This window comes from Cupressus sempervirens, chromosome 10 (genome assembly GCF_028749045.1).
Source record: "Cupressus sempervirens isolate cs-2001-9-10 chromosome 10, ASM2874904v1, whole genome shotgun sequence".
Classification (NCBI taxonomy): domain Eukaryota; kingdom Viridiplantae; phylum Streptophyta; class Pinopsida; order Cupressales; family Cupressaceae; genus Cupressus; species Cupressus sempervirens.
The window spans coordinates 561608340-561680428 of record NC_143127.1 but is presented as its reverse complement, the minus strand read 5'-3'; the positions used below and the strand labels follow the sequence as shown (position 1 = coordinate 561680428).

General features: G+C 33.1%; 1 protein-coding gene across 1 annotated transcript; it reads left to right on the top strand.

Annotated features, from left to right (window-relative positions):
• The first annotated feature begins 30500 nt into the window (after positions 1–30500).
• On the top strand, positions 30501–67379 carry LOC149535123 (uncharacterized). Its single transcript, XM_089806112.1, has 3 exons — positions 30501–31313; positions 44120–44296; positions 67260–67379. The coding sequence occupies exons 1-3, from the start codon at positions 30501–30503 to the stop codon at positions 67377–67379; spliced, it is 1110 nt and encodes a 369-aa protein (XP_089662238.1).
• Positions 67380–72089: the final 4710 nt, after the last annotated feature.

Sequence of the window (72089 nt, the reverse complement as noted above, 5' to 3'; positions counted from 1 at the left end):
ATTTCAAAATCTCTTAATAGAGTTGGTTTAACAACCATTTTGTAAATCCTCTAACAAGGTGACAATTCAGTTGAATTGTTCTAAAGACCTCTAGCAAGGCCACTCCTAACAAGGTGTTTAAATCCTCTAACAGGGTCACACCTAATAGTGTGTATTATAACCTTTAATAGGGTTGGCTCTTAATAGGGCTCACTTTAGAAGAGTGAAAATTGGTAGCTAGTTACTTGGTGGTTTTTCCCATATTGGGTTTCCACATTAAATTTGTTGTCTCTTGTGTTCATGTTATTTACTTTTGCATGCATGCTAATAATTATGAATTTTTAAATATCAGTAACAAGTTAATCTACCAAGTTATAGCATTTTTGTGATGTTTTTACCGAGTGATAGCAGTAACTAGTTATTTAAGACATCTAAGGGATCATGATTTGTTTTGTAGTAATTGATTCACCCCCCCCCCCCCCCCCCCCCCTCTTAGTTACTTCATCTATAATTCCAACAATTGGTATCGAATTTCACCTACTCTAGATTACAAAAGCTATAGAGTTGAACACTACTAAGAACCATAGTGCTGCCAAAAAAAAATTTCTAGGACTATGTGTGTGATTGAAAAATATTTTGAGAACATATACAGTAGTGGTTCTAGGGATTAGATTGATACTATGAAACTATTCTTGTTCATGTGCAAGGTTGCTTTGTCCCTTGCTCATTTTTTGAAGACATTTTCTTGGAATCCCTGATTGTTGTCTTGTGTGCTTGGTTCATGATTAAAAATCTATCGATACACCTAGTTAGACATTTAAAATGAACAAAATATAAGTTCCTAAGTCAAGACTTAATGATCAAATTGCTTTGTTATCCTATTATTTCCAATCTGCCTACGTTGATCCAGTTCAGATTATGCTACTTACCCCATTGTTAAAAGCTTGTTTGAACCTTGGGTTATTGTGCTTTGACCTCTTGAATTAATAATCATTGATTTAACAAGAGACTTTGTTTGAAGTTGGTGAGTTAGAGACCATCCTTGTTGAGAAAGATATACCTTTGGATCCTTTGATATTACACTTGGAGAGTCTTAGTAATCTCTTGTCCATCCACTTTCATCAAAGTTCAATTTTAATTAACTAAAATTTGTGTAAATTATCCTCCTAGTCCATATGTGCTAGGGTATTCACCCAAAGTTGTGGGCACCTTTGTGGCAGTGTTGGTTTGTGCCCATTCCAATATTTTATCTTATCATTTCTCTCTTGGACAAGTAAGTGCTTTTTCTATCCTAGTTTGGTACCAACATTTCTTAGGGTTATCCTATTAACTAGTATCTTTTCTTTCATGTTGGTTACAAGGGCTATTACATGTTGCTCAACAGTCAAAATAAAATGACTCTTGGTCTTCTTTCTTCTTCATCTTCCATGTCTTTCTAACCTCTCATTTCTATTCTTCCTCTTCTTCATGTCTTCTTGATTCTTTTCCTCCTATTATCATATAATCTACCTTCTTCTATTCATCATTTCTCTTCTTCCATACTTGATTCTTCTTCTTCAAGAACCATGGATCTTGAATATCTTGTTAGGGATCCTCATTTGAGCTCAGATGAACTTGACCTATTTTTTAAATTTGAAAAGTGTTATTACTACAATAGATATATGGATGCTAACCTTATGGAAAAAATGATTGAAAAAGGGAAGAAATTAGACGTTCTTGCTAGGATCATACACAAGATTAGATCACAATATTCTTCTTCCAAATATTCCTTATCCTCCAAGTCTTATCATGATTCTTCTAAATATCGTTCAGATTCTTCATCTTTTATGTCTTATCATGATTCTTCTAAATATCATTCAGATTCTTCATCTTCTAAGTCTTATCATGATTCTTCCAAATATCATTCATATTCTTCATCTTCTAAGTCTTATCATGATTCTTCTAAATATCGTTCAGATTCTTCATCTTCTAACTCTTATCATGATTCTTCCAAATATCATTCACATTCTCCATCTTCCAAGTCTTATCATGATTCTTCTAAATATCATTCACATTCTTCATATTCCAAGTCTTACCATAATTCTTCTAAATATCATTTGTGTATGTCTTCACCTACCTCTTCTTCACGATATCATTCTTCTTCTACTTCTACCAAGAGTCTGGTTCCTCTTATTGAGACATACCATAATGAACAACATGAAAAGTCTTGTGATATGCCCATCTATAATGCGTATAGTGACAATGATTATGATGACGATGACTATTATATTCCTACAAATCTTAAAAGTCCTCCTGGTCCTATGCTTGCACTTAAAGGAAATGAGTCATAGATAGATATTGATGATAATTCATATGACTTGAATTTTGAAAACAACATTGATAAATTTTGTAAACAATACCTAAATAATAAATTTACATTTTTTGAGGAAGAGAAAGCATTTTTTTGTGCTAAAATAAAACATCAATGGCATAAAAGTTCCTCATCTAAGAAACCTTATGCTGAAAATAAAGATTACACTCTTGAGCAAGATCATGTTAATATTGAACCTTTTTCTTTTGATGCTCCCATTTCATCTTCTACTTCCTCCACTATCCATATATCCCCTAAAGATGATGAGTCTCTCAAATCTTCTACCAATCCTTCATCTAACAAAGATCCTAATGCTTTTCATGTGGTTCCCTATAGTTATCCTCAAAGGCTACCTCTTAAAGAAACTCAAACTAACCTACACTTGGTTGCAAATATTTTTGATAATGCTAAGCCTAAAGAGCCTAAGCCTTCATGCACTATAATGCCTACTTCAGATAGTCCTTCATCATCTATTCCAAAGTCTTCCATACAATTCCAACATGATTCCTTCTCCTTAGGAGTGGCTTCATGTTGAGAGGACTCTAAAAATGATAAAGAAAAGAATATAAAGAAAGATCAAGATCAAGAACCCTCCATGTCATCCAATTATTTTCACAATGTCTCTAATCTATTTCATGGTTCTTTTGGTCCTTTGTGTCCTTCCTCATTCATTCCACCATGTCTTAAGTCTTCTCCTAAGAAAGTTCAAGCTACTACTTTTACTACTGAGCTTATTGACAATCAAGATGACCTTAATACAGTTGCATCTTCCAAAGATGATACTTCCATTAAGGTTATTAAAAATAGTGTTGTTACTTCCAATATTGAGCCTATTGAAAATCAAGAGAAAAAAATCTACACTTATGCTATCCAAAGATCCTTATCAAGATCAAAGTCTTCCATCTTCTTGTTCTACCATTCCATTTTCCCTTCCACTTTCCACTCTTCCTAAGTCTTCTCAAGCTTCAAGTACTCCTATCAAAGAGGTTGCTCCTATTCAAGATGTTCATGATCTTGTTGAAAATCCTAATGCTCACTCTAAATATGTTGATGTCCTTGATTGTCATATAAATGTTGATGAACTTATTGATTACCCTTTTGCATCTTCCACATCCATCCTTGGATCTCCTCCACCAATACTAAATGCTTCATGTCTTCCTTCCATCTTGGGTCCTTGCATCCCTCCCTCTCCTATCTTTCCTCAAGATCAATGTATATGCATATCTTTGAATCCTTTTCATCCACCCACTCACCTAAACAAGTCATATCATCCTTCTTCTTCCACAAGTCCCAAGTCTTTTGGAAGTAACTTGAATGTTTAATACAAGAAAAAGAGAAAATTCAAGAATCCATATAAAAAATAAGACCACCATGTCTCCTCTAATTGACATGGGGGCACAAAGTCAAAAGAGATATCTAAGAAAAAAATTATAAGACAAGTATGGGTTCCAAAATCCATCATTGGAGACATTATCTCTAAATCATCAAAAATAAATGAAAAGATTCCTATGGCTATATGGATTCCAAAGTCTCTCTTGAGAGATTCTAATGTTGAACAACAATTGAAGTTGACATTCAAGCTTCCAAATAATTCCACTTCATCTTCTTCCAAAAGCATTCTTCCATTCCATGCACCTAAACCGCAATCTCTTCTATTCACTCACCATATTCCTTCACATATTCCTTCATTCACATTTTTTGCATCCTCTCGCCACCCTTCAAGGTGCATGTTGACATTGATCTTGCCTTCATTTCCATCTTCCAATCTTACGCGCTTTGCATAAAGCCATATCCTCTATTTTTGTCTTCAATCTTCCTTTCCCTATTAGCATCTTTGAGCATATCATTTCAACTCCTTTGCATGTCATGGTTTAAACTTTCAGGGGGCATTATCTAAAAATCTTCGACTTCTTCCAAAAAAAAATTTTAAAATGAAAATTTTGAAAAAAAAAAAAGAGAGAAAAAAAGAAAATTTTGAAAATGTGCCTTGGTGAAAACCTAGTAATTAAGCACCTTGGTAGCAAAAGTAAAGAAAAATAAATTTGTCCTATGGTGAAAACCACTCCCTTGTGGCACCTTGGATAAGTACCATGATGAAACCTTGATAATCAGGCATCATGCGTAGTTCTTCTACATCTTTCATCCATTTCATCTTCTCTCTTTGATCTTGACAATATTGACCTATACACAAACATTTGGCTATCTTGTGAGCTATCTTATGATGATCTTGTTTTTATTTCTTTCATATTTAGCCTTCATACCTATTTTCATCCATTCATTCTAGTCTTTTTCTATCCTTTTCCTATTTACCCCTTTGGTCTTGATCTAATAAAAAAGAGTAAAATATGATGCTATGAAGCCTCTTGACATGCCTACTACTTTGGATTGCATCTTTCCCACTTTTACATTATGCTTTCGTGAATTATCTTATGATGGTCTTTCATTTCTTGTCCAAATGTGCTTTACATGATAATTTTTCCCTAGCTTGGGTACTATTGAGGAGTTTTCCCTTAAGGATTTCTTCCCTTTATTCTCCTACATTCTCTTGTCTTTCATTTCTTCCACCAGCTTGCTAATCACTGTGTCCTCTATGTAATGCCCCGCCTGGAGACCCTTGGAAACAAGGATGAAAACAAGCCAGAATTATTTATTTTTTAAAACAAGTGTAAGTGCACATGTCAACAACATACACTGATCAAACAGATCGCAACAGAAGAGTTAATGACCATCCTAAAACCCAATGGATCTCCAAACGTCACCACTAGCTAAAACACAAACAAGAAAACATAAGAGATTGACCAAGCTAAAAGATCAAAATGGACTCCTGAAAATAGGCTAAGTCTAAATTTTGAAGCCCTGAAATTTCCTAGAATCTTTATCTTAGCCCGTAGAGGTCTGAAACCCATCTCAAATGAATCATAGCATTTATTAAAATATATCATAAGTATAAGAAATTAATACTTAAACAATATATTTTAAACCCCGAAGGACTATAACAGAAAGCTGAAAACTAGATTTCAAGAGAAACCATCCAAAATCAAAATGCAACAACATAGGGTCAAAGAATGCCCAAAAGGGTATCAGAATCAACTCTTAAAAAGTTTGAATCACGAAAAAATGTGCCCGTTGTCCACCCACGTAGGTTTTTTCAAAAATTATGTGATACTTTAATGCAACATAGAAAAGTGTCACGCGACATTTCTCAAGAAGGAGTGTGACACTTTCAGGGACTGGGCGATACTTTTCCTTAAGGCGTGTGACACTTTAATAGTGTCGTATGAGGTTTCTCCAAGAGGCATGCGATACTGGAAAGTGTCGCGCAACACTTCTCAAAAGGGCATGCGATACTCTTCCAGTGTCACACGACATTTCTCAAGAAGGCATGTGATACTTTATAGTATCGTACGATATAGTTTTGTATGGGCATGCGATACTTTTTAAATGTCACACATTACTGAAAAAATGTCGCCCATAGTTCCAGAACTAGAAAAAGGGAAAAATAGACCAAAGAACCTCCACATCGGGGAGTACCAGATCCACATTTTGAGGCTAGAACACTCGAACCAGAACTGAGTAACTGAAATATAGAAAACAGAATCTAACCATCTAACAAACAGTAAAGGAACAGTACAGAAAGGAAACATCACAACAACTAAAATAACATCGCAATGAATAGAATAACCAAGTAAGTAAGCAGTTTCTCCCAACTATTAATGGTGTCATAAGACCATCTTGGGCCCTAGCCATCCCCTGTGTGTAACATCCCAAGCCATCAATCAAATCATCGATGCTGTCGTGATAGGGACATCACTACTAAACATGCTACAATATAAGTAAATGAAATCTAACATGCTAGTAGAAAGCATAAGATAACCTTGTAATCAGATAACATCATCTACTATATGCTAAACATCATAATAAGGAATGTGTAAAACCAACATCATGTAAACATGGAAAACAACATCCCAATGAAAGCATAAATCACTAGAAAGCATACTCCGCAAATCAAAGTACCAAGTGGCACATCTAACAATGATCACGCTAGAACAATAGACCATCTTTGTACACCGATCCCTAGCAGTGGTGAAGGTACCTATGCCTCCCAACCACCTGGCACCCATAGGTCCACACTCATCGTGCTGATGGAGATAATGATCCAACCACACACACACAAAATAACAACCATGGCTAACACACATGCCAAACAGTATGATGACTGAATCCAAGACATAGACAATGCATAAACTACAGGTCCTGGTCAGACACCTCAATGGGCTACTACGTAGGGACTGACATCATGGAGGGTCACTTTGCATTGACAAGCCCAAGCTCAGATCATGTGTTTCAACTCTTCAACGAAGGGCCCCGCATACACTTTTTTATTATCTTAAATTTTATTACCACCCAATATTTTATTTAATTATCACTTACTTAAAACTTCCTCTGCCAACCCTGTGGGACTAAGGTCACCAGGCTACGAGATAGAAGCCCCCTCCATATGCTACCCTATCTTACCCATGCTCATCTAGCGATGAGTTCCCGTAGGTATGCAACCTCCCAACCCAACCCCAATGATCACAACTTATGGAAGTACCACGAAAGATTAGGCCCCACAGGTCACCCGATAGATGTACATGTGTGTGGCGCACCACCATCACAGAGATCATACACAAGGACAGGATGAGAATGCAAATAGAAGTCAATCAACCGAACCAAAATTGAGATGACAGATACTACATGCATCCCAATGCAACAAAAGATGCAAAAGTATTATGATTGGTATCCAAACGAATCATCCAGGTCCACGAACCACAATGTGCCAAGAAAACTTGAGAAAACATGGTGGCACACAAAATGAGGTAAAAACTCCAAATTTTGGAAAAAATCCAAAATTAAAACCCATTTGGCCTTTGGGTTCAAAAACTTAAAAAATCCAAAAATAAAAGAAATCAGACACCGTATGCAAAAACGGCCAGCATAACGGCCCAAAAACCCAAACCCCCATTTCAAAAATAGGGAAAACGTTCATACCCAACCAACCGGGCAGAACTAGCAACCAGAAACGGAGGGGAACACTAGTTCTCAACCTCCTAACATACTGCTACAAGAAACAGAAGTAGAAACAAAGAAAAACTATTAAAATGGGAAGGCCCTACCTAACAGCAAAAGGGGTCGAAACTGAAACCCATAGAATAAAATAACCAATTCGCCAAAACTATTGAAATTGATGGCAAAGCGAGAACTCCTCGAGCTGAATCCAATGAGATCAACCTCGCAAAGATCCCACGCTCACAGCTCCCACAACGAGCAAAACAATAATCCTTCAAAAGAGGATTTCCAAGTTTTGCTCTCCAAATTCAATTTTCCAAAATGTGAGAAGTGAATAATGAATTCACTTTTCTAATATTTATTCATTTTGAGTGAATAGTTGATTATGGAAAATAGCTAGCTGGAGTAGTTAAACTCCGAATCGACCCAAACGAAAATAGGTTATTATCTGCAATGGAATTTACCTAAGGCAAAGCTGCCAAAAATTAAATCCAAAAAGATTTAAAACTCGAAAACCCAAAATAATAGAAAATCACTTAACACTTTCGCGATGAATGCGAACTTCTAAATGCACAGACATGCTCACTAGTCAAATCACATAATGCAAATGAGTTCGAATTTACCAATCACCGAAAGTTTTTAATATAAAACAACTAAATAAGGATATGTCGACCATATAGGAGCAACATTGGCCAAATATGAATAGCTGGATCACTAACTCCATAGGCCACTGCCAGGGATGTAATTCTTGCACACTAGAACACACGATCAAGTGCAATTGCATATAATATAATAGCTGAAGAAATTAAAGCATTAATTAACTAATTAATCCATTTACTTCACTCACGTTCGCAAAATGTGTAAAGAACATAGATGAAGTAAATAACCATAGCATAACATCCATCTCAAAATAGCATCAACATGCAAGTATGATAAACTGAACAACATAGCAACAAAACATCTATGGTATGAAAATCAAAGTATAACATTCGACCCTCAGGTCATCTCAAGGTACAAATATCAAAAGGAGTAACAAGTATCTCTTGAATCAAAAATAGACAAGGTACAGACTGCAAACACGAGAGGCACTACACTATCTTTCTAGACATTGGACTAAACGATGTGCTCTTGCTTGGAAGTGATGCTCATTCTGTCTAGGGGCATCTTTGCACATATTTATTAGTCCTGGAAAAAATAATTTAAAAAAGATATATTTCAAAAATCCAAAAATATATATATATTTCAAAAATCTAAAAAAAATGATATATTGTGAAAATTCTAAAAATTGAAAAATGTCATGAAAAAAATGATCATTTTACCAATAGGTGCTTTGATGTATCTCCAAAAAAAATTATATATTCCAAAAATAAATAAATAAAAATCAAAAAATTCAAAATTTCAAAAAAAAAAAATAGAAAAAGTGCCTTGGTGAAAGCCTGGAAGCAGGCGCCTTGGTAGCAAAAATACAAAAAACGTTATAAAAAGACCTGAAAAAAAATTAAAAATCCAAGTGGTGAAAACTTGCAAATGGGTGCTACTTGAGGTCTTTGCACCCCTATTTCTTAGTGTGCATCCTCGACACTTAGCCTTTCTCCATCATGCCTTGTCCTTGTTGCCTTGGTTTGGAATTGGTCTTTGTCTAGGGGGCATAACTATGTTAGCTTCAGTCTCTTGGCTACTTTAGTCTTTAGGACACCTCACAACCAGTGTTTTTCAACACCATCCCAGTTGTATTTTTCAATACAACCCCTAACATTGAGTGTTTTTCAACACTTATTGGTTTGGTCTTACCCAGTTTTGTCATGTAATCTTACTTGTTTGCAAGCATTCAATCCTTATCCTCAGAACTCAGTATCAGTTAACAAACTTAAATTTGTAAACACAAACACTTAATGTTTGACTTATGTCATGATCTTTTCTTTCTGTGCTGCCTATTATTGATTTTTTTTAGTGTCCTTGTTTGATAAGTCTTTTCAGGATGCATAGCTAGAGGACTTGGGGCATGGGGCATGTTTTTATTTGTTTTCTACTTGTGGCTATGGTCTTGAAACTCTAGAGTGTCTCTTGTTGTCCCCTTGAAACACTTAGGATATTTGAGGCATCATCCTTGACTATTTTGCACAACCGTTCTTCCGGTCATCCTGGCATCTATGCCTTGATGCAAGCATGGTTTTGCTACATTAAATTGGGTAAGCTATCATCAAAGTCATTTTGACCTTTATGTCTTTGATGCTTATGTTAGAATCTTTCCACATTCCAATCCGATATAAATCACATTCATATCTTCATAGTTGCATTTGAGACTAGTGATGGTTGTGTGATTTTTTGATGTCCGTTAATAATGGCCCAATAATGAGAATAAGTTCCTTTACATTCTCTAATAAATGATGACAAAAAATCCTATGTTACAATTGCTCTATTGCAAGTACACCATTGCATTTTCATGTAGCTTGCATTATTAGACTTCATGTTAGTTTGCATTTTTAGGCTACATTATGAATTTGAGAGGGTTTTCCCTTCATCTTTATTGTGGACTTTTAATCAACTACGCTCATATTTTTCTCTTCATTTCCTTATCTTCTTTCGTGATCTCAATTGAAATTTCTATCTTAAATAGTTGATTGATTTTGGAGCATTCCATTTCTTATGAAAAAATATCTTTTCTTCTTTCTATTTCTTTTCATCTCTTCCATACTTCTATCTTCCATTTTCTTTTACCCCACTTCTTTTCTTCTAAATCACCTTTGGGGAATAATATTTCATGCTTGATGATCTACCTTTGTTCTTTGATTCTTATCTCTTTCATCTTACATCAAGAACTTTATCTTTTGTTTGATTTGATCAAATTTATCAATTTGTTGTTTCTCCTCTATCTCATTTCAATTTCAATCATGAGGAGGTAGTACTTAACAAACTTCAATCCTTGATTCAATTTTACCAATTTTATCCTCAACTTTTTCAAGTCAAAATTTATTTGTATTCTTTGTCCTGATGTGTTCCCAAATCAACCACACATCTAGGTTGTTTTGTGATCCCAAATTGATCTCACACTTCAATTTCTTTCTTTGACTACATGTGTTCCCAAATTGATCACACATTAGTCAAAGAGGGGCAAATGTATGCACCCTAAAATAGTCACATAGACTATGGGCCCCCATTTTTCAATTTATCAATTTATCAATTTCCTAAATCAATAGTTTGCAATATTTTATTAAATCAATTTCCTTGATCAAATTCGATTATTTATTTTTCTAAGGTTTATCATTTTATCCTAAGTCTTGTTTAATTAAAAGAAAATCTTCCTTTTAATTAAATAAAATAAGTCCCCATTTAATTAAAAGAAAACCTCTCTTTTAATTAAATTCATCCACATTTAATTAATTAAGAGAAAAAACCCTCTTTTAATTTAATTAAATATTTCCTATTTAATTAAAAGAACTTGCTCCCTTTTAATTAAATAAATTTCACATGAAAAAAGAAATTAAATAAATTCCTTTTTCCTTCCCTCATTTAATTTTCCTCCTCTTTTCTCATTGGTGGAATTTTGTCTCACATGGATCAAACTCTATTATCCCATATTGGTAGTGAGAAGTCTCTCACCTCCACATTTTATTTATAAAGGAGAACCCTGTTCTCATTTTAGACATCCACGATTATACATCCACAATTATTCTATTGTTATGTTGTAGGTTTGAACACACACATTATAGGCTATAGTTATGTTGCGATTTTGGCGAGCAATTTTTGGAGGAATTTGAGCATTAAAGCTTTTTGTGGAGAACTTCTATCTTCTTTTCTTATTCTCTCTTGCATGCATGGCTTCCATCATCATGAGGTTTCATCTTTGCATTTTCATATTAGTTTAGATCTTGCATTGATAGATTAGATCTTGCATTGTTTTGCATCATTACCATATAGATTAGTTTTCATCTCCATTTTCATGCATATTGGATCTTTGAATCTCTCATTTTATGGTGTACTTGCATTGGCACAAACTAGGTCAAACTAAGGGCCTCCATTACAAATCCTTGCACTCCATGAATAAAGAGCTAGGAGCCACCATTCGAGACATCATTCTTGAGAAATCTTGGATATAATGACTCATAGAAGTGTGCCCACATTTTAGGCATACATCCCTAAATATATGGTTATTGCATTCCTTCCATATAACCCATCCAAAATAAGGCAGGGCCCTTTTGCTAATAGTTTTAGTCCAAATCCCTACCATGAATTATCTTACTACCTGAAGAAATCGGTATTCAAGTTGGGAGCACACCAATTCATCTCAAAAGCTTGACTAAATAAAGACCAAACCTCCCTAGAAAAAGAGCAGTGTATAAATAGATGATCCATCGGCTCAGCCTAGTGTTTACAAAGGACACATCTATAAGCAAAAGGATGGCTCCTCTTACACAAGTTATCTATATTCAAAATCTTATTCTAGAGTAATAGCCAAAAACAATGTTGATTTTAGGGGTAAGACTAGGGTACTAAGCTTTACCAATCCAGTCTCAAATCCTACTTCATAATAGCTTGGTACCACAAGGCTAGTGAATAGCTACCATCCAAAGAATTCTCCCAAACAAGCTTATCCTAATCCTCATTCATAACCATAAAGAGAAGAATAGTCATAAGGGGTTTAAGGTCCACTAAAAGGTAGAAAGATCTCATTAACCCTGGCCTTGTCTATAATCTAATACAAATCTCTCAAACCTTTGGATGCAAATGTAGGCCTAGTTACAATGCACACTATTAAATTTGACCTGGTTAGAAGATTTCAATCACACTATTAGGAGTGAGCCTTGTTAGAGGACTTTATATCATTCACTTGGGATGTCACCTAGTTAAAGGATTCACAAATGACTATTAGGTCAACCTTAAACTAAATGATTTATCCTAGACTAATACAATAATTGAAAAGTAATAGTAAGGCTTGATTTGTAACAACTCACGACTCACTTTGAAGATTACAAATCTTTGTTTCATTCATCTATTATGCTTGTCTTTCACACACTTCAACTCTGATAACTTTTCACCCTTTAAGTATTCATACCCTTAAGCCTTCTTGCTTTGCTTGTTAATAGTAGTCTCTTCTCTTTGGTCACTAAATGAAGCAATACCTTAGACTCCTTGTCTTTCTTAGATTCTCACACATGACAACCTTACTTCTGACTGACCATCTCTATAAATAGAAAATTAAGATATTTTTATCATTCATCCTCTATTGTCCATTTTAGTGTTAGGTAGGATTCAATGAATCTACCCATCTTTTGATTTCATTCCCTTCTAGAAACTTCTCCTTCAATTATCTTTGAATTTGCCTCAAAATTTTGTGCCACCAACTCATCAAGCTTATCTTCCATATGGTTCATACAATCTAAGAAATCAAACATGCCAATTTAGATTCATCGAATTCATAATCTTTCTCATAATGTTGTCCCTCAGCATTAACTTTCTTTTGATGCTCGACACATACTATGTTGCTCAGCATCCACTATCAAATCACTTAGCATGAACTAAAGTTTACTAGTGCTCAACATTAACTAAACTTTACCTGGCTTACATTGTCTCACTCAAAATACACTAAAATTTGACTTTTCTTGGCTCCAACTGATTTCCTGCTTAGCTTGCACTAACATTGCTCAACACCTACTATGCAGATTGTTAAGCTTATCATATTTAATTCTTTATACCTGTTCTTCTGAACTTAATCAATGTGTCCATCCTTTGTAACCATAAGTAGATAATCAATGCACTATAATATCATTGTCTTAACGGATCTTTGTATTCCTTTTTCATATCATAACTCAAACTTTCCTCTAGGTGCTATTGTTACCTCATTTCATCAAATCCTCTTCATCAATCAAACAAATGATAGTACTCAAATCATTTAAGCAATTGTCTTACCATCAAGTAGAAGGTTTGACATTAGTGATAAAATAATGATTAAAACACATTCTCATAATTGTATCAATCTATTTTCAACAATCTCCATCTTTTGCATTGATGAAAAACTAGTACAACCAACAATAATACGAAAAAGAAAAATAATTCCTTGTATTGAAATCTCTCCCTCTATCAGCAACTTTCATCTTCTGTATAGGCTACAATATTCTATTCTGATCAATAGAAAATTAACTCATCCTTATGACTCCCTCTCGATCACTTGTTCTATCCCCCTCAACACTATCTCCCTCTAACTAGATATTCCATGTTTCTTCTATCTATATCTTCTATAATATCCCTCTCTTGATTGCTTGATTTCTCCCTTTATTTCTCCCTTTCTTTGTCTTTCTCACTTTTTGACAACAATACCAAAGACTTGCCATCTTAATATGTAGATTTGAACATTTTTCATTTCTCCCTTTATCACCTAGCTTGTGACTAATTTGTAGCTCTAGCTCTTTGATTACTTTAAGAAGCTCCTAAAGTAAGATCCACTGCATCAATGTGTAACATATGTTAATCATCTTGTTTGATGCAGGGCACTTCTCATGCTTCTTAAATAGCCTTGGATAGGGGTATCACCCCTAGTTTACCTCTTAGATACTCATGATCATCCTTAGGTAATGCTTTTGTGAAGATATTAGCTATTTTCTCTTTTGTGTTAACATATTCCATCTTCACCTCTTTATCTTGAACTAACTCTCTTAGGTAATGATAATTGATTGTAATATGCTTAGTCTTTGTATGCATCACAGGATTCTTTAATATATTTATAGTACTTGTATTATCACAATAAAGTATCATAGGTTTAGTGATTTCCTCCTTCATATCTTTGAATAGTTGTTTGATCCATATAATGTTTGTACAATTTACTGCAGTAGCAACATATTCAGCTTCACTAGGAGATTGAGATATGTAGTTTTGTTTCTTGGTAATCCATATAACCAACTTTTTTCCTAAGAAAAATGCTCCTACACTAGTGATCTTTCTATCATCAATATTTTTAGCCCAATCAACATCAGTGTAGGCTCTTAATTCAAATTTCTTATTTTTCTTGTAGTATAAACCATAGTCTTCTATTCCTTCTAGATATCTTATTATTCTCTTAATAGCCATCAAATGATTCTCCCTAGGATCAGCAAAGAATCTTCCAACTATCCCAATAGATAATGCAATATTAGATCTGCTATGTACTACATATTGTAATTTTCCAATCATAGACTTATACAATGTTTGATTCACCTCAGCTAAATAATCATTCTTAGACAATTTGTGTCCTATCACCATAGGTGTTCTTACTATTTTGGAATCTTACAATTCAAAAGTTTTTGGTATCTCCTTTACATATTTTGACTGAGTGATGTATATACCATATTTCATTTGATGTACTTGCAAACCCACAAAGAACTTGATCTCTCCAAATATAGACATCTCAAATTTTGTCTTCATTCCATTTGTAAAAGCTTTACACAAAGTATCTTGACCTCCAAATATGTTATCATCAAAAAAAGTTTCAGATAGTAAAATACCTTTTCCTTTCTTTGTCTTCAAGTATAGATTGTTGTTATCATCAATCCTCTCAACTCAAATCTTTATAAGATAATTGTGAATCCTTTCATACCATGCTCTTGGTGCTTGCTTCAAACCATATAAAGCTTTGTGTATTCCACATACCATGTTTTTGTTGTTAGCATCAAAAAATCCTTCTAGTTGTTCTATATAAACCTCTTCTTCCAATATGTCATTCAGAAATGTAGATTTAACATCCATTTGATAAACTTTGGAACCTTTGTATGTAGAGTAAGCAAATAGAGTTCCTACTCCTTCCAATCTTGCAATAGGAATGAATTTTTCTCCATAGTCTATCCCTTCTTCTTATGCATATCCTTTGCAAATTAATCTTGCCTTGTTCCTTATGACTTCACCATTTTCATCCAACTTGTTTTTGTACACCCACTTGGTGCCAATCACATTTTTATCTTCTGGTCTAGGAACTAGAGTCCATGTCTTATTTTTCTCAATCTGTTCAATCTCTTCTTTCATGGCTTTACTCCAGTCCACATCTTCTAAGGCATCTTTCACTATTTTAGGTTCATGCATGTTAAGAAAAAATGTATTATTTCTCCATTTGTTTCTTTTCATTGATCTTTCATCTTTATCTCCAATGATTTGTGATATAGCGTGATGTCTCTTGACATACTTTGACAATCTAGGCTATGCACTATTTTCTTCATTTGGTCTCTTAACTTCTAAATCACTATGTATGCCTCTATCAAATAGTTCAACATCTCTTTCATGTACACTAATCTCAAAATTAGAATGTGCCTCAATTTCATTCTATAACTCGGCACCTAAATGTAGCTCAGTTCCTGAATTCAACTTAGCATTCATAGTTTGTGACTTGGCAGTGACTGAAACTTGTTATTGATTTGTAACTTGATTTACAACATCTTCATTAGTAGGCATACCTTCATAAAAGTATTCAAATGATTTGTATTCCACTGGTTCCTTCTTAGGTTCAACCTCATGTACTTTTGTATATTCATCAAATTTCACATTTACACTTTCCACAACCTTGTTAGTGTTAGCATTTAAACAATTATAAGCTTTACTTCTTGTGGAATAGCCAAGAAATATAACTTCTTCACTTTTTGCATCTAATTTTCCATTCCTAAAATCTTTAAGAATATAGAACTTGCTTCCAAATACCTTAAAATATTTTACATTGGGTGAGTATCCATACCATAGTTCAAAAGGTGTTGAGTGAGTACCTTTCTTGACTTAAACATAGTTTTAGGTATAGACAGTTGTATTTACATCTCCTCTCTAGTATTTCAAAGAAATATTTTTCTCCATCATGAGTGTCCTAGCATAGTCCATTATATATATGTTCCTTCTTTTAGCAATTCCATTTTTTGGAGGGATCCTAGGGGTAGATGTTTGTCTTTTGATTCCTTTGTCATTAAATAACATCTCAAACCCATTTATGTAAATCCTCCTCCTCTGTCATATCTCAAAAACTTCATACTTTTACCAATTTCCTTCTCAACTCTTGCTAAGTGCCACTTAAACATTTGGGAAGCATCAGATTTCTGTTTCAAAAAAATAATTGTCATCATCCTAGAATAACCATCAACAAATAGTGTAATGTACTTATCTCCTTTGTAGCTTGGCACATAAATTGGTCCACATAAGTTAGTATGAATAATCTCCAATATTCATTTAGAGGTATATTCATTTTGAGGTATGAATCTTACTCTTAAAACTAGACTTTGTCATTTTTCCTAACTGACATTGTTTTCAAATTATGTTGTCAAGTTTCTTCAACTTGGGAAAACCTCTTACTCTTCTCATGTTATTGATACTAACCAAGTTATCAAAATTAACATGACATAACCTCTTGTGTCGTAACCACACATCATCAAATTTTACAACTAAACAAGTAGCATCATCCATATCAAGGTAGAATAGATTACCTCTAGCTTAATCACCTTTTCCAATTAGTTTTCCATCAGTATCATATATCTTAGCATTCTTGTTCTCAAACTCAACCTTGCAACCTAAACTATTTAGTTGTGACACAGTCAAAAAATTATAGTTAAGTCCTTCATCATAATAAGCATTGTCACATAAAATATTTTATGTAAGTTTGATAGAACCTATTACTTTTATTAGACAAGGTGCATCACTACCAAACCTTACACTATTTCCATCATAATAATTCATGGTAATGAAATTACTTTTATCTCCAATCATGTGATGCAAACACCCACTATCAATGATTCCTCTGTCATTCTTGTTTATACAAGACACTAGTGCAGTTACCTCATCCTCGTTAGATTTCTCCTTCATTACAACATACACCACTTCATCATCATGATCATTGGATCCATATTTAGTTTCCTCTTTAGCAATGTAGCAAGACTTCTTGCCTTTTTCTTTGTAATCTTTGTTGACTTCATCTCTTCTACTTTTGTACTTGTCTCCACCTCTATAATTCTTCTTCTCTAGACATCTAGTAGCAATATGACTAACCTCATTGCAATTAAAACACATAATAGGTAACTTACCTTTGAATTTTTCTTTACCTCTATGAAAAATCCTTGCTAGTAGTGCTTCAAGTTTTTCTACATCCTCCTCATCTGTATCACTATCACTAGAAACATATTTTACCTTTTTCTTCTTCTTCTCATTAGGTTCCTTCAATGATAGCTTAGCTTTGAAAGCAAATTCAACATTGTCATATTTGAAGTTATCAAAATTAGATAGTTCAAAATTAGTGAGTCTACCTATGAAACCTTCAAGAATCAGATTAGAACCTAGTATACATCTCAATTCTTGTATTGCAAAAAATCTAATAGCATAAATGGGCAAAAGTATTCTCAAAACTTTTCTTAGTATAGTCTCATCATCTATGTTAGCATTAGCTCCTCTTATTGCATTAACAACATCTTTTATCCTAGAGCAATATTGAACAAGATTCTCACCTTCTTGCATTCTTGTATCATCAAACTTACCTCTAAGACTTTTAGATTTGGCTCTTAGAAAATTTGTGTCTCCTCCATAAATGGTGTGAAGAGCATCCCACATTTTCTTTTCACTATCGCAACCCTTGATATCATCAAACCTATCATAACTTAGGGTAGAGGCAATCTTCAACATTTTTTGGTTGTGTTCTTTCTTCTTTTTCAGATCTTCAACTGTTAGGGCTCCAATAGGATTCACATGCTATGTGATGATGGTAGATTGTGCATGATCTCCAAGACCTCCTATGCATAGCTTCATCAAACTTTTCCATGTAGGAAAGTTATCTCTATTAAGCTTGGGTGTCTCTCTTTTTGACATCTTGATCTTTTGCTTCTAGTACCTTAAAAGTAGTCCTCTCAATTAGATGGCTATGATACTAATTGTTGGAAACCTTTAGAATAACTAAGAGGGGAGTAAATCAGTTATCCAAAGTCTAGATGTACAAATAAAAAATTTTATAACTTAGTGAACCCATACCCATAAAACATATTCATCATGCATGCATCCATTAGATCATACAATCACTTAAACTTGTAGGTTACTATCAAGTCAACTTTGCAGAAATGTAAGCATGAAACATAATAGATTCAATAACACATTTGACTTTATGTGGAAACCCAATTTGGGAAAAAACACCAATAACATGCTACTCATTCTCACTCTTTTGAAGTGATCCCCTGTGAAAGGCCAAACCTGTTAAAAGTTACAATGCATACTATTAAATGTGACCTAGTTAGAGGATTTCAATCAACCTGTTAGGAGTGAATTTTGTTAGAGTACTTTAGATCATTTAGTTGGAATATCACCCGGTTAAAGGATTTACAAATGACTGCCAAGTTAACCTTAATCCAAAGGATTTATCCTAGAGTGATACAATGATTAGAGAGTAACAGTAAGGCTTGATCTGATAACAACTTATAGCTCACTTTGTAGGGTATAGAACTTTGTTTTAGTCTTCTATTCTATTTGGGTTTCACACATTTTAGCTATGATAGCTTATGCACACTTTGAAATCATTCATACCCTTAAGCCTTCTTGCTTTTCTTTCCAATAGCAGTCTCTTCTATTTGGTCACTAAATGAAGCAATACCTTAGACTCCTTATCTTCCTTAGGTTCTCGCACATGACAACCTTTATTTTTGACTAGCCATCTCTATAAATAGAAAATTAAGATCTTTTTATCGTTCATCCTCTATTTTCCATTTTAGGGTTAGGTAGGATTCAATGAATCTACCAAACATTTTATTTCATTCCCTTCTAGAAACTTCTTCAATTCTCTTTAAATTCACCTCAAAATTTTGTTTCACTAGCTCATCAAGCTTATCTTCCACACAGTTCACACAATCCAAGAAATTAAACTTGTCGACTCAAATTCATTGAATTCATGATCTTTCTCATAATGATGTCACTTGGTATTAACTTGCTTTTGATGCTTGGCACATATTGCATTTCTCAGCATACACTATTAAATCACTCAACACGAACTAAAGTTTACTGGTGCTCGACATCCACTAAACTTTACTCAGCTTACACTGTATCACTCGATATATACTGAAATTTGACTTTTCTTGGCTCCAACAAATTTTCTTCTTGGCTTGCACTAACATTGCTCAGCACCTACTGTGTAGATTGTTAAGCTTATCATACTTAATTCTTTTTACTTGTTCTTCTAAACTTAATCAGTGTATCCATCCTTTGCAACCATAAGTAGATAATCAATGCATTATAATATCACTATCTTAACTGATCTTTGTACTCATTTTCTATATCATAACTCAACCTTTCCTCTAGGTGCTATTGTTATCTCATTTGATCAAATCTTCTTCATCAACCAAACAAATGATAGTACTCAAATCATTCAAGCAATTGTCTTACCAGCAAGTAGCAGGTTTGACATCAGTAATGAAACAATGATTGAAACATGTTCTCATACTTGTATCAATCTATTTTCAATAGATTGTATGTATATAATGGATAGATAGTAGGAGTGGATACCATTCCTTGCCCTAGATACATTTTTGGGTACTGAGTTGCTCCATATGGATTTTAATAGTTATGCATGTACATAGATCATGTATTGTAATCCAAAAATAATATATACATTGTGCTTTGTTTCTAATAATATAAGGGGAACCCTCAACTTCACTTCTAACTGTTTCAAGATTTGAATTGATTGGTATTCTTAAGAAGTCCTAAATTTTGACATAAATGAGCCTTACGGTATTCCTTCAAAGATCCAAGTTGAAAACCTTTTCCCTTATATGTTAAAGGAAAAGAATATGGTTTTATTCAATAACTTACCTAAAATGGAAAGAGCTAGAAGTTCACATATTGAAAAGCTAGCTAATATAGAGAGTAATCTACTACTAAAAATGACTACATACTAATTGAATATTTGATTAATATTCTATAAAACTAATTGAATTAATAGACTTCAACCTTATACTTAAAATTTCAGACGATGAGAGTCATAGCCAAGAAGGCTAAATCCCTTACGCTTTAAAAGATTAGAAACCAAAGAATTTTTAAAACCAAAAACATCATATAATAAGATATCAATTTCCATGTAAGAGACATTAGATTTGTCTGAAATATCTTTTATACGTTGACAAGAGAAGTGTTTAATTACACGTATATCCCTCCATCCATCTTTAAACATTCTACCCAAATGTATATATTTTGATAAAAGTAAGAAGATGAAAAAGTGACAAGAAAAAATGAATCTTTCCTCTACGATCCAAAACACACTAATATACCTCCATTTATAGAAAAAAAATTTATTGCATCAATGTTCAGGAGGACTCTCTCTAAATTCACTAAATACTTTTTTAGAAATACATTCTTGCATAAGTCCCTTATTGTTTTGGAGTCCCTTTCAAAAATCACTGCTAAAGATAAGAACATGGTTGCAATATCAGAGTTAACTCTTGTTATGTCTATATTTTCTAAGTATTCCTCTCCAACTTCTACCACTAAAGAGTGAGGAAAGGCTAGTATGAATTTTAGGCCTGTACATGGAGATTCCAATAGATTTATATATTAGCATCTCATATGATGTTCATACTTTCTCTGTGAGACAAACATAAGGTTTTTCATTTTCCAAATCTCAGTTTCAAGATTAAAATGAAGGTGTCACATATCATGCATCTCTACTGAATTTCCAAAATGACCTTGTGAACTAATATCAATTGAATTCCCTTGAGAATTGATTCATTATTATAGATGATTAATATCACATCAACTATTCTTATACTTCTTTCCCTTTATAGAGTTTGGACTTTAGTGTAATGGAGAGCCTTAAGGCATGAAAATTGGTGGCATCATAAACATTAAAAAATGGCTTCATTTGTTTTATTTTTCTAGTTTCCAATGTGAAAAAGTTGTTTTATGTTGCGATGGTTTATTGAAAATTGGGAATATACCCTTTGAATTTTTTACTTTTCATGTTGTACTTTAGTTATTTTATCTTATGATTATACATACATAGCTATTTAAATGTCTAAGTATGGATGAAGTTCCCATATATTCATATCCTTTGTTAGGTTGTCATAGGCTAGTTAGTTAAATCCCTGGGTTGTATGGTTTACTAAAGTAAGACAAATTTTACTTGAACTCAAAAGGGTATATATTAAGGTTGATTTAACAATGGTTTTTAAACAAACCATTAGCATTAAAGAGGTCGGTCATTATTTTTCTAGAAGTGTTCTTTTACATCAACTTGTCAAACACTTTCTTTAGATGTTAATCTCTAATCTACATGATGAAGGGATAATCATCATGGGTTGTCTAAAATCTATGCTCTCTCCAAATTCTTCCTCATAGTTGTCAAGAAAGAAGGAATAATGGAACAACATTGATTGAAAAATGTTAATACAATTTTTTTCTAAGAACCCTATATCTTATTTAGTTACCTTCTCAACTAGACCAAGCTCTTAATTAATTAGTTAACTGACACTAAAGGTCTCATCTATCTTAGTTAAGCATGTGGATGAACCCAACTCATAATCCAATATAACTTTGTTATCATTTTATACATTAGACAATCAAAGTCTTGACTAGTAGAAAGTCTCCATGAAATCTCATGACAAGACACACTTGCAACCTAACATTCCTAAGGTTATAGGTGAAGGATGCTATGAGGGTTGAAGACATAAGGGACATATGGCTTAGTTGGTGATTTTTTTATCACATTTTTTTTGTATAATCAAATTGCAGTGTTAGAGCTTGAAGATGAGGACACAACCTTAGATTGATATATTAATATGAAAGAGGATATGGCCTCCAGATTTGTGAACAATTTCTTACTCAAAGAATCATGTATCTTGACTTACCCAATATGTGTTATAAGTGTCTATTCTTGTAGGGTTTATATTCTTTGTTGTTGTGATTTAGAAATACAATGCTAATGATAGATCTAATCTAATAAAGAAAGTACAAGGGAGAAGATGTAAGAAGTATCGGCTTGTCCCATACTACAATAGCCACCAAATTTTTTTGTTAATAATTTAGCAAGTTGTCACAATTGTGATGGCTTGTTCCAAGAGAAAGTCATCGCTCCCATAATATTGTTGTCACATACTTGTCGCACTTGCAATGGCTCTCTCTAATAGATATTTGTCACTCCTATAGTATTGTTGTTGCATACCAATCGTACATGTGATGACCCTCTCTAATGAATAGTCATCGGCCCTATAGCACAACCATTGCAATTGGGATGACAAACTAAAAAATTTAGCCATCACAATTGCGACAGTGTACTATCACAATTGGGGCAACGTGAAGATTAACTCTTTCCCTTGTCTTCTTCCAAGTTATGATAGAATCATCCATCACGATTTTGACGGACTCCCTTGCCATCATAATTTGTCACAACAAAACTCTAACACCCATCTAATGGGATTCAATTTTTAGTATTGTTGCTTGGGCGACGAGTGGCCAGTGTAATTGTGAGGGCTTGCCCTCATAATTTGGGCCTAAATGTACTAGTGTGTACTTGTTTGATGATCTAAGGATTGTGGTTAGTTAAAATCAAGTTTGTGAGAGGCATTGAAGTACCAAATAGTAAGAGATGCATCCCAATATTCTTTGAATATTTTGAAAGGTTTTGTTGTGTATCTCTACATATAAGAAATATATAAACATGTGTATCTCTACATGTAATAAATCAAAGGTCTAAATTTCTATATAAGCATGCACTATAAAAGAAAATTGAAAGTGTAATTCAAGTGTAGAGTTCTATTTTAAGGCATGCCTTGTAAATAGGATAAGACAAATATAAAAGGTTTCAAGCGACTTACAATGGAGTGTATCCATTCAAGAGCTATCCAATATCTCTAAAACATAAAAGAACCATCCTATTTATGGGTAATAACCAATACAATTAAAAATTAGTTGTAAATAGTGAAGAAGGAAAATGAAAAGAGAAATATGAATACAAGATTGGATATTGAAAAATAATATTATTTTGTGCATAAATTAAAATTTAATACTTCATTGTCTTCCATCAATCATTTATTAGTAGAGTTCCCCCTCTAGCATAGTAGTCATTTTTGGCAAGAAACAACAAATCAACTATCATTTACAATTGTGCTCTTCAACCATGTTTCTTGACTATAGCAAGTTAATTAGCAAGTTGTCTTGGTGTATTGGGCTAGGTTTTTGCATTTCAAAGAATTATTTTATCAAAGTCATCAAATTCTTTATTAATTCAATGGATCATCATCAAGGATTTCACTTTCTTGAAATGGGTTTTGTCTTCTATAGAGTGTTTAATATCTAGCTTTTATAGGAGGATGGCGTCTATGAATTTTAGACTAATTTTCAAATTCCTATTTTGGTATCTTCAGTCCTAGTTACCTCTCAAAATTGAATTAAATTTTTCATCTTTTGAGCAAAGCATTTGCAAAATCAAGTGGTAAGCCAAGTTTGAATCAGTACTTCTTCGAGACATTTTGTTGATTTTGTAGGGATTATCAATTTGAATGTTGCTTTGCGTCATATTAGGTTTTGAGAATACATATGAAATATTTTTGTTCCTTGTTTGGAGGGATTCTAAGTCCATTATTGAAGGTTCATTGAAAGGGAATTTCATGGACTTCATAGTATAAATGAAACACCATTACTCTATTTTTATTCATCAATTGTCAACATGTCATTATGAGGCATTATGGTGACACTTAATAAGATCACAAAGGTGAAACACTTATTTCCTACCAAGACTACTTGTAATGCCATGATTATGGTGAGAGCACTTTTGATGATTTTTTTAGACTTGATGGATTCCATATAAGATCCTTTTAGATTGAGATACAATCTTCAAATTCAATTTTTAAACAACACTAAAAACAAAAGTTGGGCACTTATCTCAACCTTTTTTATTCATCTTATCACCTCAAGATAGATTGTTGAACATGTGGACTTTTTTTTTGAGTCCCACTATATGTCAGGGTGTTTATCCTCAAATCTACATCAGATATTCATCATGATTATCAACTATTGCCAGATCATTTTTTTAATGTGCACATCTCCAATAAAATGTGTGGGTAGGAATATATTCGAGGAGTAAATTGATATTTTTGTATTTTTGTCTTGTAGTCACAATTAGTTTTAGAGATATAGACAAGATTGACCATGTCACTAAAATAGTTGTTATTACTATCATGTTTGTTGTATCTTACTTAATGTCTTTGGAGATTATCATTGTAAGGAAGAAAAGCATTCTCACAACATTATCATTTTTGGATCTGTTAAGATCTTATACATCTTGACATGCTTGTATAGAATTCTTGAGGATAGTTGGGAGTCGTGACTTATTCTCTAACCATTTGTACTTGTTTAATGACCTAAAGATTGTGGTTTGTTAAATTCAAGTTTTTGAGAGGCATTGAAGTATTGAACATTAAGAGACACATTTCAATCTGTCTTAAATATTTTGAAAGGTCTTGTTGTGTATCTCTACATGTAAGAAATTTATAAACATGTGGATTCAACGTTATGCATATTCAGAGTAGGATTTGTGATATTTAATGAGTTGTAGCATGCATAGCACATCCAGAAGATTAATATTAATATTTAACACACACAAAAAATGATACACGACAACCAAGTTATGATGAAAAATTGATCAGAAGAAGACATCAACATAATGGACAGTTAAAAATAGTAGGAATAGCATCCAAGTTATTATTTAGGAAGAGTCGTCGAGTTATGCTATAAGGAAGTGTTACCAAATTTTCACACATGCTGAATTTTTATTTCAAGTACATCACAGAAAACATTGCAAAATAAAGTATTCATTTTCTATTCATTTTTATCATTTTGCAATCATTTATGAAACCATGCGCAAAAGAGATACAAATTTTCATTGTATAGACCATCGTTGATATGTACAATTTTCATTTTTTACAATATGAAATGAATTAATGTGCTGAATGGAGAAAATCTCACACAAGCCGTGAGGATAACTGATTAATTTTTCTTTCATCAAGAAATACACTGACAGATAAATATATACATGAAAGAAATAGGAATAGAGATAACCAGTCATTGCCTGTTGCTTTGATTGGTTATGGTTTCTTTTCTTGTCGCACTTGTCCAGCTCTGAACTCCACGCTCTCCAGCAGCTACAAAAAAACATAAAGCAACTAATGTTAGATCCCGAGGGATCTAAGCAATGACTACCTACCTCTATGACTACATATTCTACCTGTCAATGCATCCCGTCATGAAAAAAAATAAGCAGTGATATTGGCATTTAATGCTGAAAGAAATAAAACCATTTGTGAGTGTCACAAGCCCGTGCTCGAACCTCAACAGATGTGCAATAAGATAGAAAAGATTAATAGACTAACAAATCTGTATTATGAACCTATTTATGAACATGTGCAACATGCAAATGGGAATCCAAGTTTCGAATTTTAATTCAACAAAAGAAATATGGAGGGAAAATATCAATCAAAACATGGCACTGATATGCGATTTGATGATGTAACTATAGCTCCAAGTTAGAAGGACAAAAAGTGCAGTAAATAATAAGGGTACTATAATTGGGTAAAGGTTTCTAGCAAATGAATCATTTCAAGAAATCCCAAATAGCATATAAAGCTCCAGCAAAGTTTTCCATAGCAGCTGCATTAAAAAACAACAATGATGGCTTCCATCTTCAGTAAAAAGAACTATGTCTAATATTAATGCAATGAAGAGAATCAGTTATCTATTGGAAAATGGATTACTAATAAATGTACAAAATTGAACGTTCAAATTTTTGACAATATTTTAGATGCAGCTAAGCAGTAGCAAAGGAAGAAGCAATTTAGCTCTATTACAATTATCAAGGATGGTATATAAACATTTTAAAATAGGCCTTCTTTCAGTTCAAGTGATGCTCTGCCTCCTTGCTAATGAGAACCAGAGATATTTCAAAATGAGTAGCAACATAATGGCACACTGTAATTTGATGTGGACTTTAAAATGCATGCATCTATGACCAAGTGATTTTGGCTTAACTTTATGCCAATATGATAGTATGAATTTGAGGCTTAGGACTATTGAAAATGTTGTAGCAATATTAACTATAATATCTCATGTTATGGACAGAAACTAGAAGGGAAATGACTGGTATTTTCCAATGCACGTGAGTGTGAAGCAACCTAAAACAACATGCTAAGGTTACCCATGGTGATGCAAGGTTATTAGATAAGACATAAGAGGTTGTTGATATCATGAGTGCACAAATTATACTAGAAAAGAATAGCTATATCCCAAGATCAGCTATGGAGCATGTTTTTCGATGGTTCAAGAGGTAAACAAGGTGCTGGTGGAGGCATCATGCTGGTTTCATCCGACAATGATAGGTACTATGCCACTTTGAGATTCAGTTTTTCTTGTACCAATAATACAGCAGAGTACGAAGGGTTAATTCAAGGATTAGAATGGGCAAGAAAATGCAGTATTAAGTGCTTGAGGGTGTATGGTGATAGTGAACTAGTAGTAAATCAAATCAGATGTCTGAATGCTACAAAAAATGACATTTTAAAGTCTTATATACATCGTGTTTCAGATTTGCTTGAAAATTTTGATGCATTTAATATACTGGTTGTGCCTAGAAAAGAAAACTAGCATGCTGATAGACTGGCAGTTGTAGGAGCTCAATATGACATTAACAATAGCGTGTCCACATATACTAATCAACATCATATCAGAATCATTACCAGGCCTTCAGTTTCTAATAACGATGTTAGTTGGCAAGTTTTTGACAGTGATGAACAAATTCTGCAATTTTTTCTAGAAGAAGACATTTTTGCCAGTTCTAACCAGCAGAGATATAAAGATCAGTATGGCGATCAGGTGATACAACTGAAAAACAACAAGTTTCCAAAGGGTTTAGTAATGTTGGAAATCATTTTTAATTCAGATGATCAGCTGAAACCTGGAAAGGCCAACTTGCTGGTAAAAGAAAACTAGTATGCATATCTGGAAATTGCACCGAGTAAATGCCTAAAATTTGGGAAAGTAAATTTAGCTGAAGAAAAAGAAGCTTTTCTTCCACAGTGACTTAAAAGGATTTGATCCAGGACTTGCACAGCATACAATAGAGCTGGAACCAGCAGCTAAACCAGTTCAGCAAAAGCAAAGGCCAATCAATCCTAAGCTGGAACCTTTGATGCAAAAGGAAGTGTTTAGGTTGATTGAAAGTAAGATAATTTTCCCTATCAAACACACGAGCTGGGTTGCTAACTTGGTCCTGGTAAGGAAGAAAAATGGGGAGTTATGGTTGTGCATGGATTTTAGAGACTTGAATAGAGTCTCACTAAAGGATAGACACCTACTTCCATCCATGGAGCAGATATTACAGTGTGTATCAAGGGCTAAAATATTTTCTTTGCTGGATGGATACTCGGGTTATAATCAAATCTTGTTGAAGGAGGAAGATCAATTCAAGACAGTGTTTACAACAAAATGGGGAACAATGGCATACAAGAGAATACCATTTAGATTGTCCAATACTGGAGCAACCTTTCAGAAAGCCATGGAAATGGCATTTAATAATCTGATGTATAGATTTGTCTTAGTTTATTTAGACGATGTCATTATTTATTCACAAAAGACAACAGATCATATTGATCACCTGAGACAGATCTTTGAGCACTGTAGAAAGTTTGGCATCTCATTAAATCCCAAAAAGAGTATTTTTTCTGTGCATGAGGGTAAATTACTTGGATACATTGTATCTAAGTTAGGCATCACGGTAGACCCTGAACGAGTTGCAACAATTTTGGAGCTGCCTCTACCACAACACAAGAAAGGCCTTCAAATTTTCATTGGCTGCATTAATTTTGTATGGAGATTTCTGCCTGACATCGCAACTCTTCTCGAGCCACTAACGGCCATGCTTAAAAAATGAAATTTTTACATGGATAAAGGAAGCCAAAGAGAAATTTTAGGCCATTAAAGATGCATTAGTAGCAGCACCCATTCTAATCAATCCTGATTTTGGTAAGGATTTCATTCTTTATGCATATGGTGGCCATGATGTGATTTCAGCCATGCTGGTATAGAAAAATGCAGAGGGATTGGAACAGCCAATCGCATTCTTTAGCAAAGGACTAGAAGAATATGAGAAAAGGTACAATTTTTTTGAAAAACATGTCCTCGCTGTTGTGAAAAGCCTTAAAAAATTTAGGCACTTGTTGATGCATAACAAGGTCATTTTTCTCAGAGGAGGAGAATGTTTCCTCGGGAAAGAAGAAAAAAGGTCAAGCCAGGAAACTGTCCACTGCTACAACTCCTAGCAGGAAAAGCCCTAGGGATCACGGCCAAGCTCAAGCAAAAGAGGGTAATGCTGAGGAGGAGGAGGAAATGGATATGAAAGATTCTGACAAAGTGTCAGAGGAGGAGATGGAAGAGGAGAAACCTGGGAAAAAATGGAAGAGGGAGGTTGTGAGAGTTGAGGAGACAAGAAATCAGAGGACGGATGTTATTCCTCTTCCCCTCTCCCCTGTCCAGTCTCAGCCTCCTTCAAAGGAAAAAGTGAATTTCATCACTGGTGAGAACGAGGGGGCAATGCAGGTCAAAAATAGGATAAAAGCCTAGAAAAAATTCAATGTGAGGACTGCTTCTATGGGGATTTTTAGGGAAGCTATGAACCCTCAGATCCTGGTGGACAACATGGAGTAGCCCAGGCTCAATGAGCTCATAGACCCAGCTATCCTAGCCATCTCTGACAACGCAAGGGAGACTAGAATGAACCTTCTGAATAATGCCTGTAGTAGTATGATTGACAACTTTAGATCAATCAAATGGCTCTTCCATGAGCTAGAGGAAGTTAGAGAAAGGGTATCCCAGATGGAAAGTATTAAGAATAAGATAGGTAATGACAGCTAGGAGGACCAGGATAATAGAGAAAGCTTAAATGAAAGGAGATTAAGAAATATTGAAAACTACAACCACAACCTGGCAAGTCAGATGATTTATCTCCTGAGTTTGATGAATGAAAACATCCAATCCCTTGCTGGTAAACTTAAGGATAGGGGCTTGCTGGTGGAGGAGGGAGGACAGAACAGGGATAAGGTCAGGCTGGATGATGACAAGGCCACAATCAGTATACTCACCAGTAAAGATCAGGGCATGGAGAAGGTCCAGGATCAAATGGCAAAGGAGCAGCAAAAGATAGTCGAGGCAGCTCAGACTATGCAGGAAATAGAGAAGATATCTGAAGACTAATTTTCTTGTCTTTTATCTTTTCGTCTTCCTAGCTTTTGGCTTTTCAACAGGCTTTCTATAGTCTATTTTAGTTTGTTTTTTTTCTGGCCTTTCTATGGGCCTTTATTTTGGGCTGGGCCTTCGAGCTTATTATTAGCTATTGGACCTCTATTTTGGCTGGGCTTCTTTGGCTTATTTTCAGCCTTGTTTTCATAAAACTTATGGGTTTCAAGATCCCTTAAAACCTATTTATCTTATCAAAAACAAGGTCATTTTGCGTGTCACACATCCAAGTGTCAAAGAATTCCTCCTGAGTAAAGATTTCAATGAGAAGCGCGCTAGTTGGATCACACGCGTCATGGAGTATGATGTACAGATCCAAACAACCAAGCTAGTTTGAGGAAAGGGATTGTGTGAACAAATTGCTGATAAAGACATTTCAGAGCTTAAGGAGCAAGCAAATGCTATTTTACTTATTGGTGCTACTAAAAGCAATGATGGAACAGCGAGCTAGTTACAGGATATGATCCATTTTTTGAAAACCAATCAATGTCCAGCCACCTTAGATCAAGAAAAGTGAAGGTATTATCACTTTCAATCAGCCCCTTTTGTGTTAATTAATGACATTTTATACCGGAACGATTTCAATGGAGTCCTTCTCAAATGCATAGATTCAAATCAGACTGCTCAAGTATTGCATGAATTTCATGATGGGCATTCAAGAGGGCATTTTTCTCCTAGAACAACAGCCTACAAGATTCTTCAAGCTGGCTATTATTGGCCTGATTTATTTAAAGACTATCATGCACATGTCAGAAAATGCACTAAATGCGCCATGTTTGCAAGAAAAGAGAGGCTTCCATCTTTGCCCTTGCAGCCAATTAAGATCGAATAGCCCTTTCAAAAGTGGGGCATTGATTTTATAGGGGCCATTAACCCCCCATCAAATATGGGTCACAAGTGGATCATTATAGCCACTAATTATTTCACATGTTGGACTGAGGTAGCAGCATTAAAGGACGTAAATGAATCAGCAGTCTTAAGCTTTTATGATGACATTGTGAACAGATTTGGAGTACCAGATTCCATTATCTCTGATAATGAACTTGCTTTCATTGGAATGAAGGTCACTAATTGGGCTTTTCATCATGGAATATATCTCAATACGAGCTCTAATTATTACCCGCAAGGTAATGGATTAGCGGAATCTTCCAACAAGAACCTGATAAGGATCATCAAGCGCAACTTGCAAGAGAATCAGAGAGATTGGCATTCAAAATTGAGGGCCACCTTATGGGTTGACAGGATCACCCCAAAGCATATCATTGGGAACTCGCCTTATAGGCTTGTTTATGGGAAAGAGGCCAGATTGTCAATTGAGACAGAATTACCAGCGCTTGATCTTGCTACACAGCTAGTTTTATTTGAGGAAGGTGACCCTATGCTAGTGCGGTGTGCCCAGTTGATGGAGTTGGAAGAAACTAGGAAAAGGGCCATGGAAACCATGGAATATCAGCAAATGCAGATAAAGAGGAGCTTTGATAAGAGAGCTCGAGCTCAAGAATTCCATGTTGGCAACATGGTACTAAAGTGGGATGTTCTCAAGAGCAGACCTGGCCAGCACAATAAATTTTATCACATGTGGGCTGGACCATTTCAAATTACTGAGTGTAAACAACACAATGTTTACCAGCTAGCTACCATGGAAGGAGATGTCCTACCAATCCCTGTGAGCGGGATCCACCTCAAACCATGTTTTGAGGTATGATTTTCAGTCCTACCTTGTACATAATAAGTTAGTTTCCCTTGTTTTCAATAAGTGCATCTGCATTTTTGTTTTGTTTTGTTTTTGTTCTAGGTTAGTTTCCTATTTTGTTTGTAGTTTAGTTCGGTTAAGTTTTTGGTTTATGTTGTGGAGCCGTCATACCCGCTCATTTCATTCATGCATGCATAAATATGTGTACTCAAACGCACACACATATCCAACATACACATACATACGCACACATATATCGCTACAAATAAATGTCTAGCTGCTAGCCATAAATATCTACATACCTATGCATACACTGCATAGATGCATCCATTCAAGCCCACACGTCCACCCATACATCAACCAAATGGTCGAATATGATGGTTTTGACTCCTAAAGTTGATACTTGAGTTCTAACCCTACATACCTGTCAATCCAATAAGAGTTTTCGATCTTACTAAACTCACGTGCATGCATTCAAAACTGAACCAACAACTTTAGAAGTTTCTTTTTGTCAGGTCTAGGTGCTAGGAATGCATAATCAGACTCTGTGCTTGAGGAATAAGGACAACTAAAAGCAAACTAGTCAAATGTCAAGTAGGCAAACATACAGCAAAAGTCGCCAAAAATGTTAACAAATTTTCACACATGCTGAATTTTTATTTCAAGTACATCACAGAAAACATTGCAAAAGAAAGTATTCATTTTCTATTCATTTTTATCATTTTGCAATCATTTATGAAACCATGCGCAAAAGAGATACAAATGTTCATTGTATAGACCATCGTTGATATGTACAATTTTCATTTTTTACAATATGAAATGAATTAATGTGTTGAATGGAGAAAATCTCACACAAGCCATGAGGATAACTGATTAATTTTTCTTTCATCAAGAAATACACTAACAGATAAATATATACATGAAAGAAATAGGAATAGAGATAACCAGTCATTGCCTATTGCTTTGACTAGTTATGGTTTCTTTTCCTACCGCAATTGTCCAGCTCCGAGCTCCATGCTCTCCAGCAGCTGCAAAAAAACATAAAGCAATTGATGTTAGATCTCGAGGGATCTAAGCAATGACTACCTACCTCTACGACTACATATTCTACCTGTAAATGCATCCCGTCATGAAAGAAAATAAGCAGTGATATTGGCATTTAATGTTGAAAGAAATAAAACCATTTGTGAGTGTCACGAGCCCGTGCTCGAACCTCATAAGATGTGCAATAGGATAGAAAAGATGAAAAAAGTAAAAAATCTTTATTATGAACCTATTTATGAACATGTGAACCATGCAAATGGGAATCCAAGTTCCAGATTTTAATTCAACAAAAGAAATATGGAGGGAAAATATCAATCAAAACATGGCACTGATATGTGGTTTGATGATGTAACTATAGCTCCAAGTTAGAAGGACAAAAAGTGCAGTAAATAACAAGGGTACTATAACTGGGTAAAGGTTTCCAGCAAATGAATCATTTCAAGAAATCCCAAATAGCATATAAAGCTCCATCAAAGTTTTCCATAGCGGTTGCATTAAAAAACAACAATGATGGCTTCATCTTCAGTAAAAAGAACTATCTCTAATATTGATGCAATGAAGAGAATCAGTTATCTATTGGAAAATGGATTACTAATAAATGTACAAAATTGAACGTTCAAATTTTTGACAATATTTTAGATGCAACTAAGCAGTAGCAAAGGAAGAAGCAATTTAGTTTTGTTACAATGATCAGGGATGGTATATAAACATTTTAAAATAGGCCTTCTTTCAGTTCAAGTGATGCTCTACCTCCTTGCTAACGAGAACCAGAGATATTTCAAAATGAGTAGCAACACAATGGCACACTGTGATCTGATGTGGACTTTAAAATGCATGCATTTATGACCAAGTGATTTTGGCTTAACTTTATGCCAATATGATAGTATGAATTTGAGGCTTAGGACTGTTGAAAATGTTGTAGCAATATTAACTATAATATCTTAAGTTATGGATAGCAACTAGTAGGCAAATGGTTGGTATTTTCCAATGCACGTGAGTGTGAAGCAACCTAAAACAATGTGCTAAGGTTACCCATGGTGATGCAAGGTTATGAGATAAGACATAAGAGGTTGTCGATATCATGAGTGCACAAATTATACTAGCAAAGAATAGCTATATCAGACTTACTTAGTAATCAGCAAATGATGACTTTGAAAATATTAAGTTTTTCCTATTACAACGGCCATGGTTTCACTTCCAATATGCAATATGGTGCAAACAGTTAGTCATCAAATAGGAGGTTTGAATACAGAATTCATGATGGTTTCAAAACTTTAAGTTATCATTAAATGGAAGGATGTTGTTGAATGTGTAAATTTCATAGTAAGAGAAAGAGATATCAAGTGAAGAATGTGCCAAATATCTTCTACAACTGCAAGGAGCCCAAGCATGGCGAGAAAAGGGGAAAAATCTAAGTGTTGTCACAGTCACAGTAAGAACCAGTACAGGTTTTGAAAAATGGATTCAACTTAACACGATGAGAAGAATTTGTGTTAGAAGCAGCTTTATCATCTTCCAACACTTGTTTGTTGACGACAACAGCAACAAGTGTATGTAAAGTTTAAAGTACAAAGAGCTGAAAAGTGCAAAAGCTAGAACATACAATCCTTTTATGAAAATTCAATTAGCAAGGGTCTGGAAGTGAAACCAGAATCAAACTTTTGCTATAAAAAGGGATTAGATAGCAACAGATCATAAATTCACCTGGGTCGCATACAACAAGTTCTAGCAGATCAGTTTGAGTACCAATAACTCATGACAGCAAGCTCAAATTGGGAAATCTCAGCACATATTCAATGGCCATGAAAAAGTACACAAATAAAGGTGCCAAAACCAAAACAGCAAGATTCTAAGCTCCAGCAAATATGATAATAGCATCCAAACAAGAGGTTCAACATGAAATTATGAGCAAGAAATCCCTTTTAGATATGTTGCAAAAGTAATAATTTCCAGCAACAAAGCTAACCGAACCCATATCATTTTTTCCCAACAGAAAGCATGAATGTTTCATTTAATGCTTCATGAATGTTTTCCAAAACATAGCCTACTGTCAAGTTCGGCTAAAGAAGAAAGAAGAGATGGTGTTTCATTTATGATAACCTTCAGCATAAAATTGCAATCTCTAGATGCTAGATCAACTATATAACAGCATGGAAGGGATTTGACATCTGTATTTCATGACAACAATTATGTTCAAAGGAAAGATAGAGCTTGTTGTAGTCTATATTTCATGCCCACAAATTGAGAGAAGCCTGGAGTGAAATCACCAAAGACTCACGCCATGAAGGAGTCGTACAATTTCAGTTGAAATCCTCAAAGAAAATGTAGCAGTGAATTTTTTCCAAAACGTAGCCTGTTGTCAAGTTCAACTAAAGGAGGAAGAAGAGATGGTGCCCAAAGCTAACCGAGCCCAAGAGGCAAAGAGAATCACGAAGAGGCAGATCTCACCTTTAGCAGGCGCATGAAGACCAGTAGATTCTCCATCAAAACAGCGGCCATGAAACATCTGCAAACCCTTACTCCTCTCCCATATGCGAAAACTCCAGATGTATGAATGAAATAAAAGTTAGGGGTTTCACCATATTAATCCACCCTTTTTCATTGTACATAAAAATTTGAACGCCGAGATAAGGAGGAGGCATTTTTACATTGTTTGCATTTCTCAATAGTTGCAATTTTTTTTGCCCAAGTCTTTTCTTACCCGAGATCAACTCTTTTTTATTTTTTTTTTACAAAGTTTTTGTTTTGTTTAATTCTTTTAGAAGGTTAAATATATATTTCCTTTATTAGTTTCTTTTTATAATATAATTTATTTTTTGCTATTTTAATAAATGTTAGCTATTTTATAAAACATTAAGTAATTGATTCTTATTACTTAATGTTTGATATAAAAATAATAACTAATACTTATTAAAATAAGAAAGTGTAAATCATATTATAAAAAGTTATTAAATTATAAATATTAGATGCTTTATATTTTATTTTAAAATATAAATCATTTGATAAATATCATTTAATAAGTATCATAATAGGAAATAAGTATTTATTTTCCTTTTTAAAAGAGTTAAGAGACATATATTTTGCAAATCATTTTGATTAAGTGTTGAGTCATGTATGATAAGACTTGGGGGCAGGAAATTATTGCTTTTGGAGGACTTTTGGAGTCTGGCAGGAGTTTTGGGGCTACATTTAAGAGGGGCAATTAGTGATATTATCAGACCATGCCTTTTGGGCTATTTTTTACACCTTTTTGAAGTCTTGTCAAGGACTCAAGTTGGCCTTTGGGGTTGAATCCGACCCAGCATTTATGGCTTTTTGTAAAATGCAGTTGGAAAAAGATGTTAAGTATGAGTTTTTCAACTCATTTTGGGGGTTCTGATTTGTGTGGATGAAGGTTTTGTGGCTTTTCTCTAAGTCCTGGACTTCATTCTACAGAGTCTATAATTCATTTCTGGAGATATAAAATAGGTTGCAGCAGTGTGATCATGCTTGGTGAAGTTATCAATGAGCCCTTTTCCTTTCTACAATTTCTGTGTGCATTTTAAATGATTGGATAGGTTAACTTGTGAATGTTTCATTATTCTTTGTTTTTCTATCTCATTTCAGCACCTCTATGTAGAACAGTAAGTTTGTTTGCAGGTTATAACATGTGTTTTTAGGTGAAATTAGTCAAAGGGAGGTATTAGTTTATCTTTCTTTTTGTAGTTTCAGTGGAAAACCTTATTATAAATCATTTGTGCAAGCCTTTACAGGAAGTTGTGCTTCATCTGCATTTCATAAAGCTATGTAATCATCTCTGTTGCATGTGGGTTACATTTCCATACCCTTTTTGGTGTATCACCTACTTAATTTAAACTTTAGGTTTTGGTTTTGGTTTTTAGTATTTTCTTTCCCTTTTCCCTCAAGTTTTCTTTAAGTTTTAAGAGGTTATCACCGAGAGATTCAATAGGAGCCAGCCTAGAATCCGGAGGTTTCATCTTACTGTCTAGTCCCATATAGTGAAGTGAATCCCATGTTAAGTAAGGGTACTGAATGTTTTCCAGTTCAGTAAAGGGTGCAAATCCTGAAACTTAACAGGAAGAATTATTTGGTACAATCTAGAAATAGTGTTTCATCATATGTTTGAGATGCACATATGGAAGAAGGATCTTTGTATATGAAGATTATGGAGCTCCCAATGTATTTGATAGTGGAGACTTTTGCACCCGTGTCTCATAGGGTTGTCAAAAATAGGGGATTTATATTACTTATCACCAATCATCATGTAAATAACATTATTGTGTATTTGTTGCAAACTTTATAGATGTCAAATAGAAGAAAATAGTAGAAGTTGAATCAAATTGCATTTACCTAGGACTTCTATTTGGTAAACAACTTTTGCCAAATTAAGTCATGACAAAGTAGATTTAAAACTTACCTATTTTTTAAGCGAAGACGTGAAAAAAAGTTATTATTCTTTGTCACTTGTTCTTCATGAAGCAACTCATAATTTGTTACTGGAATGGTATGTTTCTAGTCATTATTATCTAGTGTATGCTTTGTTTTTTTTTCCTCATTTTCTAATGCCAAAAAATATAGTAATCTATAGATTAGCAACATGATAAAAAGACAACCCTCATGATAGAAATGGTGCAAGTATCATTAAATATAGGGGGGAAATAGTTATAAAATATATTTCACAAATATAAAATTTAGTAAATAGTTATGGAAAATTTTCTTACTTTATGCTAATATGAACCATTGCTTGTAAAAGAAGCAAGAATGTTGTATGCTTCACACATGTAGGAAACACCACACAATATCATTTATTAAGAATTTTGAAAGTTGCATCATTTTTACAAGAGGTTTAAGCCCCCTAATGTATTTTTGTAACAAGAATGATTGCAACAAATTATTGTGTGGCCTATTCATGTCTAGAGAATTTTCCTTTCCAATTTAGTCATCCAATGTGTATGATTCAGAAGAAAGTAATATGTCACCCCCTACAAAGAATTCTTTAGGTACATGAATTAGAGTTCTTCCTAATTTTTCATCTAGTAGTAAGCCTTGGTTGGTGGTGAACATAAGTGGCGACACCATGAAAAATCAAAAAATGCTTCCTGACATAATTGTTGCTCAAGAAATCTCATGATTAATTATTACTGGTGCTAGTTGTGCATAAATTCAACCATTCAGAGCTTACTATCATCCTTATGAATCAAAAACACATAGAGATTGTATGTGTGTGTTTTTCCTAAATTGGATTGTATCACCCTATGATATCATGTCATGTCGATTGGCAAAATTCAAACTATACAACTTTTAGCATAGCATACACAAAATGATAGTAAAAACTAATTTGGATTATTACACATTAAAAAAACCATTAAATTGAGAGCTTCAAAGGTTCTTAACTATCATTGACAGAATGACATATATTAGCTAGGGCAATTTGGAGATTTATTTTCTAAGGTACATTCTTACATTTTTGGCTATTTTTAGAAGGTCTAATAGTTTTCCTCCAAACTCCTATTTATTCTTATACTATAATTTTACTTTAGGGATAAAAAATGACAACAAAAAGTCACATTTACCAATTCCATCCATTACTTTTGACCCTATTCATTAGCAAATCAAAGATTCAATATATATGAAAATTATAATAGGACAACCCATATTTCCAAAAAAAACTAAGAAGAAATATAGTATAAGGAAAGAAAAGAATATAGGTTGTAAGCAATGAAGATAGATGTAACATAAGATACAAACCCTACATAAATAATACATTTATTACTTTATGACAATTACAATAATTTTATTACCAAGTATATGGTTGAGTTGAAGTTACTCAGTTATTTTCATTGGCTAACATTTTTTTTTTTTAGGCTTTTTTTTTTTAAATGTTTGAGTATTAAATGTAAATGCTTGAATATAAACAATGTTGAAAGTACTGACTTCAACACTATGACTTAATGACAATGAAGAACCAAATCATGACCCAAAACTTATTTTATTTTATTTATAAATTCTTATTAGATGTAACAAGACTGATTTGGACCCAAATCTACTTCCTTGGACTATGTATGGATTTAGTGTTTAATTAATATCCCCTAGCTCCTCCTATGTTGTAACCAAGATGTTGATGTTGATGTAAGAACTCAACATTTACTAATACTAACTTCTTTTGTAGAATTTCATCTAGTTGTGGAGGGTTTGTAATCCAGTTCTAGGCCATACAACTAACCAATCTAATTATTTCCTTGCTGGTAAATCACTATTTCCCCTTGTGGTGCTAAAAAAATCTATTTGCTACATTAGGTACCTGAATACAACCTATTATGATGATTTTCATTGGCTGATATTTTTATTGTTCTTAAGCTATTGTCAAGGTATATATAGCAAACATTAAACAAAATAAAAGTTTTACATATAAAGGTCATAAAAAAGTGAGACTTTTCAATAATCATTAGCATTTCCAAGAAGACCAAAATCCTCATCACTCATGTCTATATTTTCTTGATATTCTTCATCATCCTCATCTATGACATGTAGTACATTCTCTCTGCCAATTTTGTCATTGTAAATCAAAATATCTTCTCCAATAAGTCTTTCATTATCTCCATCCACTTCTTCAAATATTTCTTGTAAATTGACATATTGCCTATCAGGCAATACATTGGAAGCTTCCATGAATCTTCATTTGGAATGGGAATCTTTTTGAATTACACATGACCAACCTGGGCTTCTACAATCATTAATCAAGAAAGATTGGTTGATTTGAGGAGGGGAAACATACGGTTCATCTATCTTTGATAACAATTGTCGTGTATGTGCACATACAAATCCATACTCATCAATTGTATTACGGATGGTCAGATCCACTTACATTTTAATAATATAGGAACACTTTCACAAAAATCCACTTGAATAATTTCTTGAATGAATCCAACATAAAATTTCTTCTCAGTATCATGAAAAAAATTAGCATGTAAACAACACAATCATAATTTATCTTCCTTTCTCTATTTCTTCCACTCTTACATGGCTATCATAGGCCCACATTCCACCAAAATATGTAGCCCATATATGGGGAGATTGTGAGAGATCACTTTCCTCTATTGTTATATATTTACCTCCTTCTTTTGCATCATTGTTTGCATGAGCAATCCATTCCTCAAAGTTTGGAAAAGAATTGTCTCTAATCAAAGTATGACATTTACACTTTTGAGATCAATGTTGCATCCAAATTTGATGATCTTCTTCATATTTTCTACATAGAATATGTAATGCAAATAGTAAGATAAATAACATAAATATATAAATACAATTGAGAAAGTAAATTATTGTTAATTTTTTCTACATGTGCTACTTATTGAATGAAAATGTGTTCTGAAGAATAAAGGCATGTATTTCACTTCTTTCTTGATATGATAACTTGAAGCAAAAACCATTACCTTCTAATACTTCACCTAAAACTCTCTCATCTTTGTCATCATCCCATACACATTGATTGACATTTTAAAAATTCTTCATATATTCTGTACAAAAACACATGGCCTCTTGCATTGAATATCCTCAAACATGTCATCTTCTAGTTTTCCCCTAGTGCGAACATTTTTTTACAAAAACTTCATATATCATTCTATAGGATACATCCATCTCATTCTTATTGGGCAATAATACTCTAGTTCATATTCTAGATGTATCAAAAGATGCATAGAAATGTTAAAGATTTCTGGTGGAAATTCTTGTTCCAATAGACAAAGAACTTCAATAACCTCCTCCCTCAAACTATCAAAGTTTGAAGAATCTAATACTTGTAAACTCATTCTCTTTAATATAAGCCCCAACCTTATAATTACCAATCTTGGTCCATTTTCTAGTCTTTATATATTTACCACAATAGGTAAAATATTCTCAATTATGACATGATAGTCATGAGTCTTGAAGCCTTTGAAGCTATTAATGTCATTTTGACTTTTGGTGTTGCTACTTGTATCCTATAAGAAAGCAAGTCTGAGACATTAGCTGTAAGAATTTTGCACATTGTTCCCTTATCCAAACATAAGGTGCAATAGGATTTCTATATTTTTCATTATCATATTTCTCAACTCAAATATTTTGACAAATCTTTATTTCTCAAAAGTCTTTATGTGCCAAAATGGTATCGAGAGTCATTTGTAATAAGATCTTTCTACTATAGTAATAAGTATTGTTGATAATCTAACTGTGGTATGCCCCTTTTTATAATGTAATAATAAAGGACTATGGTCTCAGGCTAGACTGGAGGTTTTCTTCCCCGTTCTTTCCTACCAGTGCCCATTTGAATGGTGGTACACTATTGTAAATAATTTTTTTACTAATAAAAAATAACAAGGCCTTGGCCCTTTACTGATCAAAAAAAAATAGTATCAAGAGTGCCAAAAAGAGTTTCTAGAATAGCATAAGCTATATTTTTCTCAGTATGCATAAAGTCAAGAGTGTACCTAATTGATATATCCTTGAAGTATGGCAACTTGTACAATATGCACAATAGTTTTACACCACTTTCATTACATGGATTATACCTACTACCAATAATCCCATCATTCTCAATAAATGACATTCTTTTTTGTCCATTCTCAGTAATATACTCACTTGTTATTAATAATGGTGCTTCACAATTCTCTTCTTGACCATTGAAATGTTTTTTTTGTTGATGGTATGGATGGTCCATTTTAAAGTAAGCATGATGTCCACAATAAATACACTTGTGAAATCTTCTTGAGTGCCTCAAAAAATCCTTAAAATTGCAAGTAGGACATCCCTGGTATCCATGAACAGAGAGACCAGATAATGTGTCATATGTGGAAGATCATGAATTATAAATAATAAGGAAGCTCTTAAAGTGAATTTGATTGAATGACCATCTGCTAAATATTGAATTGCTTCAATTCCTTTCCACAATTCCATTAGCTCATCATATAACAACTCTAGATAAGCATTTATTGTTTTTGAATTCATGTTTTTCTTTCTTGGTATAATCAATGTTAACATTAATAAAAATTGTTTAGTTTATAACCATGAAGGCAAGTTATAATTTATTAGAAACACTAGCCAAGTTGACCATTTAGTACTTTGATTTGAAAATGGGTTCACCGCATCTAGAGCCATACCAAACCTTATATTACAAGGATCTTGAGAAAAAATAGGCCACCTATTATCAATTCCATCCATGTTTTAGAATCGGGCACATGTTGTTTTTTTCCATCAGTGGTCTTATTTTTATCATGTCATTACATAAGTTCAACTATGTCTCTGCACCTATACATTTTGAGTAATCATGGGACTATTGGAAAGTGTCGAAGAAACTTCTAGGAACTATTGTTGATTTCAGCCCTTGTATACACCTAGCTTCATTACATTTTGGACACTAACTCTCATTTTCCAAAATTTTGTGAAATAATACACAACCATTCACATGTGTGGATGTTCTTGTATGCTAAGGTAAGATTTCTGATTTGATTTTTACATTGAATTCATTTTGTTGGAAATTTATAGTCATCCAACAGAAATGAACTTAATAATACCAATAATTGATTTACATTCTCATTTTTCCAACCATGCACCACTTGCACATTAATAATTTGAAGGATTGTTTTCAAATGACTTCACCTATAATTAGCATGCACGGGCTTTAAAACATCATCCATTGACTTAGCCCAATCATCGTTTAGACCCTCATCCAACATTATATCCACTTCAAACCCTTTGTCAAATATTTCTTTCTCTTCATCTATGTTTGTTACCTCTTCATCTTTGTTTTGTGCCACTTTGTATATGTTTGTTACTTATTCATCTCTCACTAGTTTCAAATCTATCATATCTTCATAATAATTATCAACCCAAGATCTTATACCACTATTCTCATACATGATCATACGATTATAAATCACATTCCTTTTTTTCACTTTTCCACCACGACATATTTTGCATGGACATGGATATTTGTCCATGTTCCCCTCATTGATTATTCTCTCATCATATGCATGATATTGACCTGCAGGAAACCTTTGACACCAATCTATCTATAATGTAATGAATTTTAATATTAATTTAGTTTTTTTTTTTTTTTTAATATAAAAGAAGACACGTGACTCTCAAAATAGAGATGCAAAATTATTGTTGAAATTACTCGCTTTTAGTTGAGAGCATAATAGAAAGAAGATGGCATTATGATTTTTCCTAAATATATATCTTACATTTAGTTGACATTAACCTAATCAGAATGAAATATGTATATTTTGGGTTTCAAAATACCTTTGAATGTTTTGAACTAGGCCCTCACTAACTTCAAATTATTTACAACAAACTCTAATTTCCTCACCCGTCTTTTCAAAAGTCTCCAGAGCCTATTCAAACAAGCTTTATCTCCCATGTAAGATCTTCAACACATGTCCATGATAATAAAAAATGTTAATAACGAGAGACAACTAAAACAACCAACCATTACACCTTCAAAATAAAGTTCTACACTGATTACAATTATTAAAGATGTTAATACTTCTATCTGTCCTTTCTTAAAATTTGGTTCAGTAGTGAAGTAGAGGGGATATTGAAAATTATGCCCATTTTAGGCATGATAAGAGATGGAAAGACATTTGGTATTAATACAAATCTTCATACCAAAAAGGCTTTAAGGAGAAGGTTAAGAGTTTGGCTCAGGTGATGCATCAATATCAAGTCAATCCTAATCGATAGTTTTATAGAAGCTTAATTAGTGCATATTTAGGTGTAGATGATTTAGAGTCCACTTCATAAAGTGTATTTATTTTTTTGAAAAGGGATGTAGTTTTGTGGACCTAGTTAGGGTCAAATCAGGTGAGCTTTTTTCAGTTTTGATAGTGAACTTGAAGCTTTGATTTCTATTTGGTTGGTTCATGAGAAAATATTGCTAGCATCTTATCTTATGCATTTACCTTGTATGTAATAGAGAAATATGAGGAGATCTTGTTAGATATGGTCTACAACTAAAGGTTTTTAGTTAGTAATCCTATAAGTTAGGTTAATTTGTTTATTCATCATATATGTATCATGCATTAGAATGTTTCTCCAAACCTTTGCAATTTATTTTTCTTTCTATAAAATTAGGAGCATCACAATATGATGTCGAGTTGGGGCTATATAATTGGTCATAATCAAGCCATGATTACTCCTTGTTGTCATGGTTGTCACCATCTCCTCAAGAATCATAATACTACAAATTTTTCATGTTCAAATAATGTATGTTATTCTAATTGGTCTTTTCATGATTAGATCGAGCAACAATTGGTTTAGAGGGAGAGGTTGATTTTAAACTGGATGAAAAATTTGTAGCACACTTGAAAGAAAAAGGGGAAGTAGTGAGTGAGTTTTCAAAATCAAAGACACTAATTGAACAACGGTATTATCTTCCAATATTTTCAATCCAAGATGCTCTTTTTCAAGCATGGAAACTTATTTTTGTTTTTTGAATGACTCTGATCATGCTTATCTAAACTTAATTATAATTAGTTTCTCTTGATAACATATGTTAGCCAAGTTATTCTACTAGTAATTGTATTTTTTTACTTTTTAAGGTTGTCCATGAAAATCAAGTAATCATGGTTGTAGGATAGATAGGGTCAGGGAAGACCACACAACTTACATAGGTATCATCTCCCATATGCATGCCTAGCCTTTTTGTGTTTATTTTTGTCATATGTAGTGGTATAATATTAATCTCTACTTAGTTTTTAACTTTAGTTTGAATTATTATTATCTTAATGCAGTATTTGCATGAGGATGGATACACAATATATGCAATGATAGGATGCACTCAACCAAGACATGTTGCAGCTATGAGTGTTGCAAAGTGTGTTAGTGAAGAGATGGAAATTGAATTGGGAGATAAAGGTGGTTATGTTATTCTCTTTGAGGATGTTACTGGACTAAATACATTAATTAAGGTAATTTATTTGAGTTCTTTTGCATGTTGATAAGAGTTTGAGAAAATAAACCAAATGCAGGTTCTTGCAAATTTGTGAACATGGTTGAATGATTGTCATAATATTGAGTTTTCATTTAGATTTATTTCTCTCATCTTTGTGTTGGAGCATAATATCCACAAATAATTGATTTCTTATAGAGGATATTAATGGCAAGCATGGGTAAATTGATTTTTAGTTGGAAAGTTTTTCATTTAAGTCACTAGTTTGAGTTTTCCAATAATAATGATTCTTTTGCCCTAGGTTCTATACAACTAGGTACAATTGTGTGCACATATGCAAAAATATTAGAAATACACAGAATTACTCTATTTGCCAAAGAAGAAAACTCATAATTCATTAATTTAGTGTCAGATGTGAAATTTATGCAAAATCATAATTAATAAACTCCAAATTGCTCCTTATTGAAAGAGTCAAGGTCAACATTTATTCCACAATGTAAATGATGATTGCCCTTGAGATTGTCTTGTCAATTACCATGTAACATTTTCTTCCCTTCTAATGATATTCAAAATAAATCAAGATGAAGGTTGTTAGTTCCATGTCCCATCAATGTTCAAATTAGTTTTCTCTAGGATGAACCCATAGGGAACTCTAGATGCTAGGGTTAGACCTTGGGTGTACCCAAGCCAGTCTGATCTACACAGAAACCAAACTAAGGTAATTTAAAGGCCATCTCTACTAAACCTAGTTTTAGTGTTTATTAACTTGTATAATTGGTTCACCTTTAACAAAATATTATATATTTCATTTTTATCATCTCTGCTTCATTGTTGTGAATGTTTTCTATATGTAAATTAACTTGTTTAAAGATAGCAAGTACAAAATACAAGTAGAGAAACAAAAAATTTAGAAGTTTTATGTAATTCCAATTATAATATGACTAAGTCCTATCACAACTGATATCTCACGAAACTTCAAGGGGCCACACAATTTACATCTAAAATATTTAACACTTTATGTTGTATGTTCAACCTATGAAACCACTAATATTAAAATAATTTTGATGAAGTGTTCAAATGAAAAATGACTAATCAAATATAATATAATTGATTGACATGCTCCCTGCAATTTTTTAAAAAAAACACTATCTCCTCCTGATATTTAACCTTCATAATACATGATTGTGTACTACAAACTTTCTCTAAGTTCTCACATTATCTCCAAGGAATTATGGCCGCTGACATTGACAAGTTGTAATTTATAGGTTGGAATTCTTAAGTAGTGCCCATTCTAATATGAGAAACCACCCATGTCAAAATAGATTAAGTTGATATTGGTGCAGCCAGTAACGACAACAGTTGTCAACCATACACAAGAATAATGAATCTTCTTAATATGATGTGAAGATATTGTTGGAGATAAAAATGGAATGGCCACTCATAAACAATAATTGACAAAGATACATTTGAGCAATGAAAATAGTTTATGTTGTTGCACATACAAGAAGGATTGAATCTACCTCAAATTGTAAGGTTAGTTCAAATACAAAATAATAGAAAAGTAGCTCCTGAATCATAGTTAATGTCAGGGCTAAAGCATGATCTCCTTTAAAGTTGTCACACAAGTTCTCCATATCTCAAAAGTCTCTTTTTCTTTTGATTTCAGAAACATCTATGGAACACAACATCCCTGCTTGTGCCATTTTTTCGGGTGGTATTGTAGAAAAATAGGTAACCCTTCATATTCGGGCTCAAACTTGTCCATTTTAGGTTTGATTATAAAAACAAGGAAGTCTGGGAGTAGAAGTACACAAATAAGGTTAAAGTTATTAACTTGTTTATTTTCTTTTGTTGAGTTCCAACTGAATTTTTGTTGAATTCTAGGTTGAATTCTGAATCTAAATGTAGAAGAAGAAGAAGAATAAATTCCTCACATCCTTTGGAACCAGTGGTGCGATAAACTAAAGAGTTGATAAAATGAATTATTTTGTAAATAGAAATAAGAAACAATATATCATAGTTCAGTATATGTGCAACTTTCAAAATTTGCATTTGCTAATGATACCAATAAGGAAATAAAATTGTGCATTGAACTTTAAAATTGCACATGCCATATTAAGATCCATCCTAAGTGAGATTCACATGTATTGAAGATTCTAACCCTATATTACAATAAATACAATAGAAGAATCTTCAATAACCAACTCCTTGAAGTGAATACAAACATATGCTCAACTAGCTTGAGTTTGAACTTTAGCCAACATGGTACACTTGATTCCATCATCATGAACATGTTACATGATCAAATATTGGAGCTTACATGGAAGATATTGGAAAGTTACTTCTATCCCTTCACAAATTCAATGCCCTATTTTTTCATGGAAAAAAAAAGATGAATATACAACCTAAAATCAAGAAGAGGGCACACTAGATTGTTATGCTTGAGATAATTCAATTAGACCAACATATTGCCTCAATTCAACTCCTTGCATATGACCAAACACTATATAATTAAGCCACTGAACAAAAAAAACTCATATAAGAAATATTGTTATTTAACTATATTGTTGGAAAATAAGAAAGAAGGAAATATATTGGTAGCAGCTACTTGTTCCAACTAGGTGTTGGAAGAGAAGAAAAAAAATGCCAACAGTGGCTACTTCATTTTGTGAATTCATATTCATAAAAAATTTCCTACCATGGGTGTCTGATATAGGAGCATTTTGCATCATGAAAAAGGGGGATCAAAAATTATAAATTTAAAATCAAAAATAAATTAAAATAAAAAATAAAAATATTGTGGAGGAGAGAGAAAGTGACAAAAATTAGACAAAAATAATTCCAAAATTAAAAATAGAAAAAAAAGGAGAAAAAGAGGAATTTCTATTTTCAAGGTGCATAGGTGGCATAAAAAGAAAAATTAGAAAAATGTTTGTCATTTCAATTATCAAGGTGTGTAGGTGGCGTCTTAGAAGTTTGTGGAAATTTCCTTAAATCATGCATTTAATATTTGTTGTGATCCACAAAAAAAATGTAATTTTCTAATTGGACCACATGGTGGTGCTTAGTTGTATTTGGGTGGGAATTTAATATTTGTTTTAAGGTAGTTGTGTTTACCTTTTATCCCACATTGGTTGTGTTTGTAACATCTTTGATGGTAAGTCCCTATTTAAGCAAGGCTTATGACCATTTATAATCAAGCTCGTCAAGTGTAAGCTCTTTTAGTGAATGTTTCATGGTGTAAGCTTTTGTAAGCAAGCTTGTAGGTGAAAGTTCTCTTGGTGGAAGCTCTTGGTGAAGCTCTCGGTGTGAAAACTCTTCTTGTGGAAACTATTATTTGGGAGTTCTTTTATGTTGAAGCATTTGTAAACTTCTTTTGGAAGAAGACATATCTATGATGTCATATTATTGATGTTGTAAGAATTTTCAAGTATAATAAAAGCATGCTTTGTGAAGCATTTTGTCATCTCTTTGTCTCCATATCATTGTGTTTTTGTTTGTGCATTGGTAAGGGTAGTTTGGCCCTTCATCTGATTATGCCAACTAATAATTTGGAAATAACTCTAATTTATTTAACTAAATAGATGTCATAGATCTCTTCAAAGTTGGAGATAAAACTCGATGAAAAAATAGGACACACTTAGCTCACATAGCTACAATTTCCCTGCCACTTCTATTTTTCCTACCCTGCTAGAGTTCAACTCATTCCTTCACTTAAGACCGATATGTTCTTCCTCTCTCAATAAGGATATTGCCTCTTTCCACTCTATGGCCTCATTTCTTAGGAAGGACCTTAGTTCATGAATGAATATATCTTTTTCATTAAACAATTGATCTATTTCCTTTGATACCAATAAGGGTTTAACAGAGGTCGATGAGTTTAACTCAAAAACTACATAGTTGAATCCTAATAGTAAAACCATAATTTTGGTACTAATTTGATTTGCCAACTCCTCCCAAGTGAATACTAGTTTGAAAATTTCCTTGAAGAATTAGGATCTTCTATTGGGAAATACATTGGTTCCATCAAATTTGACAAAAATGTTATGGAATCATGAATTGTGCTAGTATTTGCATCATCTTAACACCAGTATGTCACTCCCAGAATGAACCATAATGTCTCTAGGAAGAACTAAATGGGAACATTTCAAAACCTATCCTAAATTCAAAACCTTCTTATAGAATTTCATTACAGAAAGACTTTAACACTATATTATATACAAAAGAAAATGTAATGGGTCCCACAATCTATCATGATAGCTAAAAACATCATAACCATAGATCAACCTTTTCTCTAGTTCTAAGGAAATGTTGTTATTAGAACAAACTAGGCCACATGCTCAGAACTGAAATCCAATCAAAAATATCAATAAAGCATATAAAAATATGGCATGGAGTGGATCAACAAGCCCTAATCCTTTAACACATTGCACAAGTTGCTCAAGCACATATTCTTTGACATATTGCAATCAATACAATAGAAGAATCTTCAATAACCAAGTCCAAATTCAAGGTCTAATCCTTGCAGTGAATACAAGCATCTGCTAAACCACCTCGAGTTTGACCTTTGGCCAACATGGTACACTTAATTACATCACATTATGTAATATTGGAGCTTACATGGAAGATATTAGAAAAATACTTATATCCATTGGCTAATGCATCCATTATTGATGCTTCACCAAATGCTAAAAGTGAAGATGAAGCTCAACATGAATGCCTATCCAATTATTTAAGGAAAGAATTTTTAAAAAGAAATTATAGGTTGCATGTTGAGGATTAAAATTTGTTTCAATTGGTTAATTTTCCCTACAAGGAAAACCCCTTGTAGTAAAAACAAACTCACCTACTATCCTTCGGAGCAAATGGTTTGGTCATCTTTGGTTGGGCTATCTTCTTGCCCTGATTAAACTAGATATGTTGCATGGACTTTCGTACTTGATGTAAAAAAATAGTTTTATCTCTAATAGACTTGTCAATAAACAATATGTTAGGATCCCCACTACAAAAACATGAGCCTATAGTCCCCTATAATTGATGCATAGATCTATGCAAACCCATGACACTTAACCATGGTCATGCCCAATATTTTCATATTTTGTTAATTATCATACCTAAAAAATGAAGGTATATTTCTTTACAAGAAAAACCAAGAATTGAAGAAATTGAAATAATTTTCACCCCTTGCAAAAATGTGATATTGTCTCTCCCTCAAGTCAATCCGCTCAAATTAAGTGAGGGAGCTCACCAACAAGGAGTTTTTAGACTACCTTCAACATAGATTCTATAAATAGTTGACCAAAGTATATTAACCTCCTCAAAATAGCGTTGGGAAGAGGCATTATTTGTCTATTATAGAAATTTTGTGACACATTTAAAGGATACAAATCCATTTCATTTATTCTAGAATGAATAAATTCCTATAAGTATGTATTTCTTGAAATAAACATCCATCCAAGTGTTGAGATATATCATTCCTAAAGAAGTACACAATACATTATTTTTTCTCATCAAGACCCACTTCATCAAGAAAAGAAAATGATAGGTAAGCCAATGAATCTAAGCACAACAAATAAATCTATAAAAAAATCACCAATTTCAAGCTCCAAATATATAATAGATTGGGGCTATTCTTCAGCCACATAAATTACACATTCATCTATTATTGTTGCTCATAAGTCCATACCTAAGCATGAGATGAACCAACAAATTTGTGGCTCTTTTAATAGATCTAATTCTTCTTCATGTAATGATATACTTATGATGCCAACTTGAACTAGCTGATAATTGTGTAGTCTTCCTTCGAATCTTTAAGATATTTATCCTTTGGTAATGGTGAGATCTTAACTCGTGCCATATTTAACAATATGAAACTCATGGTATTCTCAGCTCAAAACCCACCACAAAATAGTACTGACAGTCTTATGACTTATATTGTACAAAGATGTGATAATAGTGTCAAGAGTGAAAAGACACACTCTAAAGGGGGATGCAAATTGTATTTATAAAATAATATTCTAGATGCAAACAATACCACAAGAATTGAATAAGAGTGTTATCTTAGACAATCCATATAAATAATGGATGCCCTTTTTCCCCAAGAATTTTGGGGAAATCAAACACTCTTCAACAATCACGGTTAAAAAAAGATAAAAATTGAGGTGTGCACTGGTATAGATAATGGATTTATGGTAGGAAGAGGTTTGGAATTTGGGTTGCCTTTGGGTAAGGAATTTATATACCTAGTTTGTTTTCAAAGATTCATTCACTCATGTATTCTCTCTACCCCCACTCCCTATTTGAGAAAAAGTGGATTGCCAAGGCTGAAGGAATCTCAATTCTGATTGAGAAATGATAAATGAGATCTATTTTTAGGAGGGATTTTTGAGAGGAGTGGAGTGGAGGATCAAAATTGGGAGTATTTCCTATAAACACTTGATCTATTTCTCAGCTCAAGCAGCTGCATACTGAGTTCAGAAGGTGTCTTCTTGTTAACCCACATATTATGGAAAAAAAAACAATGTGGTTCCTAATCTGAGTATTGACAACCCTTTATCAAAAAATCTAGAGAGTGTATGAGGTCACTTCTTTCAGAATGTCGAACTCAAAAGGACCATAGAAAATAATATTTCATGGTTATACCCTAAACATGGCATCTATTTGCAAACCACTTCATGCCAAGCTATTCTCAAATGAATTTTTCTGCTAAGAGCATTGAGGTACCAGAATGTGGCTATCGACAAGAAATGCTTGAATTTTTTGCTCCTCTTTTGTATGTTCTACATGTTGATATCATGCATCTCTCCCATGTGAAACATCTATAAAGAGAACTTTTTGATGATAGGTTTAAGGATCTCTCATTTCAAGAGATCAATTGAAGTTCGAGCAAGAATTTTGAGGAACAAAAAATATACCAATATTTGGTAAAACTGCGATGAAAGTTGAAGATGAGGAAAAGTCAATAGATAGTCTTTCAAACTATGACAACTCTTGTACCTAATTGAGTCTAGGAAAACTTGGCAGCAGTGATAATCTTGATATAGTTTTCATGTCTATTATTTTGAGTAGTGATGCATATGGGGTAGAGGGGGAAGCTTGAGGCTCTTTTATCTATAATATTTTTGGAACATGATGCTTGTTGCATTTATGATGCATTATTACGTAGATGAGTTGCAAAAATTTCTATGGAAGATTATTTCATCAACACCCCTGCATTCATCTCTATAGCAGGATTGTCTCATGTTATTGAAGCATCTTGTGATTTATACAAGTTACTTTCCATTTTTTACATTTCTTTGTACAACCACTTAGTTGACCTTGGTGTTGAACCCCAATATTTTGCTTTGCATTAATTGTGTGTCCTTTTTGGTGAAGAGTTTGTGCTTGAAAATCTATTACATGTTTGGGATGCTATATTTGAAGCATCTAATATTCCTCTATCAACTTATGGAGATGATTTCCATGGGATTAGTATTCCATATTCTCCTCACAGTATATTCATTTTAGCTTTATCTATTTCATGACTTTTGCACTTGTGATCCTCATTGCTTGGCACAATAAATGCAATAACTTGCCTCCAAAAGTTGCTTAATTTTCCAAAGGATGCTAATATGAGGAAGTCAACTGATAAGGAAAAGCTACTTCAAGATTTGGCTCTGGATATAAATGATAACAGTTTATCTCCCATAGGAAAAATGGACCAAAATTATGGAAATGGAGGGCTAAATAAGTTCATTGGGAACATAAGTGTTTCTCCTTCATGCCAACTACATGAATTCTCTTAGAAATTTGCAATTTTACATCACCAAAAATCAATTTCATGTTTAAGATAAATTGACAATTTTAGTGTCAGATAGCTATTAGGAGTAGAAATGGAGGAGTTCTATGGTACAAAAAGTTGAGCCTAAAGATTCATTTTTTTGACAAAGTGAATGTTTAGGCAAAGCTTAACCTGTACAAGTAGATATCAAGAATTATAATGATGTTTCATGTTTGGAACATGTTATTTCTATTGGTAGTGGACCAACGTCCCTCACAAGATTCACAACATGGCTTAACTGCCTCTTATGGTTCTATGAGACTATTTGTTTTATCAAACATTAATAGGTCGATCTTTTGATACAACAAAAACCTTGGCCTTTCTAACAATTGGTATCTAAGCCTCATGTCCTTGAAGAGAAAGCTTAACAAATTTGGGAGATCCATGGTGATTCATTTTAGAAAAGATAGTCAAAAGTCAAATAGAGGAAATTTTGACACCCAGAAGATGGATATTCTTGGTGATTTTTCATATTTGTGTAAAGAATAAAGCATTGAGTTTCCAGATCCAAAATCCTTTTGTTGCATACAAAAGAATAGAAGCATAAGTAAAGATAGATCCATATCTAGAAGAAAACATGAAGATCAAAGAAGGTATTGATCTGCTTATGAAAAGGGAGCCAGCAGGTATGGAAATTTTTGTTTGTTGAACATGTAAAGAGTTTATGAAAAAAAAATTTTGTTGAAAATGCAAAGAGTTTAGTCATTTTTCATCCAGATGTCTTAAGAGAGTAAGAAAAACTAGAAAGAATTCACTGTCTGATGAAGATGAAGAATTTAAAGAAAGTACGAAAAGATTCTTGATTAACTGTGATGATAAAGATAATGAGCTTTAATTGGTTAAGAAAGATGAAGTAATAGATGAGATGGTATTGGTAACTATTATTAATGATGATGAGAAAGAAGAAAATCCTATAATTGTTAAAGAGAATAAGATTAATAGTGATCTGCAGAATGATGTGCAAATTTTTTAGCATAGAGGAGAGAGATCTAAACCAAGAGAAGAGATTAGATTTGAGTTAGCATCTCCTACCTCTAACATGAATCCAACAAAGAAACACCCTCTAGAGTAGATAATTGGAAGCAAAGACAAAGGAGTGATGACAAGGAATAGAGTCAATAAAGAGATATGTTTGATTTCTCAAGTTGAACCTAAGAGTGCAGATGAATCCTGTAAAGATGATCATTGTATTCAAACAATTAAGGAAGAATTAGATCATATTGTGAAGAAGGAAACATTAGAATCAGTAAGAGATAATTTCCATAGCAATTCAAATTGTGATATTGCTATCAAGATTTAATTGTGTGATTTTGAGTCAAACTCATTGACCCATGTTTCATGAGTAGTGATTCAATATGAATCCATTTCTCATGAGAATAAATGGAACGCTTAGCACTCATTGGATCTAGGTGATGCTCACAGGGGTGAAGTGCCAAGACTTCTCAGGAGGTCACCCATTCCAGTTTACTCTAGCATGAGCATGCTTAACTATGAATTTTCCTCCATGGTTAAACCCAAACCTTGTAACCCCATTTATAAAACCTTCACCAAGTTTTGTACCTTATGAAACATTCATTAGAAATCCCCTTAAGCTCATCAATTGATAAGTAGGAGATAATTTCCACAGCAAGACAAGTGGTGATATTGCTATCAGGATTTAACTGTGTGATTTTAAGTCAAACTCTTTGACCCATGTTTCATGAGTAGTGATTCAACATGAATCCACCTCTCATGAGAATAAATGGAACACTTAGTTCCCATTGGATCTAGTTGATGCTCACAGGAGTGAAGCATCGAGACTTCTTAAGAGGTTACCCATCCTAATACTACTTCAACCTGAGTGCACTTGACTATGGAGTTTCCTCCATGGTTAAACCTAAAGTTTGCAACCCCATTTTTAGATCCTTCAACAAGTTTTGTGCCTTATGAACCATTCATTAGAAAGCCCCTTAAGCTCATCAATTAATAAGTAGGAGATAATTTCTACAACAAGTCAAAATGTGATATTGCTATCAAGATTTAATTGTGTGATTGTTAGCATGAATATTGATGGTATTCCTTTGGGGGGGGTATCCTAAGCATTGGATAAAATTGACATGTCACATTCATGATTGTGTTTTTCATTGATATCAACATTGCAATAAGTTTGTGAAGATTGGTAGAGTAGAAAACATAGATCATAGTTGTAGGGACAAGGTTTTTATTGTCTAGTGATGTGTGGTCAAGGACATGATGTCCTGATGATGAGGTTAAATGTGCAAAGTCTAAGTTGAAGATGTATGGAAGATATAAGTGATTTATAGATAGTAATATAGAGATAGAGTGCATGGAAAGCAATTTTTGGTGATCCTATGATATCTTCTAGTAGAGATATAATACAGTGATGCACTGTCAACTAGTAACAGAAGACAATTTAATGGTAATGTTAGCAAATGTGCAAGTCCTAAAGTTGCATGTGTGAATTTTTGTATATATTGTGGGCTGAAAATGCTATTGTAATTGCAAATTAATTAATTTTCTTATTATAATTAATTGGGAAAGCCTTAAGGTCGACTCAAGGAATTATTTTGAAGACATGGTATAAAGGAAAGATTTGTGTTTTTTCTAAGTGATCAAGGAAGTGTGAACAAGAGCAAAGTATTTGGTAAATGTGAGTAAGCGATCCAAGAGATTATTGGATGTGAAGTTCATGGTCTATTATTGAGATCAAAAGGAGAAGTAGTCTGGTTAACATGATAAAGAAAGAGGGAGGTGCAATACAATACAATTCTATTATTCTACAAGGAATAATGCATAGATCATTTAGGTAGTGGGTTCATTGGTCTTGCCCTTGAAATTGTTTGGATAGTGGGTCCATCTACCTTCCACAACTCCTAATAGGGTTGGAATCTCCTAACAAGGATTTGAAGTATCCTAATAGGGACTGATATATATTGAATATTGTTATAGACTCCTAATAAGGTGTATCCTCTAACAAGGAATATTTATATTAGTACATCATATTGTAGGTACCATCCCCACCAGGGTTTTCCCTCTAATCAAGGGTTTCACTATTTAACATATATGGTGTTATTGTGCATGAGTATCTTGTTATTTTTTCTAATTATATTATTCACTTGGTTAAGTTTGATTAAAATTTCTAATTTTGATAATAGTTGTATAATTGATTTTATTGGAATACTTTAAAATAACTGGGGTTGAATCAATTATCCAAGGTCTAGATGTATAAATAAAACTTTTCACAGCTTAGTGAACCCATAAAACATTTATCATCATGCATGCATCCATAAGATTATGTAATCACTTAATTCTTGTAGGTTACTATTAAATCAACTTGTAGAAATGTAAACATGAAACATAATAGATTCAGCAACAAACTTGACAAAATGATTTATGTGGAAACCCAATTTGGAAAAAACCACCAGTAACATGCTACTCTTTTTCACTCTTCTGAAGTGATGCCCTATGAAAGGCCAACCCTATTAAAGGTTATAATACACATTATTAAATATGACCCTATTAAAGGATTTCAATCACCCTATTAGGAGTGAGCCTCGTTAGAGGACTTTAGACCATTCACTTGGAATGTCAACCGGTTAAAGGATTTACAAATGATTGTTAGGTCAACCTTAATCCAAAGTATTTACCCTAGACTGATACAATTATTAGAGAGTAACAATAAGGCTTAATCTAATAACAACTTACAAATCCATTTGTAGATTACAAATCTCTATTCCTGTCCTCCATTCTGCTTGGCCTTCACATATTTCAGCTCTAATAGCTTGTTCACCATTCAAGCATTCATATCTTTAAGCCTTCTTGAATAACATGCAAATGCAGACTCTTCTCTTAGGTCACAAGATGAAGCAAACCCTTGATTCCTTGTCTTCCTTAGGTTCTCACACATTACAACCCTTGCTTCTGATGAGCCATTCTATATATAGGAAATTAAGATCTTTTGTCTCTCATTCTCCATCGTCCAATTTAGGGTTAGGACAGATTAGGTAGGATACAATGAATCTACCCCATATTTCATATCTCTTCTAGAAACTTCTCCTTCAATCCTCTTTGAATTCGCCTCAAAATGCTTTACCTTGAATTTTGTGGAATCACTCAGCACAAACTAAAGTTTACTGGTGCTCGACATCGACTAAACTTTACTTGGCATCCATTGTTTTGCTCAGCATACATTATAATAGACTTTTACTCAGCTTCAACTAATTTTTTGCTCAGCTTGCACTGACTTTGCTGTCAAGCTTGGTAGAAAAACTTTGTTTAACTTATTCTTCTATACTTTCTTAGTGTAACCAACCTTTGTAACTTTAGGTAGATTATCAATAGATCATGTTATCACTATCTTAATTGATTCTTGTACTCCTTTTCATATCATAACTCAACCTTTCCTCTAGGTTCTATTGTTATATCTTTTGATCAAATCCTCTTCATCAATCAAACAAGTGATAGTACTTAAATCATATAAGCAATTGTCTTACTAGCAAATAGTAAGTTTTTCATGAGTGACAAAACAATGATTGAAGCATATTGACCATACTTGTATCAATCTATTCTCAACAATCTCATTCTTTAATAATCTTCTTGAATCTATTCTCAACAATCTCCCTCTTTGGCATTGATGGCTAACCAAACTAATCAACCAAACTTATTAGGTTAAAATAGTAAGACCAATCAAAATATCAAAAAAAATAATTCCTTGTATTGAAATCTCTCTCTATCAACAACTTTCATCTTCTGAATAGGTTACAAAACTTTTCCTTATAACTTCCTCTAAATTTCTTCCTATATCTCCCTCTTAATAGGTAGATGTATAGGATTTCTCCCTCTTTATTAAATCTCCAATCTCTTATATAACTCCTAATCAATAACTATCTCCCTCTTTCTTGTATTTCCCTTTATCAGTAACTATCTCCATCTTTGACAACAATGCCAAAGACTTGTCATCTTATCATGCAAATATAAGTTTCTTTAGTATCTTCAATTTCTTCCTTTGTCACCTTGCTTGTGATTGATTTGTAGTGTCAGTTCTTTGATTACTTTAGGAAACTCCTAAAGTAAGATCCTCTGCATCAATTTGTAATGTATAAAAATTAGCTTGTTTGATGCAGGGCACTCCTTTTGTTACTTAGATAGCCTTTGATAGGGGTATCACCCTTAGTTTACCTCTTTAATACTCATGAGCATCCTTAGGTAATGTTTTTGTGAAGATATCAGCAATTTTTTCTTTTGTGTTAACATATTCCATCTTCACCTCTTTATCTTGAACTAATTCTCTCAAGTAATAATACTTGATTGCAATGTGTTTAGTCTTTGTGTGCATAATAGGATTCTTTGATATGTTTATAGTACTTGTATTGTGACAATAAAGTGTCAGTGGTTCTATGATCTCTTCCTTCATACATTTGAGTAGTTGTTTGATCCATACAATGTATGTACAATTTACAGTGGCAACAACATATTCAGCTTCAGCAGTAGATTGTGAGGTGCAATTTTGTTTCTTGCTAGTCCATGTGACCAACCTCTTGCCCAAGAAAAATGTTCCTCCATTGGTTCTCTTTCTATCATCAATGTTTCTAGCCCAATCAACATCAGTATAGGCTCTTAATTCAAATTTCTCATTTTTCTTATAGTATAGACCATACTCCTCAGTTCCTTTCAGATATCTCATTATTCTCTTTACAGCCATCAAATGATTCTCCCTAGGATTAGCAGAGAATCTTGCAAATATCCCTATAGATAATGTAATTTCAAGTCTACTATGTACTACATATTGTAATTTGCCAATCATAGACCTATATAACGTATGATTCACCTCAGCTAAATCATCATTCTTTGACAATTTATGTCCTGTTAGCATAGGTGTACTTACTAGTTTGGAATCCTCCAGTCCAAAAGTTTTCAATATTTCTTTGACATATTTTGACTGAGTGATGTATATGCCATATTTCATCTGATATACTTGCAAACCCACAAAGAACTTGATCTCTCCAAACATAGACATTTTAAATTCTTGCTTCATTTCATTTGCAAAAGTCTTACATAAAGCATCTTGACCTCCAAATATGATATCATCAACAAAAATTTCAGATAACAAAATATCTTTTCATTTTTCTGTCTTCATGTACAAATTTTTGTTATTATCAATCCTTTCAAATCCAATCTTCACAAGATACTTATGAAGTCTCTCATACCATGCTCCTAGTGCTTGTTTTAAACCATATAGTGCTTTGTGTAATTTACATACCATGCTCTTATTGTTAATGTCAACAAAACCTTTTGGATATTCTATGTAGACTTCTTCCTTTAGTATGCCATTAAAAAATGCAAATTTAACATCCATTTGATAAACATTGAAACCTTTCTATGCAGAATAAGCAAGTAGAGTTCTTACTCCTTCCAATCTAGCAACAAGGGCAAATGTCTCTCCATAGTCAATTCCTTCTTCTTGTGCATATCCTTTGCAAACTAACCTTGACTTGTTCCTTGTGACTTCACCATTTCCATCTAGCTTGTTTCTAAATGCCCACTTGGTGCTTCACATTTTTGTCTTTTGGTCTAGGAACTAGAGTCCATGTTTTGTTTTTCTCAATTTGTTCAATCTCTTATTCCATGGCTTTGCTTCAGTCCACATATTCTAATGCATCTCTTACTAATTTGGGTTCCTTCATGCTCAATAAACATGTATCATTTCTCGATCTATTTCTTTTCATTGGTCTAACATCTTTATCTCCAATAATTTGTGCAACAGGATGATGTTTCTTGACCTATTTAGACAATCTTGGTTCAGCTCTAGTTTCTTCATTCGATCTTTCAACTTTAGAGTCATTGTTTACATCTTTGTCAAGTAGCCCAACATCTCCACTAAACTTAGAATCAGAATGTGCTTTGACTTCATTCTGTAACTCAACATCTGAATGTGGCTCGATTCTTAAATGCAACTTGGTATTCATTATATGTGACTTGACAGTCATTGAAACTTGATGTTGGTTTGTAACTTGATTCGTAGAATCTTGTTCAGTAGGCATACCTTCACAAGAGTATACTTCTTTATATTCATCAAAAGTTACATTTGCACTTTCCACAACTTCGTTAGTTTTAGTATTTAAACACTTAAAAGCTTTACTTCTTGTGGAATATCTTAGGAATATACCTTCTTAGCTTTTTGCATCTAGTTTACCATTCCTAAAGTCTTTAAGAATGTAGCATTTGCTTCCAAATACCTTAAAGTATTTTATATTGGGTGAATATCCATACCATACTTCAAAAGGTGTTGAATGAGTACCTTTCTTGACTTGTACACAGTTCAAGGTATAGATAGTTGTGCTTACAAATTTTCTCTAGTATTTCAAAGCAACATTTTTTCTCCATAATGAGTGTTGCACAATCCATTATGGATCTATTCTTCCTTTCAGAAATTTCATTTCATGGAGGAGTTCTAGGGGCAGATGTATGTCTTTTAATTCCTCTATCATTATAGAACATCTCAAACTCATTTGATGTAAATTCTTCTCCTTTGTCAAATCTCAAACACTTCAAACTTTTACCTATTTTCTTCTCAACTCTTGCTAAGTACCACTTAAACATTTTGAAAGCATCAGATTTCTATTTTAGAAACATAATTATCATCATTCTAGAATAATCATCAAAAAACATCATAATGTACTTATCTTCTTTCTAGCTTTGTACTTCAATTGGTCCACACAATTCAGCATGAACAATCTCTAGTATTTCTTTAGAGGTATGAGCTTTACTCTTAAAACTTGACTTTGTCATTTTGCCTAACTGATAGTGTTTGCACATTATATTATCAGGCTTCTTCAACTTAGGTTATAACATTTCTCATGTTACTAATACTAACCAAGTTATCAAAATTAACATGACATAACCTCTTGTGCCATAGCCATACATCATCAAATTTTACAACTAGACAAGTAGCATCCTCTATATCAAGATAGAATAGATTATTCCTAGTCTGATCATCCTTTCCAATCAGTTTTCCATTTGTATCATATATCTTAGCAATCTTATTTTCAAACTCAACCTTACATCCTAAATTATTTAGTTATGACACACTCAAGAGATTATAGTTAAGTCCTTCGACATAGTAAGCATTGTCACATAAAATCTTATCTCTGAGTTTTCCTTTTATCAAACATGGTGCATCATTACTAAATCTTACACTATTTCCATCATAACAAGTTAGGGTAATGAACTTACTTTTGTCTCCAGTCATGTGATGTGAACACCCACTATCAATGATCCATCTATCATTCTTGTTCATACACGTTACAAGTGCAGTTGCCTCAACTTCATTAGATTTGTCCTTCATTACAACATGCACCACTTCGTCATCATGTTTATTTGGTCCATATTTTGTTTCCTCTTCAGCAATATAGCAAGACCTCTTTCCTTTGCCTTTGTAATCCTTGTTGTCTTCATCTCTTCTACTTTTTTACTTGTCACCACTTTGTAGTTCTTCTTCTCTGGACATCTAGTAGCAATATGACCAACCTGATTGCAATTGAAACAAATGATAGGTAATTTACCTTTGAACTGGCCTTTACCTTTGTAGAATCTACTTGCAAGTAGTGCTTCAAGTTGTTCTACATCCTCCTCATCTGTATCATTGTCACTGGACACATACTTTATCTTTTTCTTCTCATCAGGTTCCTTCAATGATACTTTAGCTTTGAAGGTGGATTCAATATTCTCAAGTTTGTAATTATTAAAGTTAGGTAGCTCAAAAGCAGTGAGTCTACCTACCAGACCTTCAAGTGGGAGATTATTCCCTTGTATGCATCTTAGTTCTTGAATTGCAGAAACTCTAATAGCATATATCGGCAACAGTGTTCTTAAAACTTTTCTTAGTATAGTATCATCATCTTTCTTGCCAGTAGCTCCTCTTATTGCATTAACAACATCTTTTATCCTTGCAACATATTGAGTGATATTTTCACCTTCTTCCATTCTCATATCATCAAACTTACCTCTAAGACTTTTAGCTTTGGCTCTTAGAACATTAGTCTCTCCTCCATAGATGGTGATTAGGGCATCCCACATTTTCTTTTCACTATCAAGACCTTTAATATCATCAAATTCAACATAACTTAGGGCAAAGGTAATCTCAAGCATTGTCTGTTATGCTCTTTCTTCTTTTTCATATCCTCGGTTGTTGGGGCTCCAGCAGGATCAACATGCTTAGTAGTAATGGTAGATTGTGCATGATCTCCAAGTCCTCCAAGGTGTAGCTTCATCAAACTTTTCCACGTAGGAAAGTTATCTCTATTAAGCTTAGGTACTTCACTTTTTGACATCTTGGTCTTTGTGCTTCTAGTACCTCCAAACTAGTCTTCTTAAACAGATGGCTCTAATACCAATTGTTGGAATACTTTAGAATATTTGGTGGTGGGGGGGGGGGGGGGTGGGTGAGTCAGTTATCCAAGGTCCAAGTGTATTAATAAAACTTTTCATAGCTTAGTGAACCCATAAAATATTTATCACCATGCATGCATCCATAAGATTATGCAATCACTTAAATCTTGTAGATTATTATTGAATCAACTTGCAAAAATGTAAACATGAAACATAATAGATTTAGAAACACACTTGACAAAATGATTTATGTGGAAACCCAATTTGAGAAAAATCACTTGTAACATGCTACTCTTTTTCACTCTTTTGAAGTGATGCCCTATGAAAGGCCAACCATGTTAAAGGTTACAATACACACTGTTAAATGTAGCAGTATTAAAGGATTTCAATCACCCTGTTAGGAGTGAGCCTTGTTAGAGGACTTTAGACCATTCACTTGGAATGTCACCTGGTTAAAGGATTTACAAATGATTGTTAGGTCAACCTTAATCCAAAAGATTTACCCTAGACTGATATAATTATTAGAGAGAAACAGTAACGCTTGATCTAATAATAACTTACAACTCCATTTTTAGATTATAGATCTATGTTCCAGTCCTCTATTATACTTGGCCTTCACATATTTTAGCTCTGCTAACTTGTTCACCCCTCAAGCATTCATATCTTAAGCCTTCTTGCTTAACATGCCAATGCAGACTCTTATCTTAGGTCACTAGATGATGCAAAACCCTTGAATCCTTGTCTTCCTTAGGTTCTCACACATGACAACCCTTGCTTCTGACAAGCCATTCCTATATATAGGAATTAAGATCTTTTATCGCTCATTCTCCATCGTCCAATTTAGGGTTAGGATAGATTAGGTAGGATACAATGAATCTACCCCATATTTCATATCTCTTCTAGAAACTTCTCCTTCAATCCTCTTTGAATTTTCCTCAAAATGCTTTACCTTGAATTATGTGCCACCAACTTATCAATCTTATACTCCACTTGGTTTACACAATCCAAGAAAACAAACTTGTCAACTCAGATCCATCGAATTCACAATCTTTCAAATAATGTTGCCACTCAACATTATCTTTCTTTTGATGCTTGGCACATATTGCATTGCTCGGCATCCTCTATGGAATCACTCAACACAAATTAAAGTTTACTGGTGCTCAGCATCAACTAAACTTTACTCGACATCCACTATTTTTCTTGGCATACACTAGATTAGACTTTTACTTGACTTCAACTGATTTTCTGCTCAGCTTGCACTAACTTTGCTCGGCACCTACTATCCACTCGATTAAGCTTGGCAGACAAACTTTTTTTTAACTTATTCTTCTATACTTTCTTAGTGTAACCAACCTTTGTAACCTTAAGTAGATTATCAATACATCATGTTATCATTGTCTTAACTTATTCTTGTACTCCTTTTCATATCATAACTCAATCTTTCCTCTAGGTGCTATTGTTACATCTTTTGATCAAATCCTCTTCATCAATCAAATAAGTGATAGTACTTAAATCATATAAGTAGTTGTCTTACCAGCAAATAGCAAGTTTGACATCAGTGAAAAAATAATGATTGAAGCATATTATTCATACTTGTATCAATCTATTCTCAACAATCTCCTTCTTCAGTAATCTTCTTCAATCTATTCTCAACAGACCTAAAGATCTTGGTTTGCACAATTTTGAAGATGACAGACCTGAGCCCATACAAATTTGTGAGGATGGTAGAGATTATCTGCTACATATTCCCCAAGATAGCAATCAACTTACACATATTAATGATAATGATAGGAAGAATTAGCTTTTTTATCATGAAATTAATGGAGATGTGATCTCTCATAGTTTAGTCTCTTCAAGTGTAAATGTATAAAATTGCAGTTATATATCACCCCTTGTTAAATCAAAGGCAACAATACTTTCTAAAAGAAAGAACCCATCATATGATTTGCAAATTTTGGAAAAATTTATGCTTGAGAAGATTTAGGTCATCAAATCAACTTTTTTGCAAGTATCGATGACAAAGAACAATGATGAAATGCATGTTTCTTCAATAGAAAGGTTGGAGCATTTGTCCATGAGTGTACTTGCAGTAAAGGACAAGATGTGTCTTTGGAAGCTTTCACAAAGTTGTGAAAGATCAATAATAGTTTATCATAGATGTCATTCCAATGTATATATAATATCTATATGGATTCATTCTTCTATTCTTGTTTGATAAGAAAAGGAATTTCCATAAGTTGCAACAGATCATTAATGCAATTCCACTTTTTGGAGTGGAATTTGTAGTTCTTTTTCCAAATACATAAAGGTGTTATGTATATTAGGGACTGTGGAGACTTTCCTTTCCCAGTAACTATGGAGAGACTTGATTAGATCAAAAAAATATTTCCTCCTACCAAATAAGTTCCTGACTATAAACTTCATGTACAACTAATTTTTTCCCTCATGAAACAAAAGACGACAAAATATTTTTGGGATTTTTGATATATAATGTTTCCTTTAACACTTTTAAAAGAAAAAAGAGAGAGATAAAATTTCACAAATTCCAAATATAATTGAGCAAGGGGAATAATTTTGACATTAATATGCTATAGTATTGTAGTTAATGATGTGTTGATGCCACCATGAATGAGCTCTTAGAATAGAACAATCATCTCTTTACTGGTCAGAAATCTTCTACCCTTAGCATTGAGAGAGAATAGAGAATCTACATACACCCTATAATTTGAGGCCATCCCCTCTACTAAATCCACCTAGTGACAATTAATAACCGCAACCATTTTCTCCACTTGAAAGTAGTAGATTTATAATTATATCTCACATTCTGTAATTTGGTATCATTGGGTCAGATTAATGATACATCATTGACGTGATTATAAAATTTATAGAGAGGGATTTAGGTTTCAAAAACAATGATTATTGGCTTATTATATAAGAAATTTATGTAGAAGAGAGGCAGGGAGGGTCTAAAGATTTGGACAATAATATAGCCATTCTTTATCAAAATTAGAAAGGGAGTAGATGGGAAAGTTTTAGAGGAACAATCTTTCTCTCAATCTTGCTCTCAATAGAAGATTTGCTTCGTGATGGAAAGAATTTAGAGGAAGGTGATTCCTGTAAAAGTAGTGGGCTTAAGAATATCTTGACTTGAATATATTTGTTAAGGCATATTGTGGGCAGAAGAACTTAGAAATTGGTAGTATAATATTGAGAGGCATGAATTCATTTTTCTTTACTATTGCAGGATAAATGATTGAATGTTATTTTATACAATTATATTTAGGATGCATGGTTTTGCGCTTAAGTAAATTTTAATAAATGTATAAAATGAGGGAAATTCTATATAAAAATAATGAGATCAATATGCTCAACAATAATAAATTGATATCATCTAAACTATAATATTGAATGACTATTATTGCCTAAGAGTGATAAATGTGCCCTCTAACATGAGACCCACAATGCTAAGAAGACAACCTCTCATTATTCCCAATCACTTTGGCATTGTCTTCCCCTCAATTCATAGCTTGAAATATATATAGAACACTAAAAAAACATTGCATACTTATAGAACTCATTCTCTACCCTTCTAGAAGGACATAAACAAAGTTGGGCTTTAGGTTTTTCTCCCAAAATTTGAGGGTTGGTAAAGCTCTTATGAAGGCCCTTGGTGAGAAATCTCCTGGAACACACAGAACCTTCTATTCCACTCATAGCGGGAGTGAAATTACTTTGGCGCTCACTTGAAAACCAAAAAATCAATATTTAGTTTATTTAGATCTTTTATTAAAAAAAAATATTTTAATGTATTTTTTTATTTTATCGTTGTTACATTAATATTTCTTATTTCTTATTTCTTATATTGACTAATTTAATGATCTAATTTAATATATAATATAGTCTTTTTTAGATTGGTAAGAGGCAAAGCCATGACTTGTTATTATTATTATTTGTTAAGTTTGAGTAGATTTGAACCTAAAATCTAAGAGGCTCACAATTTACTGTTGTGTTGTAGGCTCTTGCCTAATATATAATATAATTATAATGTTACAATATTTTATGTATTAAATAAATTATTATGATAATTTTCATTTAATAAAACTTATTTTTATCATATTATGTTTTTTTTAGAGTACTTGCTTATAGTTTAGTCTTTTAGTTTTTGTCTCTTTTTTATTGTATTTATCTAATCTATGCTTCCTTGAGTTTCTCACTTTCATTCTAATAATATATCATCCAATGTGATCTAAAATATTTACAAAAAAAATTACATAATTGAATTGAAAAATATTTACGCTTTAACAAAAAATGAAAATAGAAAGTGATAAGATACATGAGAAATAAAATAAAAGATAAATTTAAGACAATAATTAAAATTTATTTAAAAATCTCTCTTAAAATACCTTGTCATTGCATTGAGATTATTGTACTCTCAAGAGGAAAATTATAAACTAGTCAATCTAATAAAGAAATTTGTATGAATAGTGGCAAATTTGTTCATACCAAGGTAGAAATATTGTATATTTAATAGACCATTGTGTCCAAACAAGTAGTTGTAGATCATGTGAAATGATTAGTGGGAAGGATGTTGATGGTAATTAAGGTTGGTGTGTGAGTGGATAAGGTTTTGGTGTATAACACTCATGTGACAAAGGGCCTAAGGTAAACATGGCCTTGATTTTGAAATCAATATGTAATAAGGTCCAATAGATTATTTGAATGAAAAATGTAATGTTATTTATCACATTGTAAGGATTTGTAGATAATAGGTCTCTTAGGACATGGTTAGTCAAACCATGGTCAAAGATGAGAAAGGTTCAAATCGGTTCACATGGATAGCTTTAGGGTCTATTGATGCAACAACATTAAAAGGTTTTCAAGGTGTCAAAAGTTGTCAAGTTGCAATGTTGTCACTTTGCAACTTAATTATCAAACTAATTGGGTTTGTAAAAACCTTAGAAAAATTGAAGAGAGAAAGTAAAAATCATGACTAATTATCCAGTCACTTATTTAGTCATTTATTTGGTAGTGTATTTAGTCACTTGTATTTTAGTGACTAATTATTAGTGAATAATTATGTAGTCACTTATTTAGTCATTTATATGGTAGTGTATTTAGTCTTTCATATTTAATTGATCTTGTGATTTTACATGGTGACTAGATTAGTCACTTATTTAGTCACCCAAGCTTGTAAATTGCAAATAAATGATTGAATGTCATTAATTTGAGTCACTTGACTAAAAATTTTAGTGGTGTCACTAAAATTTTTAGTCACATAGTCACATATTTGTCAAAATGTACTATTGTGTAAGATCCCTCCTTGTATGTACTTATTTAAATATGAATTTCTTTGTTAGATTTGAGCAGATATATGAGCACGACAATGTGATGTTTTAGATTACAGTAAAAATAGGTTTTAAAGGGACCCTAAAACCCTTTCACATCCTCAAAAAAGGAAAAAACAAGCCATCCAATAGGAAAGAGCCCATAAACCTACTACAAAGTAGAACCAAAATCAGGTTTTACTGGGACCTGAAACCACTAAAAAAGTCTAGATAAAGTACCTAGGTTTTACAAGGACCTACAACCTACAGTACAAGATAAAAACTAAAAGCCAAAAAAAAGGACCAAACACAGGAACCAGAAGTGCTAGCCAGCAAATAGGACCAGAACAGGAACCCGACCTGAAAAGAAGACCCAAGAAACTATTGCAATTTTGTTATCATCTTCATAGACTCCTTACCAATCTTAATCATGTCCTGGATGGAGTTAGCAGCTGAAGAAGCAGCAGCAATCAAAGCTTTCTTCCTTGAACTCTGTCTTGTCCTTGCTTGGTCCCTCCGAAGATATGGTTCCTTCATTAACTGTTTTGCCCAATGTCGCCGCAGCTGCATAGATGCTTGAGGTCACTTGCTCTATTTTTGTTCCACTTTCCCTAATGAGCACTCTAAGATTCTGCTCATAATCCTTTAGCTTTTTTGGGATATCTCCCATTTGCACCTCCATGTGTTGAATAATAGCCCAGTCAGCCTCCTGGTTTTGTTGCAAGGTATCCACTTTCTTCTTCAGCCCCATAATTTCATTATATAACCAAGAATCGACTTGAAGGAAAGAGTCAGCTTTTTGTTTAGTAGAGTGAAGGAAGGAGAGTTTGGTTTCCCTCACCGGGGAGTCACCCTCATCATCAGTAGTGGTGTTTGGTAAGGGGCCAACTTTATCAATATGAATCCCTCCATCCAACGGCTCCTCCTCACCAGACACCGCTTGAATATGGTGGCTCTGGCCCTCCTTATCATGTCCAACAAGGTGATTTTATTGTCATGGTTATGTCTTGAAACCATGTAGAGGACATTACGAGAATTCTAACTGTCTTATGTGTAATGATTTGACGATTATTGCAATAATATAACTTAATACTTGCCCTCTTATGAATCATTGGAAATTTGAAGACAAAGTTCATCAACTCACTAGAAGTGCTCTTAAGTAGCTTGATTTTAAATATTATAATTACATTATGATGTATTAATGTTGTTAGGGTATCATGAACAAGAGGTTATATGTTCATGTTTTGATATCCTGTGATTCAAGACATACTACATTGTTTGATTGTTTAAACATTAATTTGTACTAACAATGATATGAGGTGTTAATTATGGTACCTTGATGATTAGGATATATGCATTCAGATAGTTCAAATGATTATTTTAATATTTTAATTTGAACTGATGAATATGTTATGATGATTCAATTATGATATTAGTGATGATTAAATATGTGTGTAGAAATGAGAAAGGTTATTTGAATGAAAGTTTTAATATTTTGATCAATGTGATTATGCAATTTTTCTTTAAATATATGAATGTGATGTTATTGAACTACTGATATTCAAATTGAGTGTGCAAGATAATTAATCATGGAATTAATCAGAGAGTCGATAACTAACCCTATGTGCAAACTATAAGACAAAGGTTGAATCCAATAAAATGATTCAAACCTCGTTGTCTAGTGTCTAGTTTGTATCATAATTTCAATGTATGTGTATCATTCTGTATTTTGTGACGTGTTGAATGTTATGTAAAAGTAAATCTTATGGTATCACTTGACACTTGTTATATGCATATGGGTATTGACATGTCAATTTGGGGCTAGTAGAGTAACCTATTAACCTAAAACTGATTTAGTTAGTAACCTAAATTAGTTTCCAATTAGGGTTTAGTGGAAAGCTTACATCCTTAGGGTTTTTGAAAATCAAATATTTTAAGCCACTTGTATAGGTCATTAATTAATCCTAGAAGCCAAAATTAATGTAATTCAAGTGCCCAAGTGGTATGTGTATGGATTAGGAACCTTTTCCACCTTTCTAGAACTTCCTAGCAATATTTATGACCCCTAAAATATCTTAATTTATCTTTTGTGCCAAAATGGATCATCACCATGAGGTTACCCAAGTTTTCACTCTTTCAAAAGGTTGTCTTGATGATAGGGGCATGTGAGAAGACCATAGAAGGCTTAAAGTCAAGTTTTGGAGTTATTGCTATTTTAAGTGGGTGAGTTTAGAGGCTATTTAGGGTCCCCTTAAAGAGTTGGGAAGTGTTCACCCATTCTCTACATTTAGAGAAATCAAGTTTGGAGTTGCAAGAAGGTGAGGATTTAGCTCATCTCAAATTTCATTGGCATAACCTTTGTGAAGGTAGGTTCTCCATTACCATGGTTTGTTCTTGTTCATTGCTTGTATGTGTTAAATTCTTGCATATTGTAGTATGCGTGTGTTTTGGAATGCTCTGCCAAGGGATCCAAAAGAACTAACCTAGAATTTTACTAAGTTTTCCAAGCATTTTTTTAAAGAGATAACATATAACAATAATTATAAAACAAAGGAAGCATAACATAAATTCATACATAAGAAATACATAACAAATTACATTCCTTAAGGATCCCAAGACATTGAATCACATTTAAATTTAGATAATATTAAATCCAGTAATAACACATCCACATTAAAGAGTAACTACAAGTTCAAATCCAATTAAATAATATACATTTGTTCTGAATGCCACTTGGCAATAATCAAAATGCACAATCATCCACTATACATGTCACAAGGTATGAAAGACTGAAAGAATATACATCATAAAATTGATTACATCATCTCTTTAAGATCCACGAAATAAAATACAATACAATAAGTAAAACCATCCATCATATAGATATAACCATCCATCATAATACACAAATATAGAATGAAAGGAAATGCAAAATAAGGAACTTTGGCCACAGCATCGAACTGATGGATCTCAATGGTAAAAGTAAAAAGGACTACCACCTGACCTTGTGGTAACCCAAAAAGGTCCACTCCCACCATGTTGAGGAGATAGTCTCATGTCCCAAATAGGATAAAATCCCAAAAATCAAAAGTAATATCTAGGTCAAGGGAAAACCTGAAAGCAATCTAACTCAAGGTACCAAGATATAAACGACATCTAAATTCATAGGCAAACAAAGAAATGCAGGGAATATACTATGCAAGTGGGCAAGTGTCATTGCATGAGTCAACTCTAAGGTTACCCTGGTAGTCTGACTTGACTTTGGCCCCCTACTAGTATTCTTTCATACTAATAAGGCATACTAATGATGCATGGTCACAACTAGGCATCCTCTCTGCTCCCATCCTAGTCTTTACTAGCACTCAAGGCATAGGTGAAGAAATATAAAGACTCTTATTAGTTCATTTTACTCTCATTTAGTGTAGTGTTTTCACTTATTAAATTAACCTACAATGGGTTACCCAGGCAGCCACTTTGGGCTCTAGCCTCCATTGCAATCCACTTCTCAACATTACATACAGATAACCTACCTTAAGCTCAAAAAAGAAAAAATATCTCAAAAGACCAAAAACCATACATTAGTTCTCTAAACAAGCAACTGACAAGTACTAAAATCACTTGGTCAAAATACAAGCATCACTAATACGATCATCCTAATAGGACTGATATAAGAAATTACATATAAACCAAATTATGAAATCATATATAATCAATTAAACAATACTTCTCGACCTCTGGTAAACATCCTAGAACTAGTCAACACTCTAAATCAACCCCAATTCTGACATACAAGAAGGCATTCAACAAACAGTGTAATTTCATAGGTTTGTTTGATTTTGAAAACACATAGTCTGAGTTAATAGTAAGGTTTAAGTTTTCATTTCAAAGTAAGTTTTTTGAATAGATAAGATTTACAAATTTCCCCTTTTTACAACTTAAACTCATTTCCCATTTTAGAACAAATTGCACAATTACCCTTAACTTGTGAAAATATAAAAATCACAATTAAGTATCATAAAATGACTTAAAAATAATTATCTATTAAATTATTAAAATAATAATTATTGATGATTCAATAAAATAATTACAATTTTATAAATAATCAAAATCATTAAATAATATTAACAATAATAAAAGTTAAGCATTATTAAATAAAATTTATCATTAATTAAATTCTATTTAATTAATTTCAATTAATTATTTTATTTTATTTTATCGGTAAACGACCAAAGCCTTGAATTATATTTTATTAAATAAAAGATATTACAAGTCCTCCATTCAAATGAGCATTGGTAGGAAAGAACAAGGAAAGAAAACCTCCAATCTTGCCTAGGACATAGTCCTTTATTATACAAACTTTAAAGGGTCATTCCCCAGTTTATTGATTACAACTTAGAATATCTATTTAAGCTTGGGCTCATCAACACCTTGATATTTTACATCGTTTACATTAGCTTTTCCTTCAAGTGAAACAAATACATAATTAGAATCAATCGTTGTGGAAAGGGTAGGGAAGATTTGAGCCTCCATTATGTTTCATTGGTTGATCTCTGCCCTATACCACTAGTCATAAACCAAATGCCAAAAAATGCCATAGGAAACCTTTGATTCCAGTTGGGTTAGTAAAATTAAGATTGAAATTGTAGGTATTAGAAATAGTATACTTCTAAAACAAATTGCATCAATGAGTTCCACTAGAATAAATATTGATTAGGTAACCCAACTAGCTGCTAATGACATTAAGTATATAATGAACAATGTTTCACAAGAAAAGCATTCAGAGATATCAAATGACACAGTAATAGAATGATTAAACCTTTAAACCATTAAGCATTGCCAGTTAGGGGGGACTTAATTTAACAGTAATCCACCTAGTAGAAATTAAAATACTTAGGAATAAACTGACCCTAAATCTTAGCCCAAGAGAAAAATAAAGCTTCATAATTCTTAGCACCAAGAGAAGAACATTGATATAATTGAAACTAACACACACACACACACACACACACACACACACACACACACACACACACACACACACACACACACACACACATATACATACATACATACATATATATACATATATATATATATATATATATATATATATATATATATATATATATATATATATATATATATATATATATATATATATATATATATATATATATATATATATATAGATAGATAGATAGATAGATAGATAGATAGATAGATAGATAGATAGATAGATAGATAGATATATATGTATTACACAAATATATACATGTATACAT

Coding starts and splice junctions, on each gene's coding strand:
- LOC149535123 (XM_089806112.1), top strand. CDS start 30,501: ATGGGTCACAAGTGGATCATTATAGCCACTAATTATTTCACATGTTGG. Junction 31,314..44,119: donor ACCTCAAACCATGTTTTGAG/GTATGATTTTCA, acceptor ATCTTAATGCAG/TATTTGCATGAGGATGGATA. Junction 44,297..67,259: donor GACTAAATACATTAATTAAG/GTAATTTATTTG, acceptor TGGAGTTAGCAG/CTGAAGAAGCAGCAGCAATC.